Source organism: Panthera tigris, chromosome A2 (genome assembly GCF_018350195.1).
Source record: "Panthera tigris isolate Pti1 chromosome A2, P.tigris_Pti1_mat1.1, whole genome shotgun sequence".
Lineage (NCBI taxonomy): Eukaryota > Metazoa > Chordata > Mammalia > Carnivora > Felidae > Panthera > Panthera tigris.
The window spans coordinates 159,937,909-160,009,997 of record NC_056661.1 but is presented as its reverse complement, the minus strand read 5'-3'; the positions used below and the strand labels follow the sequence as shown (position 1 = coordinate 160,009,997).

The 72,089-nt window shown below is 45.7% G+C and overlaps 1 long non-coding RNA gene across 2 annotated transcripts; it reads left to right on the top strand.

Moving 5' to 3' along the window:
• Positions 1–17,548: 17,548 nt before the first annotated feature.
• On the top strand, positions 17,549–42,625 carry LOC122235383. Of its 2 annotated transcripts, none has more exons than XR_006213451.1 (4): positions 17,549–17,611; positions 17,910–18,381; positions 23,167–23,300; positions 42,509–42,625. It is a non-coding gene; the product is annotated as an uncharacterized LOC122235383 (long non-coding RNA). The 2 variants fall into 2 exon arrangements; XR_006213450.1 differs by having other exon boundaries at positions 17,910–18,395.
• The last annotated feature ends 29,464 nt before the right edge of the window (positions 42,626–72,089 follow it).

The window sequence follows — 72,089 nt, the reverse complement described above, 5'->3', positions numbered from 1 at the left end:
ACTCTGGTGGGGGATGTTGACGGTGGGGGGCTGTGTGCGTGGATGTTGACGGTGGGGGGCTGCGTGTATGGGAACTCTCTGTGCTTTCTGCTCTATTTTGCTGTGAACCCAAAACTGCTCTAAAAACAAAGTTTGTTCATGAAAAAGGTATTTTAAAAATCCACATTCCTGTGCAGAAGTTCATTCTTTTTTCAAACCCAAATGCCTCAACCACAGAATAGAGATTATAACTCTGGAATGTTTCATGTGAACACAAAATCTATTTGGGAAAAAAAATGTTAAGTTGCACACGTCCCATTGTAATTTTGTGATTGCTAATTCTTGCCAGTATTTTCACTAAATTGTGAAAAGGTAAATCTTGGATGGTCACGACCTGGTTAAGGCAGAGTCTCCTTTTGTAATACTGAATCTAAACAGCTTTAAGGCTAAAAGAAGGTAAAGAAGTCAAAAATACTGAAAAAAGTAGCAAGCAAGCAAGCAAACAAGCATCCAACCAAAAGTGACCTGATGAATGTTCAGAAAATAACCCCGGAAACCTGACTAGTGATTGTTATGTGGCCGGGACTTGCCCGGCCTCTCCTGTTGGAGCCCCTGATGAGTCGCAGGGCCAGGCAGTGTCTGGAGTGGGGAGTGACCTTTCTCCTCTCTGTTGTGGCACAGAGATGGGAGTGACATTTGCATAGATGTCATCCTGTCTCTCAAAAAATAAACGTTAAAAAAATAAGAAAAATAAGTTAATTAACATTTTATGCTTTTTTAATGTTTATTTTTTCAAAAAAATTTTTTAATGTTTATTTATTTTTGAGAGAGAGAGAGACAGAGCACAAATGGGGGAGGGGCAGAGAGAGAGAGGGAGATACAGAATCCGAACGAAGAAGACTCCAGCTCTGAGCTGTCAGCACAGAGCCCGACGCGGGGCTTGAACTCACGAACTCCAAGACCATGACCTGAGCCAAAGTCAGACGCTTAACCCACTGAGCCACCCAGGTGCCCCTAATTAACATTTTAAATAAAAGGTAATTTAAAAAATCTTATTATGCATGTAACACACACACACACACACACACACACACCTACATATACACAGCTGATGCTTGAACAACACGGGGGCTGAGGCATTGATGCCTTGTGCAGTCAAAAATCTGCATGCAACGTTTGACACTCTCAAAACTGTCAGCCAAAGCCTTACCCATAATATAAATAGTCGACTAACATATTATTTTGTGTATGTACTATATTCTTACAGTAAAATAAGCCAGAGAAAAGAAAATATTAAGAAAATGGTAAGGCAGAGAAAATACATTTACTGTACTGCAGTGTATTTACTGAAAAAAAACCTGCATCTGAGGGGACGTGCACCGTTCAAATCCGTGTTGCTCAAGGGTAGATTGTATTTATATTCTTTTACTTTAAAAATTCAGAATAAAAAGGGGTTCGGTTGGTTAAGTGTCCGACTTCGGCTCAGGTCACTAGCTCGTGGTTTCTGAGTTCAAGCCCCGCGTCAGGCTCTGTGCTGACAGCTCAGAGCCTGGAGCCTGCTTCGGATTCTGTGTCTCCCTCTCTCTCTGTCCTTTCCTCGCTCATGCTGTCTCTCTGTGCCTCTCAAAAAATGAACAAATGCTAAAAAAAAAAAAAAAAAAAAAAAACTTTAAAAATTGAGAATAATCTGAATTTTGGAAAAGTCTTAAAGAAGCCATAGTGGCATACAGAGACAACTACTGTTGAGGTTGTGATGTATATTCCAGTGATTTAATTAGATTTCAATCAGATCTACCCCATATATCCCACCCATCCACTTGTAGGCCTCTTTCAAAAGATGGGATTGGGCAGCGATCATCTTTTCTCATCTTTTTAACTTTTTAAAATTTATCTTATTTAGTTTTTAAAATATTTATTTAAGTAATGTCTATACCCAAAGTGGGGCTCAAACCCATGACCCTGAGATCAAGTCTCCTGCTCCTCTGACCTAGCCAGCCAGGCACCCCTTTCCTCATCTTTTTTTTTTTTTCTTAACACACATGTCATTTAATTATCATTCGTATTCATAGTTCGAAGACGAATTTCATTGGTTCACATCAAAACACCCCTGGCCTAGAAGGTGTTTTCTTCTTTTCTTTGCTCTTTTGATGGGCTTTCCTTGACACTGGGAGCAGACCAATTATGGCTGCCCTCAGCTGAGCCCTTATTGGTGGGCAGATCTCTCTCTCTCTTGCTGACCCTTTAGTTCATGCAGCTGTTTTCAAGGGAAGGTCTTAAGTTATTCTGCCCTCTAATGACTGGCCCAGAAGATACTCTGAGCCTGTGGCATGTGTCGGTTTGGGGCGATATGTCACAGAGTGTGGGTGACCAGAAAGGGCCAATATCTGGAAAAAGGCAGGAAGCTAGATGACAAAGCCTGTCCGTTGAACTGGACACGTGGGATCAAGACAGATCCAGAGAGGGCTCATACTGGCTCCAAAAATGCATGCTTGGCAGCAGGGAGAGGTGTGGGGAGTCAGGCATGGCAAAGCCTGAGAGATGAGGTGAGAGGGGTCAAAGGTAAGCACTGGGTCAGGGGCATCTGGGTGGCTCAGTCCATTAAGCATCCAGACTCTTGATTTCTACTCAGGTCATGATCTCACAGTTCAGGAGTTCGAGCCCCACGTTGGGCTCTGCGTGGATCGTGCAGAGCCTACTTGGGATTCTGTCTGTCTCTCTCTCTCTCTCTCTTCCTGCCTCTCTCTCTCTCTCTCAAAATAAATACAGAAACTTAAAAAAATAATAAAAAAAAATAAAGGTAAGCAATGGGTCCAAGTCTGGGTCTCTACAGAGAGGGACTAGGAAGGAAATCCAGAAGAGGCACAAGGCCTGTGTATGGAAGGCACTTGGCCCCGTGCCCAAGGGCGACCGAGACGGAGGCTTGCTACTGACTTCCGTCCCGGGCAGGATCTCGTCTGGGAGTCGAGCCCTGGTTCCTGGCCAGAGAAGGACACGGCACGGCACTACTCCTTCTACCTTAGTGGGTCCAAATACACAGTCTTTATGCTGGAAAATTTCAAGTCACCATGACTCAGGGGTTAAGCAAAAGACTACCGAGTGGGTGGCTTCGTGAGAACCATTTTCCCAGAGGAGATCCCCAGGCTCTTGAGGGCAAGCGAATGGATCGCTGTTGTCTTCAATGTCCCTCAGCCCGGTGCCCAGACACACGGCTGACAGCCACACACCGTCAGCCCGGTGAACAGACGAATGGAGTCACTGCACGATTCCGGCTACAACAGCAGTCGGTCCATCTTAGAATCATAAACTTACCTTACGTCTTCTGAGGCAGTGTGACAGCCACCTGGCTCACCACGGCCAGAGACCCAAACGGCAGCTGCCCTCGCCCCCCGGGCGGAGGTCCCTCCGGCGCCTGTCCCCGTCGGGCAAGAGCTCTGCCCATTCCCATTCAGGACCTGGAGATCCCCAGGGCCACTTTTCAAGGCTGAGGCTTGTGAGCTCCCACTAGCCTCTTGGGAAAGTAATGACCTTTCCCAGAGGCTGCCAAGGAGGGCAACAATCCCCCACCAATAATTGAAATCGAGTCACCCCTCGGCCCAGGGGCAGCTGGAAGATTCAGAAACAGGACGGCGCCCCCCTCCTGACCACCAGATTGGCATGCCTGCGAGTGAGGTCACGGCTAAGTACAAAATGCCTGCAGCGAACTGGAGGTGAAAGAGGGGCCGGTTGGGCGGGATAATGGGCAGGCTCGTGGCCCCTGTTACCCCCACCTGCTCCTGTCTTCTCAGATTAGAATCCTAATGCGAGTTTACAGAAAGTCAGCTGGGGCTCATCCTCCATGGAATTCGGATCACGTTGCCTGCAGCGCCTAGAAACTCAAATAAACAGAAGGACTAATATTACTACTGAAAATGTAATTAAGGGCATTCATTGCAAAGTAATAATGAATTACCTCACCCTCACCATATGGCCAGAACTGATTAACACCTAGAGGAAATGATCCCAAACTGCTAAAATCAGAACTAATGGCTCGGATCCTAATGAGAAACTTTTTTTTAAAGAAAAAGTGGTTGGGGGTTTGCTAAACCAAGAGGCAAAAGTAAAATGCTGGGACTTGCATCCTGAAAAGTCTCATTTAGATTAGGTAAGTTACGCTTTCCGTGTAGGATCGCGTCACAGATGCAAAGATACCGTAAGATGTACACATTGGAATTGTCACTTAATCGAATGGTTTTTCCCTCCATTGCTGCTCTTATAATTTGAGGAATTAATGGAAGAATCTCCACCCGGACTGACAGTTTCATAAATCACCAGGGATGGGCTCAGCCTATCGACTGAAGATCTGTTTTTCCTAAGTTACCGGTTGAAACGCTGTTTGTTTGGCAGGAAGATCATGCAGTGTGATTTAATCCCTTGGGATGAGTCAAAATGGTAGAAATGTTAGAATTTCCGGGAAGTGCCAAAAAGGTTAACATTATAAGAAAGGCAGACTCGTTACAAGGCAGTGTTGTTATGAAAGCGAGTTTGCAGACCCACCTTGGGGAATTATGGGATACCTAAGTCTGTTCCTGGAACCTGATTAGCGTCTGTGCCCTAGGGCCATCTGAAGAAACATAAAGAAGAGAATTTGGGGTGTTTTTTTCCCCTAGATTACTTTGTGTACTAACTGGGGAAAGTTTGACGGGCTCAACGTTGCCCTCAGGGAAAGCGAGGGGAGAATGTTTTTTTCTATAAATGCTTCCGTGGATGGCAGGGGTCATGATTGCCTGTAGCAGGTAGGGCTGGAGCGCCAAGAACTTTCTGTGGAAGCCTGAACCTGCAGCTAACAACACTGACTCCAGTTTTGCCTTTTGGCTACTTGGTCTTTGGCCACCAGAGCCATGGACAAACCTCGTAGTTGTATTTCCCAAGCTGTTTCTAAAAAGGTTAACACCTTAGGTTGCAAGCACCTAACAGTTGGTCAAGACCAGTGGGTCCCAGAGGAGAGTTAAGTCAGAGAATTCCCAGGGTGGAAGACGTTATTCCTAAATACTCCTGGATTTGAGACAACTGGTCACCTAGTGGTGCATCGAGCCAAGGTACAAGTCTAACTTGTTTTAATGACCCAAGTTGGATTCAGGGAGTATCTGGGCATTTCTGTGATGGGTACGTTGGCATTGAGATTTCCTCAGGTCATAACCAAGAGTGGGAACTGCCAAGACCTCTTAGGGAAAACTAAAAATCTCTGCTTCTAGAACGGAGATCTGGATTTCTCTTCCACTGCTGAATCTCTTTCCCCAGGGACACTGCCTCTCGCTCTTGAACCAGTTTTTACACTAGATGATCTTCTCATTGCTGTGGCATGGGGTCTCATTAGCCAGGGCCCTATCTGGGCATATTATGAGGAACACAAACCTGGTTGAGTCACGCGGCCCCTACTGGAAGACTTTATCCTGAAACCCACCAACAGAAAGATCCTGCAACCCTGTCACCTAAAATGCCCGAAAGTGTCAGTGTTGCGACAGATGGCCCAGCTCTCCGGGTAAGCCACAACGCCCTCACCAGGCCATTGATTCTGTCTGTGAAATTTAAATATCTGAACAATGACTGGTCTACTGGTGAGAAGTGTACCTTACGTCCCTTGAATTAATCAGATCTCGGTAGTCCTGGTAGAAACTGGGCAGTAAACCTCCTTGTTTACAGCATATGCGTGAGCTACCCATGCTGTCCAGTCGTGAACACACAGAGAACCGAAGCTGTGGGCAGGAGACAAGGTTGGAAGCAACTCTTCCAGCAGAAAACCAGACGCTCTGCTCGCACAGAGCACAGAAGGCCCCGAGGGAGCAGATCCCAAGACCGCTAATTGGAGGACTTGAGAAGGGCAACCAATGCTCTTTCTCTGTGAGAAAGTTTGGAAAGCTTTTGACTCTAAGAAAAGCGAAGACAGCCATTTAATTTTAAGGAACATGATCATTGGAACATTCTGGACTCCCAAATGACAAAGTTTTGTTGATGAAAGGGAGAGTTTGAGGTTTCCCTTTAAAGTAGAATGGGGAAGGGGCCCCTGGGTGAGTCAGTCGGTTAAGCCTCTGACTCCCGCTCCCGCTCTCTCTCTCAAAAGTAAATGAACACTAAAAAAAATTTTTTTTTATAAAAAAAAAAATAGACTGGGGAAAACCAGGGTTGTAGTAAGTGTTGTTACCAACAGTAGATGGCTCTGGGATGGTGTGTGCTTCACTGTTACTCGAAGAGAGGTGTTTCTTTGCCTAAATTAGCAACTAGTTAATATTTATGCTGTAATTGTTTACAAGTTTTTTAACATTTATTTTTGAGAGACTGAGGGAGACAGAGTGTGAGTGGGGGAGGGGCAGAGAGAGAGAGAGAAAGAGAGGGAGACACAGAATCCGAAGCAGGCTCCAGGCTCGGCGCTGTCCGCTCAGAGCCCTACACGGGGCTCGAACCTGAGAACCGTGAGATCATGACCTGAGCCGACGTCCGATGCTTAACTCACTGAGCCACCCAGGCGCCCCCATGCTGTCACTGTTTAGTAATACATTATTACAAGTTGATTTTTGCAGAAAGGCCCAATATGGTATTGCACGCTATAAAGAGAAATGCCGTGGTTGCCATTGGTGGCTATTTCGACTGAGCCCCATGAGCAGGTGCCAGAGTTCACCGGGTATCCAAAGTCCACAGATGAACTCAGCATATCGTGGCTGAGCTATTTAAAGTCAAACTGAAACACACTTAGGAGCAGCCCTCACTTTTTATCACCGGAAACACTTCCTCTTCTCATCGATGGGGTCGCGAGACCTTTGATCTTTGTCTTGCGAGAAATATGACAAAGGTTTACAGTCACTTGCTTCTCCTGATGAACTTAATGTACCAAGTCTAGGAATTGTTGCAGAAGCAAGGCGCAGCAGTCCCTAGGATCGTGACCCCTGGCTGGGAACCCTCCTCCAAACGGACGGACAAAGCTTCAAGAGCCACTTCGGGACCTTTCCTTATGGGATTGCTCGCTGTATTGGAGGGCAGTGGCCTTGCTGCCTCCTCCCCCTCTCCCTCCCATTCTCCCAGCTGGAGGCCTTTTCCACCCTCAGCATTGCCTCAACATGACCACAGCAGTAACCCCTGCCCAGAACATTGTCACTGTCCCTGAAAAAACCGATAGCTAATATTTCTTGAGCTCGTAAGTGGTAAGCGATTCGAGTGAATTATTCTCCCCCACCCCCAACAAACTATCCACAACTTCAGCTAGACCATTCCAGACGCATAACTTATAGCTTGTTCTTTGGGTAACATGGCTTCCTCGTGGAGCGGCTGATCCCATAGCTTTGGAGGAAAGGAAAGACATATAAGCCCAATCTTCATCGGGAGAAAAGGAACCAGGCTTGCCTTGGCTAAGCCCGATGTGGCCTGAAATGCTGTGCCCCATTCGTGGTGTTGGTTCAGGCTGAATAAGTCAGATGTTGGGAAATCTAAAGTTTGCAGATGAATGTCTTGGAATCCTATGGCCAGATCACACCGTCGGCAGGACTTGAATTTTCCCTGAAAGGAGTGGCTGTTCCCGCCACCAGTTCATCCTGGGAAGAGGTTAATCCTGGGACAGGGAATGGGTCGGCCCTACCCCGGAAGACGGCAGAAACTGCCTCTCCCTGGGCCTCACGGGGCTGAGTCCAATGCATGTGGACTGATCTGTGCCTCTAAGTTCTGAAAGCAGCCACTTGTAGAATGAAGTTTTAAAGGATTCCCCTACTGCAGCTCCCTTCTATTATCCCCAAGAGTGGTGGACATCTGTTGTTTTGCCTTCTCAATATTCATTTTACCCTTTTCCGGGGACAGCACCTTCTATTTTCTGTAGGCAGTTGGGTTCCCCGCATATTGCATGGGTCTCAGCCAGGGCTGCCCCCCATCATCCAGCTTCAGGGCTGTGCATGTGACACGGGTCTGGTCAGTGAGAGTGCTGTGCCTCCCTGGCCACAGTGATTGGCTCCTGGCTGAGCATATGACCCACGTTGGGGGCCAATCAGAGCCAGCCTTAGAATTTACCGTCTCAAGTGTGGAAAAGTCATCCTCTTAATACTGGGGTGAACAAGTCTGGAGCTGCTGGGGGCCTCCCATGGGAGATTAAAGTGTACAGGACAAAACAGTCTAGAAGGGAAGTTTGAATCCTGAGGACATTTTTGAGCCTCTGAATATAGCCACGCCCAAACTAAGAATATGCCTGCAGTGTTTCAGTTCTGTGAAGCAATAAATTCCTTTTTTGGATTCGGGTTTTTTTTTTTTCTTTTTCACTTTTTTCAAAAAATGTTTATTAATTTTTGAGAGAGATAAAGTGCGAGTAGAGGAGGGGCAGAGAGGGAGGGAGACACAGAATTTGAAGCAGGTTCCAGGCTCTGAGCTGTCAGCACAGAGCCTAGTCGCGGGGCTCGAACTCATGAACATATGAGATCATGGCCTGAGCCAAAGTCGGATGCTTAACTGACGCAGCCACTCAGCTGCCTCTGGATTGTCAGTTTTAATCGGAGCTTCTCTCCTTTGTTCCTGAAGATATCTTGTTAAATGTATAAGCCACGTCTCATCCATCACTGTGGGATGTTCAGGAAGGTCTGTGTCCACCCTGGGAGTAAAGTGCATAGTGGGAGAACAGCCACAGCTTAGGGAAACAGGTACAGACTCGACAGGAAGTAATCTGCAGGGAAGTAGGAGACAGTAATCCCAAGTCAGATTGCCAGTGAAGGAAGTAAGCTTCAAACTGGATAGATTGGTGGGGGCATGTTATTATTCTTTGCAGTTTTCAAAATACCTATAGAAGGAAACCTAGTAAAAGGCCTTAGGTATTATAATAATTTGGGCATTAGAAGCTAATGTTGGGGCGCCTAGGTGGCTCGTGGGTTAAGCGTCTGGCCCTTGATGTCGGCTCAGGTCACAAGCTCACATGTAGAGAGATCAAGCCCAGTGTCGGGCTCCATACTGACAGCGAGGAACCTGATTGGGATTCTCACTCTCCCTCTCTCCCTGCCCCTGCCCCCCCCCCGCCTTGATCACCCTCTCTCTAAATAAATAAATAAATAAATAAATATTTTTAAAATTTCTTAAAAAAAAAAAAGCTAATGTTATCTAATTGTCATTGTAGATATCCAAGCAGTGAGGCCAGGCGACATTTCGATTACACAGCAGTGTTTTACATTTTGCCAGGGAGGAACAAACTGGGGACAGGCAGGAAAATAAAAGTCCCAAGTTTCCTCAAGGAGTTTCAGATTGGCAACAAGTCCCAAGTCCATAAAATATACTGTTGGAATAATCCACAAATGCAAACTCCCTAGGAGGGATCATTCGAAATACTTAGGGGCAAGATCTGGCCATGTGAGGGTTTCAGCTCTCCGTTTTGATTTCTTACTCTTACCTTGTGAACCTGGACCACCTCAGAATGATCACAGCGGAGAGGCAGCAGGACCGTGAGCCTTGTCATCATGGTAGGTGTTTTGGGAGTGACGGGTTCCCGGCTGCAGCGAGAGATGTAGAGAGATGTAGCTAAAGACATGATGGCTTCTTGGTCTTTTCTTCCCGTTATCACTTCCTATCTTTTGTCTAGGCATCCTTTCTGCTTGCCATAAAAATGACAGTGAAAGAAATTTCAAAAACGCTTCCCTTTGAAGTATAGGAGATCAAAGGGAGTGAGCCTTGTTGGCCTTGGGCACAACATGCAACGGTCCCGCCCGGGGTGAAGAGGTGTTCTGCACACTGTGAGAGTGGTACTTACCAGCCCGGGGCCCCAGGGGCTTCTGCAAGATATACCTCTGTAGGGTTCTGTAGGGAGAAACCAAAGGATGGAGAAGGAAAGAGGAAAGGAGATAAGGAGGTGGGAACCTTCAGGTGCTTATCCAAGGGAGGCTGCCTTTTTACACATTCAAAGTATTCCCAACAAGAAGTGTTAGCATTGTATTGTGACTGGCTATATTCCAGGTATGATAGTCTTTGTGATACATAGACGCCTTCAGACAGTATGAGGCATAATAGCAGAATTACACTGATATGTTTTACTTCTTTGTATTAGCAAAGCCAAAGAATGGTGGCCAATGAAATGCATAAAACTAATAAGGGGGACAGAGGATAGAATAGGGACTAAGTTCAAGCCATATTAGCACACACCAGGCCTTAAATCAGGAGGTCACACGAAAAGGTTTTACTGGCAAGATGAAGTGAAACCTAAGGACTTTAGGAAGTCCCTATTATCTAAAAAAATATGGGTCATTTGGGGAAAGGAATTAAGTTTCAAGAAACTGAAACTTATGTGATTGCTTAAAACCCAGCTGAAGGACACGAGGGGAGGAAAGTCCGTTGACCTGGCAAATAAGTGATGGTTTCAGTGGGTTCCATGTGAAGAGTGCATTTTGTTAGGCTCTCCTCAGAGCTTTGCCCCTAATGGTCTGGAGTTCCTTTGGAAACAATTAACCATAGCCGCTCAAAAGTCACTGTTTGCTTAGGAAGGTATTTGGGGGGGGAGGAGAGATGATAAAGAAACGATTCACATTTTATTTATTTATTTTGAGAGAGAGAGAGAGAGAGAGCGCAGGAGAGGGGAGAGAGAAAATCCCAAGCAGGATCCGCATTGTTAGCGTGGAGCCCCACGCGGGGCTGGAACTCACAAACCATGAGATCACGACCTGAGCCGATATCAAGAGTCAGAGGCTTAACCGACTGAGCCACCCAGGTGCCCCTAAAGTTCACATTTTAAAGATAATGTTTACAAGGTGCAGTGAAAATCTTTGAATTTTTTGAGTATATTTTCTGATTTTGGCGCAATGGAAACATTGAAGACAATTTGATCTGCTAAATGTATAATTACGATTGATCAGAATTAACAAAAATGACTGATGAGCTCGGGGAGCATTTGCCTTCTCTGGGAGGCGCTGTCAGTGCTGCGCTCTGAGCCTCCCCTCTGAGCCCTTTACCATTTTCAGGCACACTGTGCCCGGTGATTTTCTCTCTGACCAGGAGAGGGGACCTGCCTACGGGACAGTGCCATCAAGCTATCAGTGTTGCATGGGTTCCAGAGCAAGAGAGGGAGCCATGCAGCAGTCCAGGCTGCAGAACATACAGCTAGAAGGTCCCATGACACCAGAGGGAACTTTGGTAGATAAAGACACAGCCCCTGACGAGCCCCGATCAGAGAGTCCTTGTGCAGACACCTTTGGGACGGAAGCCAGGCCATGCCACCAGTAGAAGAAAACCATCCACCATTGGAAGAAACCCCCCCTCTCCCGGTGCTGTTGGGCACTGAGCATTTGACAAAGAGATATCAACTGATACGTGGTCAGAGTTGCCTATGATGAATGGGGTGCCGGGGGCTGTCAGACTCACCAAGTCATAAACAGAGGTTCATGACCAAATGGAAGTGGTGCCCAGGGCTGAGCCTGAGCATGTCTAGGGGGCATGATAAGTTCCACAAAAAGTGGGTCCAGACCCCATCACTTACTGACCACTCTGGCATTCATTCTTCTCCCAAGCTTATACCTACGGCCTCATAGGGGCTCCCTAGGGCCAACTGATGAAGGACAAAAATCTGGGCCTGGTTCATGTGGAAGGTTGTCTTCAGATCTTGGGGCAAGTCCAAAATGGACTCTCGCTGCGATACGACATTGCTCAGAAATGGCCCTGGAATTTGGGGTGAGCGGAAATGCCTTCTGCACAGAGATTCCGCCTCATGGGGAGAGACAAGTAAGGACCCGCATGGACCCCTGAGCAGCAGCGGAGGGACATCTGGTGGGTCAGGGCCCTGGAAGAAGTTCTTTGCCCGGAGGTTCGGGGAAGAGGCGTGTGGGTGCGAGGGATCCAACGTGGGAGGGTCTGGGTGCCGTATGTTGGTCCTCACCAGAGAGCACCCACTACAGAGGAGGCACAAATGAGCAGGCAAATAACGCGCCTCAGGCTGCAGGTGGCAGCTGGCCCCAGTCCTTAGCCAACCCTGTGTTCAGGGCTGGCGAATGGAATAGCTTTGGTGGCAGAGGCTGAGGCTACGTATGGGCCCCACATGGAACCACATACCTCACCAAGGCTAATTTAGCTACTGAGCTGCCTGCTGGTGGCAGAGGCTAATCCCGGGCTCCGGGTCTGCTAAAATCCCTTGAAGAGACCAGTTAGCCACTTGGTGGCAAGTTGGTTATATTAGACACTCTCTACCCTGGAAGTAGGTGGCAGTGATTTGTTTGCGACCAGGACCGGCATATCCCCCGGGTATAATTTTCTGCCCTCAGTGTCTCAGTCACCACCACTAGCCAAGGACACACAGAAACGCCCAGAATACTGCTACGGGGTCTTGTGAAACATTGCCTCGCACCAAGAGCCCTCTTTACTGCTAAGGAGGTGCGACGGTGGTCCCCAGGACTCCACTTGGCAGGCTCTCCCGTGTCACAAGCTTCTTTCCCAACCTCTTTTCCCCAGTCATCCAGTCTTGGTCCTTCCAAGGTCCTGGCCACCCCACCAAGTCCATGTGTCGTCTCATCTTCCTCTCAGGGTACTTTCCTCTTCACACAGGATGGAAAGCTGCGTCTGCTGTGTGGATTTCTCCCCACCACCGATTTTCAGGGTCACGCCTCGGGTAGGTTGTAGAACAGTAGCGGTCTGTTTTCAGCTAACTGAGGCATGAATGAGGTCCAGCTCCCGACCCGAAAGAACATTAGAGCATCCTCTGAAAAACACAGCGAAGGCATCAGCTTGGAGATGAGCCCCTGTGTAGCTCGAGTGCCTCAGGGTGCAGTATAGACCTTGGGACCAACAGCCGTCATATGCGCACTGTCCCTGGGAACCCAAGGTACGAGTGGCCCCCCTCGTCATCACTCTTGGTGACGCACTTGGGGTCATTTGTGCTTCCTGCCCTTGCAACTTTGCGTCTGGTGGGATGGTGAGGGTTTGGAGAGAGGACGCTCTCTAGCAGGACGGAATAACATTTCCCCTCTACCTAAAGCTGTGAGTGCCGCCTGGTCGAGGTCCTTTTGGTCTCCTGACGGCGGACCGGCAGGCAAAGAGGGAGTTAATACAGTGACAGGCTATCATGAGGAGGTCCGCTTATTGCCACATAGTGGGGGCAGAGAGGAGTATGTCATGCTCTGGGACATCTCTTCGTGCTCTAGATTTTGAATTGCGAATAGGCAATTATAGCAACTATGGTGGGACAAGGGGCTCAGACTCCTCGGAGGTGATGGTCTGGGGCACCTCATCAGCCAATAATGGCCTAGAATGAGGGGAATCTCAAAGGGAGAGTAGACGAGGGAGATCAAAGTCTATTACAGCCTGAGGACCAACCAGCCGGAGGTCCCCCAACCGTTTTCTTGGAACTGTGACCCAAAGCTAAGGAGGTACGAGTGGAGTGACCTTGGGAGGGGCATGGATGGCTCTGAGTGGTGACCCACCCACGTGCCCTCAGATCCCTTTACCATTTTGGCGTGCTCTGGTTCCTGGCAGGCTTTCACTCTCAAGGGGTAGGACCCAATCTCTGCTGGAGAGCTGTCCTCAGGCCGCCAAATCGGGAAGCGTCTGAGAATTTCCATTTTGCTGGGTGCAGGCCTGGATACAGTATTCCGGCTTTTTGGCTGTGAATTAGGACAATTAAAAACTTTTAAGTATTTATATTTGAGAGAGAGAGAGAGAGAGAGAGAGAGACAGCATGAGCAAGCAGGGGCGGGGCAGGAAGAGAGGAAGCAGAACAAGAGGGAGGGGAAGGAAGAGAGGAAGACAGAATCCGAATCAGGCTCCAGGCTCTAAGCCGTCAGCGCGGAGCCTGATACGGGGCTCGAACTCACGAGCTGCGAGGTCATGACCTGAGCCGAGGTCGGATGCTTAACCCACTGAGCCGCCCAGGAACCCCTAATTAGGACAATTTAGGAGCGTGACCTGTGGCACTGCTGTGTGGGACTGAGTCAAAGTTGCCCTACCTGGCAGTTTGCAGGCCTGTTACATGGCCTCCTTTTTCTGCTCCCGATTCTCCAGTTCCCCCACCAATGTTTTCCCTAATAAATCACGTTCACATGAATTTTTGTCAAGGAATGTGCTATTGGTGAACCCAACCGAAGACATTTTCTTAGGTGCTGGAAGTATTTGAGAGAAGCATTTATTAGACTTTGAAATGTCTAAGGGAATTTAATTTTCTAAGTAATAAATGCATAAGGATGATTTGGTCAGTTGAGTTCACTGAAACACTAACAAAGGAACAAATCAAAGCGACTGCTGTTTTTTATATAAAATTTGTTAGATTTCCAAACGAAATAGCAAGATTTAGAAATTGAGCTTAAAGCTTTATTTTAATTTTTTTTTTTTTTTTTTTTTTTAGGGAGAGAGAGTCAGAATGCAAGTGGGGCAGGGGCACAGAGAAAGGGAGACACAGAGTCCGAAGCAGGCTCCAGGCTCTGAGCTGTCAGCACAGAGCCTGACACGGGGCTCGAACTCACGAACTGCAAGATCATGACCCAAGCCGAAGTCAGATGCTTAACCGACTGAGCCACCCAGGGGCCCTCAGTGAGCTTAAAGCTTTAAAAGACATTAGGTTTCCAATTTATAACTCTAATACATTTAACTTGAGAAAAAATATTGTTAGGAATTCCTTCCCAGGCTGGAGAGTCCTTTCTGGGCTGGAGAAGCTCATTACTTTCTTTCTTTCTTTCTTTCTTTCTTTCTTTCTTTCTTTCTTCTTCTTTCTTTTCTTTAATTTTAATTTTTCTTTTATATTTATTTATTTTTGAGAGAGAGCACGTGCTCGTGCACGCACAAGTGGGAGAGGGGCAGAGAGAGAATGAGACACAGAATTCGAAGCAGGCTCCAGGTTCTGCTTAAAGATTGAGCCACCCAGGCACCCCTGACTACACTTTAAAGAAAATAAGCACTGGATGGATAAACTCAAGGCTTACCTTTATGTTTATAAATATCCGTAGCTCTCTCCTTCATTGTAAATGTGAGTTATCAAATGTATCCAGCTAGGTATGTAAAAAAACTTAAGTCAATATCAAAATGTCAACTCCGAACTAAAAATTAGAAACACTCATAAATTATCTCAGCTACTCATTTACCCAGCTAGACAACTAATTACAATTATGCTCATCAATGCATATAAAATAAGTAGTTCCACATAAAAATGAATCTATAAAAAGATACATCAATAATCATAAATGCAGTCTATCATTACACCCCAGTTTGGTAATCTACAATTTTAAAATCTGAAATCTCACCTTGAAATTAAAAGGTGGGATCAATGCAGTCTAGTGTCTAGTTGCAGCATTTTTTTTTAATGTTTATTTACTTATTTTTGAGACACAGAGAACAAGCAGGGGAGAGGCAGAGAGAGAGGGAGACAGCAGACAGTCCCAAGCAAGTCTGTCCTGCCAGCGCAGAGCCCCCGACTGAGGGGCTTGAACCTGTAGAACAGCGAGCTCATGACCTGAGCCGAAATCTGGAGTCAGATGCTTAACCGGCTGAGCCACCCAGGAGCCCCAATGCCATCTAGCTAAATATATTCTTAGGTGTGTCTGTTTTTGTAAGCACAGCGTTCAGTCTTGCTGAAGAGAATGGGGACAGAATTCAGAAAACGAAGTGGGGCAATATTTATTTTATTATAATAGCAGGTAGTGGAAATTTTATCCGCATTTTCCTAACTGTAGGAAACAGAATAAAGCACTGCTTTAGGAGACGCAAGGATGTCGACAAGAATTTCGAGCTTCACTGCTTTTCGTTGGTAAATTTGTTTTGCCGTCTGATCGTGATGACAGCTTTCTCAGCGTAAAGCAGAACTACTCTTTATTTACTCGGGTGTTTGATTTTATAACAAAGTGGGGGCTGGATACGAATATTCTTACAGGCTCCGCTTCCTCCGGGGAGGCGAAGAAGGAATTACAGGCAGAAACACTGACAGGGAAAACACTGAAAATACAAATTTTATTTAAATTATTTGATAGTTATACTGGTCAAGATTTAAAGGGACCTTAAAAAAATCAAACGTTCAAATTTGTTCCTCAGTGCCTCAATTTTTAAACATTTTGCTAAAAAAAGTTTTTTAAGTTTATTTTTGAGAGAGACAGAGGATGAGCAGGGGAGGGGCAGAGAGAGAGGGGGACACAGAATCCGAAGCAGGCTCCAGGCTCTGAGCTGTCAGCACAGAGCCTGACGTGGGGCTCGAACTCACGAACTGTGAGATCATGACCTGAGCTGAAGTCGGAGGCTCAACAGACTGAGCCACCCAGGTGCCCCATCAGTGCCTCAATTTTTAGGCGAAGGGTGCCAACAGTTTTTTTCTACACCAAACCGTGCATGTTGTATGTGTTAACTTGTTTTTATATAGTCACTCAGAAATATTGTAAAAACAGACCAAGTAAGCACATGAATGGAACCATAATTATAATGTAATTACACATAGGAAGCCCTATTTGAAATATTTCGGAAACAAACGATCTCTTTCACATACAAAAAACTTTTTGATGAGACTTAAGCATGCTTTAAAACGCGAATAAACCTAAGTCCTACTTTAAGGACGTTTATTTTATGTACTTCCTATAGCAAGTAATAAAAAAGAAAATATCTGAGTGGTTTGAGAATGAAAAGAACGGGAAGGTAGGTGTGGAACAGTGATCTTCCGCCCAGAGAGGCGAAACCCAGAGTCTGCAGAAGACGAGTCCAAGGAAAGTTTCCAAATGTATTTAGCAGACCTTGCTAAAACGAAAAAGCAATGCTATGAATATACTACGAGTTCTTTTTCAGAAATGTTTTTATGCCCTTTTTGTAATGCCTGGATGCTAGTTAAGCTGGTTGCTGTTCCTCAAACAGTGACTTGTTTTCATGGTTCAGACACGGATGCACAAAGGTACGGAAAACCTCGCCCCAGTTGCTTTGGTTTTGTGCTGGTTTTTCTTTTAGCTTAACCTCACCTAGGGATCATGGCAACGTTCTTCTCCATTTTATTTTATTTTTTAAATGTTTATTTTTGAGAGAGAGATAGACAGAGCATGAACGGAGGAAGGCAGAGAGAGAGGGAGACACAGAATCCGAAGCAGGCTCCGGGCTCCGAGCTGTCAGCACAGAGCCCGACGTGGGACTTGAACTCACAAACCGTGAGATCATGACCTGAGCCCAACTCGGTCGCTCAACCGACTGAGCCACCCAGGTGCCCCACCGCTGGCTCTATTTCTTTGGCTTTATATTTAATACTGTTTTTCTAATGTATTGAGCATTAATGTAACGTATTAGTCTTCTTGACTTACATATTGTCATGTGCTTTAGTTCTTTTTTAAGTCTCACTAGACATTTTTTTTAAAGTTTATTTATTTATTTTGAGAGAGAGTGTGTGCACAAGTGGGGAAGGGACAGAGAGAGAGAAAGGGAGAGAGGGAATCCCAAGCAGGCTCTGCACCACCAGCACGGAGCCCGATGCAGGGATTGAACTCACAAACCGCGAGATCATGACCTGAGCCAAAGTCAGGCACTTAACAGACTGAGCCACCCAGGCGCCCCTGGACATTGCTGCTACTAATTTACAGAGAGTTAGGGAGTCCATATTCACGTTAGTCTGCAGATTTATCTCTTTCTTTGTTCTTCGCATCTTCTTATATTTCAGACAATCCCATCTTGAATCGCTTTACCTCTACCTGGCGTACATCCGTTAGTAATCTACTAGGTGAGTCTGGGGAGAGGTGAATCCTGATGGTTGAGCTAATTAGGACACGCCGCCAGATACAGAAACTGAATAAGGACCCTGAGTTCTAGATGACGCACTATTTCTAAAGTTTATTTGAGAGACAGAGAGACAGAGAGACAGAGGCAAGTGCCTGTGGGGGAGGGGCAGAGAGAGAGAATCCCAAGCAGGCTCTGCGCTAGCAGCCTGAGCCACCCAGGCACCCTGTAGACGATGTACTATTGATTTCTTACTCCACCCAAGGCTGGAGTAACCGTCTCTACGGTTTGCATTTTTCCAGAATCTCAGACGGCATGACCCTGGGATAGCTGGCGAATACGACAGCACCTCGGATTGGTTTCTTGATGTGTCTGTGGTCAGAGCAACACATGTATGCATTTCTGCTCCTCTGAGATGGATCCATCACTGACTATCGAGCTTGTTTTCTCATTGGCTCGACTCTAGAATGAGATAGGAGTGTACCAATGCCCTGGTCGTAATGATGTTAGTTTCTGGGCTATTCTTTTGTTTTGTGGAATGGTACACACATTCAATTTCAACTTCTGGCACAGAAAAAAAAAATGTTTACTGCAGTTTTTGTCACTCTTATCAAAGAGAGATGCGGTAAAATGCACCAGGTTCCCAGGTGAGCCTGAAAAAACAAAAATCGAAGAAAAATTCATTTCATCAAAAAGGCTCAGGGAAACTTCCCAGCACTGTGGAGACTCAGAAGAAGCAGCAAAAGCCAAATTAGAGCGGGGGACCAGTTGTCAGTAAGTACCATGAGGTAAGCTGCAGAGAACTTTGAATTAGGTCAGTGTAAACAAGGGGGGGTTATTCAAGTCCTTGGCGCGGGAAGGTCGGGAACAAAGTGAGTATTTGTGATCACGTTTGTCTCACCGAGAACCAAACCCCAGGTGTTGTAAGGCTACAAAAGCTGCCTCACTGTCTTCCTGTATCATCTAACCCTGGGATCCCCTGACATTTTAAGTTGCTCATTGTACAGCCAACCAAATGGAATGCAGTATTCAAACACACAGCGCATTTGTAGGACATGATTCGCTGAAAATCAGGACGGATGCAAAATGCACTGAGAAACCAGAAAGCATGCGTTATGCTCATGATTTGTTGTGCCGGGGATAGTTTCACAGGCTATTAGAACTGGTGGGGCCCAAAGAAGTAATAAAGCACAGCCATGCAATATTTGGGACCTACTTAAAAATTATTCGTTTATGTGTTTACTATACTTACATGATATTAAAAATGATCTGTTGCTTCTCTGTTTATCAGAAATTCACATGTAACAGAACGTAAATAACATTTTTTTAAAAAATTTTTAACATTTATTTATTTTTGAGAGACAGAGCAGGAGCAGGGGAGGGGCAGAGAGAGAGGGAGACACAGAAGCCGAAGCAGGCTCCAGGCTCCGTGCTGTCAGCACAGAGCCTGATGCGGGGCTCGAACTCACGAATCACGAGATCATGACCCAGGCCGAAGTTGGACGCTTAACCGACCGAGCCACCCAGGCGCCCCAGTAACATGTATTTTTATTTGCAGAACCCGCAACCCTACCGTAAAGGCTTTTTCAAGGCATCAGCACTATCTCCGTATGTAGAAAAACTCACCGTGTATGTTACTGTCAAAGAGTCTATTTGTCTGCTAGTTTAGAATATTTAAATATATTTAGAAAAGAGACTCCGAAAGATTTAAAGTGAATTTTATATTCAAAACTTGGAAATAAGGCAAAAAGAGGAGGGCTTCCTCTTTCAATGTCATCTTAAAGCATTATTTAACAAGTCTACCCGAGGATTATTTAAATATTTAGGGCAAGTACTTGTTTGTCTTGCTATCTATTAATGATTAAAGGGCCAGCGTCTATGAAGTTACATGTTATCTTGAGATAGTTGTCTGGAAAAGATGCAAATAATTTCTGAGCAGTAGAACAGGTAACCGAAAAGGTCACTGCTTTATTGCTTTGTGGGACATTAACCAGTGTTGCATAACCTAGAACTCTCACTGGAACATTCTTTTGTCAAATGCCCCAAAATACTCACTTCTGCCAATACGCCTTGAACCGACTTTGCCATCCTGCTGGTTCTTTCATTAAGAGGAGAATAAATCTTTGGCAAGCGTTCAGTCTCTATTTGTGCGTGAATCGTGGTTTTAACCTTCTGAAAATTAGCTTTGATACTTCTGTATAAGAGAGGGCCGTCACAAGGCCTAGGGCTGTGCATTGTGACTTTTCCTACAGAAATCAAGCTGCGTGGGGAAGACAGCCATCGCTGTGGAGCTGAAAGGGTTTCTCTCTCTTGCAGAAAAATGCAGCGGGCCAGGAAGTGGTCCAGAGCTCGGCACACATACTGAGTGGGCATGTCTGATTGTCAAAGTCAACAGCAAAGCAGGATTTAAATCTTCTATTTTCCCATCCTTTCCAGATTTATACAATGACTATCTCTTTATGATCAAAAATACTGAATTTCTAAAAATGTGGCATTGGGGAAATCCTTCTAGGAACTGTTTTCAAGGCTTCAGATTTTCAAGCCATGACGATTAATGCAGAGGTAGAGATAAAGGCGTATCTTTAAAATTGTTGGGGAAGCCAGAGTGATCATAATCTGTGATCCAGAATTCAAGCCCAGGCAGGTAATCAGGAAGTTCCCGGCCTCCTAAACGTAACTCAAATACCTCATCTTTAGTTAGAGCTCAGCCTATCCTAGTGATGGCGACTTGTTTTGCTATTGGTGATCATTTTGATCGCTTGGTTTAAGGTGGTTTCTACCAGGTTTCTCTACGCATCACTTCTTGGAATATCTTTTTTTTTAAATTTTTTTAGTGTTTTATTTTTATTTTTGAGAGAGACAGATCGTGAGCAGGGGAGGGGCGGAGAGAGAGAGGGAGACACAGAATCCCAAGCAGGCTCCAGGCTCTGAGCTGTCAGCACAGAGCCCGATGCGGGGCTCGAACCCATGAACCGTGACATCGTGACCTGAGCCGAAGTCGGACGCTTAACTGATGGAGCCACCCAGGCGCCCCTTGGAATATCTTCTTGGGTTTTATTTTATAGTTTTTTTCTCCTTCTGATCCTATTAGTAAATACAAATAGAATTACGGACTCGTGCAATAACATGCAAGGATCTCAAATGCATTTAGCTAAAGAAAAGAAGCCAAACCCAAAGGGCCACGTGATTCTATCTGTATGACATTCTGGAAAAGGCAAAGCTCTCAGGAAGGAAAACACATCAGCAACTTGACGAGGAGGCTAAAGAAGGGTACCTCTCGGGTCAACTCTAGGCCGCACTGTGCCATAAACTAGATGTGCCAGCAGCACCAAGGAGAAGAGACCGAAGGGGGGTGTGATTCCTGAAATCCGGTGGGTAGGACTGAAACTGTTGCATTATTTTATACCCAGTGCTGTGATATACCTCAGCATATACCTCAGGTATACCCCGAGCGTGCTGGTTGCAGGTGCAGAAAAATCATTTGCATTCGTTTCTGCAGGAGGAATTGATTTACCTTGGGCCATTCAGCAAGCACATTCTTCTAAAATTTTTTTTAATGTTTATTTTTGAGAGAGAGAGAGACAGAGAGAGAGAGCGAGCAGGGGAGGGGCAGAGAGAGAGGGTGGAGACCCGGAATCAGAAGCAGGCTCCGGGCTCTGAGCCGTCATCTCAGAGCCAGATGCGGGGCTCGAACTCACGAACCTCGAGATTGTGACCTGAGTCGAAGTGGGAGGCTTAACCGACTGAGCCACCCAGGTGCCCCAAGCACATTCCTCTTAAGGGGTCAAATAGCACTGTGTTGTGGCAAAGCCCAGTGCTGCTTGGTTTTGCTCTTTGTTCCTCTTCCCATGTGTCTTGTGTGGAGCGCCAAGGTCTGATGCTCTGACTTCGGGGGTATATCGTTGCCGTGTTGTCTAACACCCACTATACCACGTTGGACAAGCAAAGTGCAGAGAACAGAATGTTGCTTCAACTCTGAGAGTCCAGAGTCGCGGGAGTGTAATTTACTTGCCCTCCCCAAAGGAATGCCCTCCGAAAATTAGTTTTAAATATTCTTAGTTTACATAATCAGTAAAATGTCTCCTCCTCTGCTTCCCCCAACTCAACAGAGGTAATCTGACAAGTTTTTAAGTAAATCTTTTTTTTTTTTTTCCTCTCCAAAGATCTGGGACTTTAGTATAAGACCCATAATGGCCTAAAGGTATCAGCTACCCAGGAGCAACCTCGAGCCCCGAGAGAAAATTATGACTTTATGGCTTGTTTTGTGGCCAACACCATTCTTTCTAGTTTTGTCTGTGGCCTAAACCGTGAGAGAAAATAATTGGAAATGCTACAATGAAAATAATGGAGCGATTCCTCTTGTTGCTATGGTGACAAGAATAAATGGAATTCATGGCTCTGAAAAATTGCCCGAAAGTATACTTTAGCATTCCACAGTGGGTGTATTTGTTAAGAATTTTAATCTGTCAGCTTCCATCAAAATGGCACAGCACTGAGAGAAATATTTTACATCTGTACTTTTAGCTTGTTTTGATTATTTTAAAGGAAAGCAGTGGAGAATAAACAGTCATCATTATATTGGAAATTTAAGTAATTTTCTAAAAGTATCTTGATGGGTACGAACCTAAAAGCACATTAGTTTTGTTTCCACCATCATGGAACATGTTGTCGTCAGGACCAGCCGAGCTTTGGATGATTTTCGAGGTCGTCAATAATCATTGGTATGAAATAGGACTCACAGGCTGGTCTAGAAACCAGTATTCCAAGTTTCGTTCAGTATAAGACAGTCATATCGGTGTAAGAGAGTCGGTAAACCCCAGTGCTTCTGTTTCCCTATTAAATCTTTGGTTGTGGGGCTCCTGGTGGCTCAGTCGGTTAAGCGTCTGACTTCAGCTCAGGTCATGATCTCACAGCTTGTGGGTTCGAGCCCCGCACCGGGCTCTGTGCTGACAGCTCAGAGCCTGGAGCCCGCTTTGGTTTCTGTGTCTCATTCTCTCTCTGCCCCTCCCTCACTTGTGCTCTGTCTCTCTCTCTCAAAAATAAATAAAAATATAAAAAAAAAATTAAAAAAAATCTTTGGTTGTGAGCAAAGGTCATCGCCTCCTACTTATTTTACTACAAGTTACTATTCTCCATCATTGAAGTCATTTACGTCTGTTGCAACCAAATGATGGAAATGCTGTAGAATGGCGGGCTTGTACACATCTCTTTGCAACCTGCGTTCCGTGACCATCTTCTGGCAGCTTAAAATCAGCCATCGTGACCATGTGCACCACATAAGGACAAATGTTGTAATCAAGGCCCGATTCATTGTTTTGTTGACCGTCGGGCTTAAGACGGTGTTGGAAGAAACACAAATAATACGTATTAAACCTAAAAGCGTGTCAGGTCTACAGCTGTTACATTGAGAATAGCACGCAAGTTGAGGAACTCTTCTCCCAGTATTTGAAAACCCTTATTAGATTTAACAAAGAATTCACCGGTCCTTGACCAACAAGCCAAGTTCTAATACTCCTTTTTCTTGTGTCACCCTTGCCTTAATCGTTCACCGAAACAAAGCATCAACTGATACTCCCGTTGGAACTGTACTCCATCATCCCTTAGGACCATAGGTTGATCACTGGCAGGATTCAGCAACAATCATCGAGAGCCATCTGTGAGGATCAGTGTCCACGGGAGACCGACAACAAACGGTACTGCATATTTCGTTACCTGAAAACTGCGTGTTACATGTGCGGACTTGCGCAATTTACCATAAACTCACGTGGCTGGTGAACACTTATACCCAACATCACTGGTGCTGGGGAAGATGGGTGGAAGCATCTAGATTGCCCTCAGGAAGGTCTGTTGGCAAAGGAATTCTGCCTTTGTGCTCCTGACCCGCAGTGGCTGACTGGCAGGGGCCCACGGCAGGATGGCCGAGGTGCAAACATGGAAGAGATTTCAAAGCGTAGCGCCCGGGTCCTTGGCCAATCATGCTCTCAGGGGTTGGAGTTCTGAGAGGCACGTTCTCCTGGCTGCCATGCTGATCCCTAGTGTAGTTGGCACCTAGGCTTCATCCTACCTTACAGAGAGCCGTGGGGCTGGGCTGGCCTCTCACCATGGTTCCAATGAGGCAAGAGGGCCAGGCCTTGGTGTTCCCCCTCAGCCAATCACCGGCTGTGAGCAGCTCTTAGAGGAGGCATATATATCCTCGGAAAAGGTTGTTTTCCGAGGCTGAGGGTCATTCGGTGAGGAGAAGAGCTGGGAGTGTCAGCGGTGTGTGGTCAGTGGCCCAGGGTCCCAGAAGCTGGGGGATGGGTCATCATCCACCCTGAAGAGGGGTTTCGGCTGGAGCAGCACAGCATTCACTAGACCCTCTTGGAAATCCGGAATGTTTATTAGCATTTAAAAGGCTCTGAGAAATCCTGGTGCTAACTTGGTCTAATCCAGCATTTCCTCCCAGGTATGGAACCGAGAAACCATTATGTGGGGGTGTGCCCATTAATATCCTGATCTGGTCACCTGTAGAACACGCTCAGGACATGCTGGAGAGAGCAGGGCAGGGTCAGGTCAGAAGGGAACCTCGGGGGCCACGCTAAGCAATTCTGACTGTGTGCTGTAGGCACCGGAGAGCCGTTTTGGTTTGACCCGCGTTTTGGACAGGGGACTTATTTCAGAGGCTGCCATATTTTCCAAGAGAAAGAGGATGTGGGCTTGGATTTGGACGGGGGTGTCCGAGAGAAGCCGCGAGCAGAGGACGTTTAGGAGATTCAGACAAGAGGGTGCAGTGAGTGATACTTGGTTCTCACATTCCTCCTCCACTGAGCTCAGCATCGCACTGGCTCACTCTACTCCTTCCCATTTGCAAGCTGGGAACCCCCCTCCCGCCTCCCTCTCCCACCCTTTCCCTCCTCCCCTCCGACCCTCCACCTCTCTTCCTTTCTCTTCTCCCCGTTTCGAACCCCTGACATGGCATGTCTAACCTCACCTGCCAGAGAAGCATTTATACGCACGCCCTTTCAGGCTCCAGTTGGTTTGTAACCATTTCATTTTCTTGTGGTCTCCGATGAAAGACGGAAATTCATTGGGCGGCATCCTTTGACAGCCTCACACCTGTTGCTTTGGAACTTCGCTTTCCGATGGCTTTTCCAGGAAGTCGGCACCCCTGTCTGTCTACGGGCGCAGGGAAACAAGTGAGGGGCCAAACATATTCTCTGGCATTTAACTCAGGATTTATATGTTCCGATGCTCCGTAGTTGTTATTCATTAAAAAAAATTTTTTTTAATGTTTTTTCATTTTTGAGAGACAGAGAGGGACAGAGATGAATGGGGGTGGGGGGGTGGGGAGCAGAGAGAGAGGGAGGCACAGAATCTGAAGCGGGCTCTAGGCTCTGAGCTGTCAGCGCGGAGCCCGAAACGGGACTTGAACCCACGAACCGCGAGATCGTGACCCCAAGTCTACATCAAGAGTTGGATGCTTAACCCGCGTAGCCACCAGGTGCCCCGATATCAGGCATTTTTAAAAACAAAAGTCAAAACGAAAAAGCAAGACGCAGAAGAATGCATCCAGTATGATCTCATTTATATAAAGTTGAACACCAGGCCAACAGTCAATGAGAAATACAGTTTAGAGATTTGCATATGTGGGGTAGAACTGAAAGTAAGGTTAGAAACTAAGAAACATGAAAACTGGGAGAGTGGAGGTTGTGGGGTGTAGGGGTATGACAGGGACAGGCAGGCGGAGGGTGTCGAGGTCACTGATAGTGTTCCACTGTCCAAGCTGAGTGTTTGCTTTATTGAATGATATATTTTTTAAAGTATTTCTTTGCACACATGTGTAGGCGTATGTAATTGCTCTATGATGTTATTTCATCATTAAAAGAAGAAAGAGAAGAAGAAGAAGGGGGAGGAGGAGGAGAGACACCAAGTGGTATTTTGGGCCCCATACGAGTTGCAATCAGCACAGTGTGAGTGGATATCTTCAGGGAGTAACAAAGAAATGTCTGTACCGTTTCTATCAATGTCTGCTCTGGACTCCAGTTTATACCCCCAGGTCAGACTGGGACTCTGATGCTGGACTGAGACTACTCACCCTTCCCAATGGTGGGCTTCAGGGATGGCTTCCTGTAGAAGCTGGTGCTTGAGCTGGACCCTGAAGGCCAGAGGACAGCACGTCCAAGAGCACAGAAACCTGTTCTCTGAGGTGGTTGTCATTCATTCGGCAAAGATTTATTGAGGTCCTGTTGAAAAATTAAAGGAACAGGGACATATAAAGCTGTAGCTGAGAAATGTCGTAAGTCTGCATGAATGAAGTATTACAGCAATAGACGCACAGAAGATACTGCTTTCGATTGTAATAGAATCTTAACAGAGTCTTAGAACCGTAGTATTTCAGAGCCGGGAAGGGAGGGAAGAAACATTTCCTGAGCACTGCCTGAGTCAGGCACCGAGTTAGGGGTTTTACACCTCTAGGTGGGTGGAAAGGGCGTGCCAGGTAAAGGCAGCGTCTGAGCAAAGGCCAAAGGAGGAAATTACAGCGTTCATCCAAGGAACGGTGAGTGGTTACAGTGTGAGTGGAATAAAATAATAAGCCAGCATTTGCTTCAGAGGCTGGGAGGTTTTTTTGGTAAAGGGCCAGATCGTAATAAATATTTTAGGCTTTGTGGACAGCAGGGTCTCACCTTTGCTCTTGTGTGTGTAAGCAGTCACAGGCAGATGGGTGTGGTTGAGTTCCAACAACATTTACGAAAATAGGCAGTGGGCTGGATTTGGCCCACAGGCCAGTGGCCAGTGTTTGCCAGTCCTGATTTACCGAATAGTTACCGTGTCACAAACGAACTCTGTGCAAGGACTCGATATGCGTTTCCTCAATTTCTCAAATGATCATGGAGTAGGACGCCGCTGCTACCATTTTCTCTTATTTACAGACCTGGAAACCATGGAAAACCATGGAAACGGATGTGGGGTTTGAATCAGAGAGTCAGCCTCCAGTGTTCACTCTTAATCACTGTGCTGCCCAATAATTAGGGGGATAGTTGGGGGATGGGGTCCTCATGGAGGTCCTTGTTGCCGGGCTGAGTCATCTTGGTTAGCTAATAGGGAGCCATGGAAGGTTCGAAGTGGAGAATGATATAATCAGAGTTGTTGCATGCTCTATTCTCTCCAGCCTTGGTCTCCTCCACTGAGGCGTAAGCAGTCTCTCTCTCGGGCGTTCACAAGCAGGGCATCAAAGACAGATTTTAAGAACATTTGGAATCAGCCCTGCTGAGATGTCTGCACATCGGGGGGTGATCCGATGCGGTGGGGAGGGGGTGACTGTCAGTTCAGGAGGGGCCTCTTCCTTGATGGACCTGGAACGGATAGCCTCAAGTAAGAGCTGAAAGCGTTTCAGATAAAGGACACCGGCAGCAGGTTTTCTGGACTTGGTACGATAGAAAAACCCTCATTGGTTTCTGGTGGCTGGTTGGGGTCAGGGCACCCAGTGTCCACGTTGTCACCATGAACAAGCAGCCCTATGGCAGCCCTCTCACTTCAGAGAGCCATTTGGTCAGCTCAACCTTTCCATTTGCTAAGCCTTCCCAAACAGGTATCCCGTTGCTTCCTGGGAGAGGCTGACACCATTTTCATCTCACAGGAGGTAGTCACTTGATAATCATGCCTCCACCCAGAAGACAAGACCTTACGAGAAGGAGTCCCTCTGACCGTGCTTGAGAACGGGCTGGACCGAGAACAGGAACCAACCGCTAGTCATTTATATCCCAATCGATGTCATCATGGGCGGTGTGGGGCCACATCTTGAAGATGACGGTGTCTCACCGAGGAGTGAGGATTTCCCCTTAGGTCAGGGTCTCCTGAGGTGTGCCCCATAGAATCACACTCCTACAAGATATTCCTGAAAAAGAGTTCCAGGTCTGATGTGTTTATGAAGCCCCACAGCTATAGTCCAGCATCTCGAAGCTTCATGAGGCACGGCCGCACTTCAAAGGCTCCGGGAAGTTTTAGAGTAAAGAATAAAGAACACATCTTTTAATGTGGCATTCCCAAAGTTAGCTGGCCATCTAAAATCCTCCCTTGGGATAATACCTATTAAACAAAGTCTGATAGTGTTTGTGTTCCCCAGGCCTCACTGAGAGAAATATTGTTGCAGGTGATTAGGGTATTTTAGGAAAAGTAGGATCACCGGAGAGATGTTTTAGAAAAATAACTCAGGCAGCAGATTAAAAGTTGAGTTAAAGAATACGCAAAAAAATCTAACCAAAATCATGAAAATATTCTAATAGTCCAGGAAAGCTGGGGGCCCAAAGTTTTGAGAGTGATGGTGGGGATAAAGACAGATTTTGTCCAGACATTTTCCTGAGATGGGATTGAGAGCACATGTGATAGATTGAATATAGAAGGTGAAGGAGAGGGAGAGACAAAGGTTGACCAAAGGTATCTAGCTTGGTTGACCAGATGGATGGTTCTACTGTTAACCAAGATTGGAAATGCAGAAGGCGAATGTCCAACCCGGCTGCCTTTTAAAACAGTGTTAGTTCATCGCTTTCTGGATCCATACAGTTGATGTCACAGTAAGTACAGGCAAGGTCAACATGAAAGTCTCAGGACCTGGGATCTGGCAGAGATGCATAGATGAGATGTTCCAAAGATTTGTCTGCTTCTTTCATGCTTCTCTGTTCAGTTTCAGTCTTCAGGGTGTGAAACCTAGCAGGGCATGTTAGCTAGGAACATAAACACGTCTCTTTCCTGTCAAGATGCCTAATTACAGCAATACATTATGACACGATTAGCCAGCCTGGTCTGTCGGAAAGGCTCAGAAATAAGAATGATTGTTTCGAATGGGAGTTTCCAAGCTAATTTGTCAGAGAATTTGGGGAAGTGATGATAGGTAAAGTTTATCAGAGGCAGCAATTAAAAGCTGACTCTGGATGCATCTCAGATGGGAGAATATTTAAAATCAGCATAGATACTGGACTGTTATCCTTCCGTTTCTGGAAGCAATTATAACAAAAACCATCATAATACTGTCTTTATGTTCCCTATCGCAAAAAAGTGATAACTGAAAATTATGAAGAAAGGGACAGCATAACGTAAAGTAGCAAAATATAAAAACCCTGGGGCACCTGGGTGGCTCAGTGGGTTAAGTGTCTGACTTTGGCTCAGGGAGGGGCAGAGAGAGGGGGGACAGAGGATCCAAAGTGGGCTGTGCACTGACAGTGGTGAGTCTGATGCGGGGCTTGAACTCAGAACCGTGAGATCATGACCTGAGCTGAAGCCAGACACTCAACTGACTGAGCCGCCCAGGTGTCCCATGCTTTGTTTTTTCATAGAAGGATCACATAATCACTTCTTTTAAGTATTTTGCACAAGAAAAGAAAAATGTTTGCTTCCTTTTCTGAGCTATAACTGGTTATATTTTCTTGTTTCAGCTGTCAAGAAAAAAACGACAGTAGATTTAATAATCAGTCATAGTAGATATCCTATTCCCTATACCACCGTCGCCTTGAGCGGGCTCCATGAAAGTGAGCCCCACTCTGCGCTGACATACAATTGGGAATTCCTGGATACCACATTTCACCATACGTATTCATATACAAAAGGCTCAGAGAAGTCTGTAGAAAACAAGCCTATGTCACGTCAGTCCAACTTTCTCCCAGTTTATTTGAGGAGAAGACCCTTTTCCCCCCCTAGAACATCTATGAACTCTTCTTGGTATTGGTGGTCCATAAAGCGTGTATATTTTTTATTGTGATAAAACGTACACCTAACATAAAATTTACCATCTTAACAAGTGTCCCCTTTAGTGGCATTAAGTACCTTAGCGTTGTGCAACTACCTTCACCATTCATCTCCCGAACATTTTTCCATTTTCCCAAACTTTCTGTAACTAGTAACTACTGACGTCCCTTACCCCCAGCTACCGGCGGCCACCATTTCAGTTCCACAGAATGTACTTTGGGGACACACACATCCAAATGACTGATACATTTGTTGGCCTCTTTCAATGTGGTTTTGATTTAGAATTTTGACTTCAATCATCTTTGTATATTTTTCCTGTTTTGTTAGCTACCTCATACTCTGTAACTCCTCTTAAAGGCAAATAGCTTGTATGTGTTAAGCAAATATTTCATAATTAGAGATTTACCACGTAGGCTCGCATAGTAAGACTCTGAGAAAAGAAGCTTAGTAAGGAATTTGAAATACAACACCCCACGCGTTCGTGTAACAATGAATAATATATATATTAACATCAACAACATTTATATTAACAGTGGATAATATAATCTCAGGATTCCAAGGGAACTTCTGTGCTCCAGTGACACGGAAACATTGTAGTTAACCATGAACATGTTCTATTATGATCTTGACTTTGCACATGCTCTATCTTAGTCTTGGAATGCCACCTTCATTTTCTCATATGAGCGAGGTAACTATTCATTTCTCTTTTCATGTTTGTGAATAACTCTATTTAAACCACCCTTATCCCACAATTCCCATGACTACAATTATTTGTCCATACGACTGTGTCCCCGACTACATTCTGAAACCAAGAAGGGCAGAGAACGTTCTATTTATCTCTCTTATAGCTAGCAGATGACAGATGCTTAATAATTGCTTGTTAAATGAAACAGTCTCTCCCAACTGTCCGTCCAATGCTGGAATCGTTTCCAGGACATTCCTGCATAGAGGTGTCTTTTCTATGGGTGAACACTTCTACCTACCAGAAAGCCAAGGCCACATGAGACAATCCATGAATCTATGGAGAATTCAAAAATTCCATTCTATGGAATCTCCATTCAAAAATCTCCATTCTATGGATGTTCAAAAATTCTTTCTATAAAGAATGATCTATCTTAAAATAAGTACAAATACTATTAGAATTGCAAACATATGAAGGCTCAAGTTTTTATTCTCTTTGTCTGCTACTGTATTCCCAGTACCTAGAACAGTCCTTGACACACAACAGGCAGTCAATAAATATTTCATATTTTATATTAAAATCAGAAATGAGATAGCCCATTATAACTTTTATTTAACTCTTTAATAATGTTTTAGGGAAGCGGTGCCTGGGTGGTTCAGTCAGTTAAGTGTCTGACTTCGGCTCAGGTCATGATCTCACGGTTCATGGGTTCGAGCCCCGCATCGGGCTCTGTGCTGACAGCTTAGAGCCTGGAGCCTGCTTCGGATTCTGTGTCTCCTTCTCTCTCTGTCCCTCCCCCACTCACTCTCTCTCTCTCTCTCTCTCAAAAGTAAATAAACATTAAAAAAATAATGTTTCAGTGAATGCATAAAACAATAAAAGGGAACGTCAGAGTGATTAGACAAGAAGAAGCAAATTATCATTATTGTAATTGATATAATTTTATATCTAGAAAATCCAAGACAGATGACTGATATACCACTCAAAATTAGAAAGTTTAGTAAGCTTGCTTGTTACAAAATTAGTGTCTCAAAAAAAATAATAGCTTCTATTCTTTTAAAAAAAAAGCCAATTAGTAAATAGAAATTAAAAAAATAGAAATAAAAAATCTTCCTTGCACTAGCAGCAAAAATCTACACTATCTGGAAATAATCTTCTAAACATGAAGGACCTATATGAAGCAAATAACAAAGATAGTAGAATAATTAAATATTTGCAAATAAATTAAGTTGGCTCTCTAACTTACACCCTATACCCACACAAATTTCATTCTCATTAAAGAGGTAAATGTACGTGATGAAACCAGCGAAGGCCCAGAAGGAAATATGTATAAATATTTATCAGACGTTACCAGATCTTGATGAAAGGAAGACTTTTCTAAGCATGTAAGATTTTCCCCACAAGAAGAAAGACCAGTGGATTTGATTACATGAAAATGAAAAACTTTTATACACCAAAAAGCACCTTAAGCCAAATTAAAGGTAAATGAAGAACCAGGGAAAATGTTTCCAATGTAAGTGACACAGGAGTTAAGTCCTGATTACATAACACACTCATGCAAACTGGGAATAGGTAAATACTCCAGTAAGAGGACAATAAAAACTTGACTAAGTCACAAATGGTTACAAGACATAACAGTGGTCACAGTCTAATGAAAACCTCTCCAACCTCATTAGGAATCAAAAGATATGCACATTAAAACAATGAGATGCCCTTCCTTCCTAGAAAATTTATAAATTAAAAAAAGTAATGCCCAGGGCTGGTGACGATGACGATGGTGATGTTAATTTTTAATTAATTTAAAAAGAGTCGGTGTGAGAATATTAACATTTGAAAATCCTAGGTTAAGCAAAGATAAACGAATTTTGTTATTGATGCAGTTTTTCATACTGATGTGAATTTTAAAGTTTATTTATTTCAGGGGGAGGGGCAGAGAGAGAGAGAAGAGAGAGAATCCCAAGTGGGCTCCCCTCAGACAGCTCAGAGCCTGTTGAGGGACTCCATCTCACGAACTGTGAGATCATGACCTGCGCCGAAATCAAGAGTCGGGTGCTTCACCAACTGAGCCACGCAGGCATCCCTTAAATTTTCAGGGGGAAGTGAGAGTATGCAATGGTTCCCAAACTTATTTGGGCATCGAATACCACTTTTGCAGAACATCTCTGAAGATTTTTCTTTTTGGAGATTGGACGGAGGGAGGAAAGTACCAGAAAGCTGAATAATCTGTAAACACTTACATCAGTATGAGTTTTCTTTGGAGGAGTCTGCGCTCTGCAGAATCATCTGTCTTCACGCTTTCGCACGGTCATTAACGTGTTTTTGTTTTCCCCTTTGTCTTCCAGTTAATGTTCCTTTGGCAAAATTCGATTTCTCAATCAGCTAAGGGAAACGGGAATTTTTCGGTGCCCATGCTAAGAAAGCTAAAGGAACAGAAGGCTCTAGAATCAAAACTCGCAAATGCTAATGTGCGTATGAACTACCTGGGAGGAGGCTCACTCTCGCAGAGATTGTTGACCTAGAGGATCATGGGGGGAGGAAGAAACTGCATTTGTAAGAACAGATGAAGGAACCTTGGCCCTGTGAGCTGGGATTAAGCATGATGGTAACAGTCACTGTCTCGTGGAGAATTAGGAAGAGTGAGCCGGGCTGTGATGGAGTGGCCGAGAAAGCCAGCCAGGGCGGGAGAAAATGGCTTTTACGTAGAATCAGTGCCGGCTGAGGCATACTGGAGCTTGAGACAAGAGGAAAAATCAGTAATACTAGTCCTGGATGTATTCATGTGTTCATAAATTTTAGTCCCAGTGTAGTTAACATACAGTGTTAAATTAGTTTCCACTAATTCCACATACTACTCAGCGCTCATCAAAATAAGTGTCCTCTTATTCCCCATCACCTCTTTCGCCCATCTCCCCACCTACCTCCCCTCTGATAACACCCAGTTTGTTCTCTAGAGTTAAGAGTCTGTCTTTAGGTTCGTCTCTCCCTGTTCCCTGTATTTATTTGTTTTGTTTCTTAAGTTCCACCCATGAATGAAATCATATGGTATTTGTCTTTCTCTGATTGGCTTATTTTACTTAGCATTATACTCTCTAGATTCATCCATGTTGTTGCAAATGGCAAGATTTCATTCTTTTTTATGGCTGAATAATATTCCTGGGCGTGTATGTGTGTGTGTGTGTGTGTGTGTGTGTGTGTGTATATAGGTATATCGCATCTTTTTTTTTTTTAATTTTTTTTTAACATTTATTTATTTTTGAGACATAGAGAAACAGCATGAACAGGGGAGGGGCAGAGAGAGAGGGAGACACAGAATCTGAAACAGGCTCCAGGCTCTGAGCTGTCAGCACAGAGCCCGACGCGGGGCTCGAACCCACGGACCGTGAGATCATGACCTGAGCTGAAGTCGGACGCTCAACCGACCAAGCCACCCAGGCGCCCCCTTTTTTTTTTTTTTTAAGTAGTCTCCACACCCAGCATGGAGCCCAACCCATGGGCTCATTTACCAACTTGGAACTCGTGACCCCGAGATCAAGAGCTGAGCTGAGCTCAAGGGTCGGATGCGTAATTGACTGAGTCACCCACGTGTCCCCTTATACCACATCTAATCTTTACCCATTCATCTATGGATGGACACTTAGACTGCTTCCACAGTTTGGCTATTGTGATAATAGTGCAATAAACAGAGGGGTGCATAAATCCCTTTGACTTCGTGTTTTTGTATTTTGGGGGTATATATCCAGTGGTGCAATTACCGGATCATAGGGTAGTTCTAGTTTTAATTTTTTTGAGGAACCTCTATCCTGTTTGCCACAGTGGCTGCACCTGTTTGCCTTCCCACCAACAGTGCACAAGGGTGACTTTTGCTCCACATCCTTGCTAACGTTTGTTTCTTATGGTTTTGATTTTAGCTATTCAATATCTCATTGTGATTTTGCTTTGCATTTCCCTGACGATCAGTGATACTGAGCATCTTTTCATGTGTCTGTTGGCTTTGGATGTCTTCCTTGGAGAAATGTCTGTGTCTTCCCATTTTTTTTTTTTTTTACATTTATTTATTTCTGAGAGACAGAGAGAGATAGAGCACGAGCAGGGGAAGGGCAAAGAGAGAGACACACACAGAATCTGAAGCAGGCTCCAGGCTCCAAGCTGTCAGAACAGAGCCCGATGCAGGGCTCGAACACCCAAACCACAAGATCATGTCCTGAGCCGAAGTTGGACGCTTAACCGACTGAGCTACCCAGTCACAACTCACATGTAGGTTCTTAATCCACTTTGAGTTTTTTTGTGTGTATGGTGTAAGAAAGTTGTCTGGTTTCCTTCTTTTGCGTGTTGCTGTCCAGTTTTCTTAACACCATTGTTGAAGAGATTGTCTTTTTCCCATTGGATATTCTTGCGTCCTTTGTTGAAGACTAATTTGCCGTATAATTGTGGGTTTATTTCTGGGTTTTCTATTCTATTCCATTTGTGTTTATTCTATGTGTCTATTTTTATGCCAGTACTATCCTTTTAAAATTACTACCACTTTGTAATATAATGTGAATTCTGGAATTGTGATACTTCTCATTTTGTTTTTCTGTTTCAAGATTGCTTTGACTGTTTGGGGTCTTTCATGGTTCCATACAAATTTTAGGATTCTTTGTTCTAGTTCTGTGAAAAATGCTGTTGGTATTTTGATAAGGATTGCATTAAATCTGTAGATCGCCTTGGGTAGTATAGAAATTTTACCAATATTGGTTCTTCCAACCTGTGAGTATAGAATGTCTTTCATTTTTTGGTGACATCTTGAGTTTCTTTCATCAGTGTTTTCATCAGGGTTTACCTTTTTGGTTAAGTTTATTCCTAGGTGTCTTACTATTTGTGGTGCAGTTGTAAATGGAATTGTTTTCTTAATTTTTTAAAATGTTTATTTATTTTTGAGACCATGCGAGAGACAGAGTGCAAGCAGAGGAGGGGCAGACAGAGGGAGACACAGAATCCGAAGCAGGCTCCAGGCTCCGAGCTGTCAGCCCAGAGCCCAACGCGGGGCTCGAACTCATGAACTGTGAGATCATGACCTGAGCCAAAGTTGGACGTTTAACCAACTGAGCCACTCAGGTGCCCCTGGAATTGTTTTCTTAATTTCACTCTGTTGCTTCGATGTTACAGGATAGAAATGCACTGGATTTCTGTGCATTGATTTTGTATCCTGTGACTTCACTGAATTCATTTGTCAGTTCTAGGAGATTTTTGGTGGAGTCTTTCAGGTTTTCTATAGATAGTATTAAGTCATCTGCAAATAGTGAGAGTTTTACCTCTTCCTTACCAACGTGGATGCCTTTTATTTCTTTATGTTGTCTGATAGCTGTGGCTAGGACTTCCAGGACCATGTTGAATACAAGTGGCGAGAGTGGACATCCTTGTCTTGTTCCTGACCTTGGGGGAAAGGCTCTTAGTGTCTCCCCATTGAGTATGATGTTGGCTGTGGGTTTTTCATAGATGGCCTTTATTATGTTGAGGTCTGTTCCCTCTAGACCTACTTTGCAGAGGGTTTTTGTCACGAATGGATGTTATACTTTGTCAAATGCTTTTTCTGCATCTGTTGAAAATGATCACATGATTCTTATCCTTTTTCTTATTGATGTGGGTCCTGTGTTTAAAATTTCATTTTTCTCATTGTAGATTTTTTTGCACTAAAATATTATTTATTTCCATTATTGGGTCTTTTGCCTCCCCGCAGCCCTCTTCAAATTTGGGGTACAAGGGTGAGTGCCTAGTCCTGATGCGGGGATTTCTGATTCTTTCCTCCTTGGAAATTTTCTTCAATAGTTATTTGCTTGCGTCACATTGGTTTGCTTCACTGGAGGTGAATGCCCTTACATATCCTTTCTGTCTCTTTAAAATGAATGTGTGAGCATTTCTGGTTTTATCGTGGTTACTTGGAGAAAAGCACAAGAAGTTCTGCTCAGCAACCTCGGGGAACTCAGCCTGCGTCCATCAGGCTCCAAAGCACTTCTCTCCGCTTGATTGACTGCCTTCTCCCCGGAAGAGGCTGGGTCAGGCTCTTGACGTTCATGTCCATTTCTGCCACTCTCCCACCTCTCCTTGTAGGCGACATCTCAGCTTTTCAGCTTGTGAGTGCCACTTTCTCTATAATCACTACCACGTTGGTTGATAATTCACTAGGTGCCTGGCAGGCCTTTTCAGAGAGGTGTTTGCTGTACCCACCGTGACCTTGAGTATTGAGAGAGGGAGAAAGTGAATATATGGGTGGGGCATACAGTGGAAGGAATCTGTTGCTCAGCTCCTGCCAGCTAGCCTCACGTAACCATGGGCGATGTGCCTCCAGTATATTCCCACGTGATTTCTAATTGTTAAATTTGCATATTCGATTATGTCATCGTCTCCATGCACAACAATGGCTCGATGATTCAAAAGGGCTTCAAATGGAAATGCAAATATTAATAGCTGCGGATAACAACATAAACGTGAATAGTGAACGTGCAACCACGGAATGTGTATCTGCGTGAACTGGGAAAAAGGTGTCTGTGCGTGGGATGATTCTTGGAACCAAATAAGAAAGAAGTGCAGGTGGGAAATGCAACACGAGATATCAAAATGCGCGATTTTATCGGACCATTTGCCACCTTCTCCCTGTCAATGTTCTTCCATAACTTTTCCAGTAGTAACACAAAGTGGTTCATGTGTTCATGCCATTTTCTAACAAAGCATGGCGACCACCTAATCAACTAAGTTTTTATTTTCACTCCCCAAAGGACATAATTATGCCTTGCAGCACGAACTAAATGAATTTCATTACTAAAGGTGGAGAAGGGAACAAAACTAATTGACTTCGTTCGAAGTCACGCTCTTTTGTAGCTAGCGTATTATTTTTATTTTTTTTTTAATGTTTATTTCTGAGAGAGAGCAACAGAGCGTGAGCGGGGGAGGGGCAGAGAGAGAGGGAGACACAGAATCTGAAACAGGCTCCAGGTTCTGAGCTGTCAGCACAGAGCCTGACGCGGGGCTTGAACTCACAGACCGGGAGATCACGACCTGAGGAAGTGGGGCGCTCAACCGACTGAACCACCCAGGCGTGTTATTAATCAACACAGCCGTGTACGAGCTTGTTGAACCAGCTATTAAAATGAACGCCACCAAGGTCGGTGCTCAGGGAACAAGCATAACGAGCTATTGGCCGAAGTCCTGTTTCAGGTGAGTCTGCAGGACGTCACATAACTCATGTGGCATAAAATATGAAAGAGCACGTCAGCAGTTTTGCTTGGTGGTCGGACAAATTTGCTGTGTATAAAATATGAGTCAGGGCTGAATAAAAGGCGTAGGGCAGAAGCATTTGATGGTGCTTTATTCCGCCTATCATTGAAAACTCACAGCACAGGAAAAGAAGTTTTAAAAATTGCATTATTGGCTATTTTGTGAATGACATAGACCAGACCGTGTGACTGGGGCGGTGCTGATGGAAAGCATCTACACATGAGCCGAAAGAGACTGCGCCCAGGTGCCACCCACAGACATCAGCTGGACGTCAGTGATAAGCCTCTGGTCTTTGGTACTGAAGAAAGGAAATTTTATTTTATTTTATTTCAAAAAATTTTAATGCTACTTTGGAGAGACAGAGTGCGAGGCGGGAGGGGCAGAGAGAGGGAGACACAGAACCGTAGTGGGCTCTAAGCTGTCAGCACAGAGCCCGACATGGGGCTCGAACTCACAGGCTGCAAGGTCATGTCCTGAGCCGAGGTCGGCCGCTTAACTGAGCCACCCAGGCGCCCTGTATTTTATTTTATTTTTTAAATGTTTATTTATTTTTGAGAAGAGGGCAAGAGCAAGGGGGGGAGGGGCAGAGAGGGGCGGTGTGTGTGTGTGTGTGGGAACGTCCTTATGTAGGTTTTAAAATAAGGGCAAAGGCAAAAACTTACCTTCAAGCATGATACACTCATAACAGTACGTACTGTATCTCCTGGTTCAAGTTGTCAGCTCAAGTGGTGAATCTGGAAGACGTACTTGGCATGTTGCAAAGCCTGGATCCATCCCACTAGGACTGAAATGGTATTGTTTGTGGTGACTTTAGATGCTGTGGGGATATCTAAATTTGAGAATGGTTCTAACCGACCAGATGGGTGAGGTTGAGTCTTCCCGATCGCTTGTTTTCTTGGTCAGAAAAGGAAACCCAGGACGTATTATGAAGATATTTAAATAGTATGTGCAAATGCTGAATAAATAAAAGAAATGCGCTCCGGAGTGGATACAGTGAAAGGGCAGATTGAAACTTTATTCCTTGTTCCCTCCTAGCTTTTGAGGGTGAGATGCTCCTTAATTTCACATTAATGCAGCACAGAAAGTAGTCCTGAGTGAAAAAAAAATTCTGATTTCCGAGCCCCTTTTTAATCTGCATATCCCAAAGGACTTTAATCTGCATATCCCAAATGACTTTAATCTGCATATTCCAAACGACTTTGACTGTATCAGTGTCAACATCCTGGTTGTGATGTCGTATGAGGGTTTTGCAAGATGTTACTTTTGGGGGGAAACTGGGATACAGGGTTCATGGGATCTCTCCTTCTTTGCTACAAGGGTACTTGAATCTACAGTTCCTCCAAATTTTAAAAAGCTCAATTAAAAAATTAACAGGGGCGCCTGGGTGGTGCCGTCGGTCGAGCATCCGACTCGATCTCAGCTCAGGTCATGATGTCGCAGTTCATGGGTTTGGGCCCCACATCGGGTTCTGTGCTGATGGCGTGAAGCCTGCTTGGGATTCTGTCTCTCCTTCTCTCTGCCCCTCCCTGGCTTGTGCTCTCTCTCTCTCTCTCTCAAAATAAATAAAGAAACTTAAAAAAATTAACAAATAAGAAAACAAATAACAATGCTGTGATGGATAGCCTTGTATTTAAATCTTTATGCAGTTCTAAGAGGGCTTCCTTAGGATAAACTCCAGAAAGTATTATTGCTGGATCCAATGGGATCAGAATGTGGCACCTGTGTTCATGAGGTATATTGGCCGATAACTTTCTCTTTTTCATCATGATAAGCAAACTCTTGAATCCCCATCACCTATTACATCTACCCCCACCCCCCACCCTCTGGTTTGTTCTCTAGAAGCAAGGGTCTGTTTCTTGATTTGTATCTCTCCCTCTCTTTCCCCCTTTGCTTGTTTTTGTTGTTGTTGTCTGTTTTTGGTTTCTTAAATCCCATATATGAGTGAAATCATATGGTATTTTTCTTTCTCTGACTGATTTCACTTAGCATTATACTCTGAGGTCCATCCGTGTCGTTGCAAATGGCAAGATTTCATCCTTTTTTTATGGCTGAGTGATTTTTTTTTGTAATATACACCACATCTCTATCCATCTAGGGATGGACATTTGGGCTGCTTTCATAGTTTGGCTACTGTGAATAATTCTGTGATAAGCAGAGGGGGGCACATGTATCCCTTTGAATTAGTGTTTTTGTATTTTTGGGTAAATAGTGTGATTACTGGATCATAGTAGTTCTATTTTTTTTTTTTTTTAAGTAATCTCTCCACCCAACATGGGTCTCAGACTCATGACCTCGAGATCAAAAGCCCCATGCTCTACTGACTGAGCCAACCAAGTGCCCCAGGGTAGTTCTATATTTAATTTTTTGAGGACCCTCCAACTGAACCACGCAGGTGCTCCTGTCATTGTGGTTTTCATTTGTATTTCCCTGATGATGAGTGATGTTGAGCATCTTTTCATGTGTCTGCTGGCCATCTGTGTGTCTTTTTTGCAGAAGTGTCTGTTTGTGTCTTCAGTCCGTTTTAAAAATGGATTCTTTTTTTTAAGTTGATGAATTTGAGAGTGCACACGTGCATGCAAGGGGCAGAGAGAGAGGGAGAGAGAATCCCAAGAGGCTCTGCATTGCCAGTTCACAGCCCAATGCAGGGCGTGATCTCACGAACCACAAGACCCTGACCTGAGCTGAAATCAAGAGTCAGATGCTTAACTGACTGAGCCACCCAGGCGTCCCAGATTATTTGGTTTTTGTTGCTGTTGTTGTTTTTGTTTTTGTTTGTTTGTTTTGGTATTGAGTTGTATCAGTTCTTTATATATTTTGGATACTAACCCTTTATTGGATATATCATTTGCAAATATCTTCTCCCATTCAGTTGGTTGCCTTTTAGTTTTGTTGTTTCCCTTGCTGTGCAGAAGCTTTTTATTTTGATGTAGTCCCAATAGTTTACTTTTGCTTTTATTTCCCTTGCTGGAAAGGTGTTGTTATGGCTAATGTTAGAGAAATTATTGCCTGTGTTCTCTTCAAGGATTTTTATGGTTTCAGGCCTCACATTTAGGTTCTTAATCCATTTTGAGTTTCTTTTTGTGTGTGGTGAAAAAAAGTGGTCCAGTTTCCTTCTTTTGCATGTTGCTGTCCAGTTTTCCCAACACCGTTATTAAAGAGATTGCCTTTTTCCCATTGGATATTCTTGCGTTCTTTGTCGAAGATCAATTGACCATATAATTGGGTTTATTTCTGGGTTTTCTATTCTATTCCATTGATCTATGTGTCTATTTTTATGCCAGTACCATACTTTGAAAATTACTACCACTTTGTAAAATAACATAAACTCGAATTGTGATGCCTCCAGTTTTCTTTTTCTTTTTCTAAGATTGCTTTGGCTATTTGGGCTCCATACAAATTTTAGGATTCTTTGTTCTAGTTCTGTGAAAAATGCTGTTGGTATTTTGATAGGGACTGCGTTAAATCTGTAGATCGCTTTGGGTAGTAGACATTTTGATGGTATTGGTTCTTCCAACCTGTGAGTATGGAATGTCTTTCTATTCCTTTGTGTCATCTTGAGTTTCCTTCATCAGTGTTTTATAGTTTTCAGAGTATAGCTCTTTCACCTCTTTGGTTAAGTTTATTCCTAGGTGTCTTACTATTTGTGGTGCAGTCGTAAATGGAATTGTTTTCTTAATTTCACTTTCTGTTGCTTCGTTGTTAGCGTATAGAAATGCACTGGGTTTCTGTGCATTGATTTTGTATCCTGTGACTTCACTGAATTCATTTGTCAGTTCTGGCAGTTTTTCTGGTGGAGTCTTTCAGGTTTTCTATAGATAGTATTAAGTCATCTGCAAATAGTGAGAGTTTTACATCTTCCTTACCAACGTGGATGCCTTTTATTTCTTTATGTTGTCTGATAGCTGTGGCTAGGACTTCCAGGACCATGTTGAATACAAGTGGCCAGAGTGGACATCCTTGTCTTGTTCCTGACCTTGGGGGAAAGGCTCTTAGTGTCTCCCCATTGAGTATGATGTTGGCTGTGGGTTTTTCATAGATGGCCTTTATTATGTTGAGGTCTGTTCCCTCGAGACCTACTTTGCAGAGGGTTTTTATCACGAATGGATGATGTACTTTGTCAAATGCTTTTTCTGCATCTATTGAAATGATCGTATGGTTTTTATCCCTTCTCTCGTTCACGTGATATATCATATTGATTGTTTTGTGAATATCAAACCACCCTTGCAACCCAGGAATAAATCTCATTTGACGGTGAATGATTTTTTTTTAATGCGTTGTTGGATTCGGTTTGCTAATATTTTGTTGAGGCTTTTTGCGTCTTTATGCATGAGGGATATTGGCCTATATAGTTCTCTTTGGTCTATGATTTTCTTATAAGCTGTCAAGTTTTGGTATTAGAGTTGTGCTGACCTCATTTAAAAAAAGACAGGTGAGCTGCATAATGTAATTAGATTATAGGGGTGCCTTGTTAGCTAAGTCAGTGGGGCATCCGACTCTTGATTTCAGTTCAGGTCATGATCCCAGGCTCACAGGATTGCCTAGCATGTTGCCTACTTATAAGATTCCGTCTCTTTCTTTCCCTCTGCCCCTCCCCCACTCTGTCTGTCTCTCTAAAATTAAAAAAAAAAAAGATAATCAGATTGTATCAATGTCAGTTTCCTGGTTGTTATATTACATTGTGGTTATGCAAGAATATACCATTGAGAGAAACCCAGCGAGGGGTGCACAGAACTTCTATTGTATCTTACAACTACACATGAATTTATAACTGGCTCAAAAAGTTTAAAAAACTTTAAAAGTTAAAAAAAATTTCAGCATCTTTTGATTAAAAACCTAAACATAAGTAAAATTCAGCCTTCTTGGCCTTTAAGCAAACTGCTTTATTCTGATAAAGAGTATTGGCAGAAATCAAAAAGACCCCTGCAGCAAAACCAAATAGTTACAGGCATAATATTAAAAGTATCTCCTTGAAAATCACAATCAAGATAAGGATTTCACTGTCATCGTTTTGGTTCAACATTGTGCTAATGGGCCTACCAAGACCAGTAAAACAGGAAAAAGAAATAAAATCTTTAAGAATCATAGAGGAAGAACAAAGCTGTCATTGTGATCAAGTGATATTATTGTGTATGCATAAAATTTAAGAATATTTACAGAGAAATGTTTTGCATAAGGGAGTTAATGAGTTTTTTCAGGAAAATTTCTCCTTGCTTCTTCCTTCTGCCAACTTGATTCATAATTGGCTTGCAGGTGTAAGAGTGCCACTCATCATACAGCAACATGAGACGGAGGGAACTTATAAAGCGGGAAATTAAACTAGACAAGAATTGTGACCTCATCCTTCAAGTCCCTTAGGGTCTCCATCAAAAATCCAGCCATCGCCTTGTCCTCCTCTAAGTAAATATGGATTACTATTTAAGATTCAAAATTATTTTCTTTAATTTTTTTAATGTTTACTTATTTTTGAGAGAGAGAGAGAGAGAGAGAGAGAGAGAGTGGGGGAGGGGCAGAGAGAGAGGGAGGCACAGAATCCGAAGCAGGCTCCAAGCTCTGAGCTGTCAGCACAGAGCCTGACGTGGGGCTTGAACCCACAAACCATGAGATCATGACCTGAGCCGAAGTCAGATGCTTAACTGACTGAGCCACCCAGGCGCCCCTCAAAATTATTTCCTATTTAATTTTGTCACTTTCAATCTTTAATTGTTAGCGTTGTAACGATATTCAGTACGATCGTGAAGTTCACATGTATGCAGGTTCAAATGCATTACAAAGCGTCCATGCTTCTTGTAGATGGATGTGCCTCAGAACTTAGCCTCCATTTATGACATCGTTTCTCTGGGGAAACACATTGTGAATTTCAAACACTGCTTTGGAACGCAGCCCGTGGGTAGGCCAGAGACCTTGGTGGAGACGAGGTTCTGTGGCTTCCAGAAGTGACCACCATCTGAGACTCTGTCTCTTAGACCTCATGAATAGCAAATGCAGAGGGCTTAAGCTCTCCGGTGCTTTGTTGCTTTGTTTCTGAAATTTCTTCAAGTAATGGCTATCCAAGGATGCATGTGGCCGCTTTAAAATAGTAGCCCCCCGATTCCTGGCCTCCATACCTGTGAATGTGACCTTATTTGGAAATAGGGTCTTTGCAAATGTAATAAATTAAGGATCTCGAGAAGAGGTTATCCTGGATTATCGGAGTGGGCTTGAGACCCAACAAGAAGCATCATAAGAGACACAGAGAGGGGAGACACCCAGAGAGAAGAGGAGAAGGCCGTGTGGAATGAAGATAGAGCATGGAGAGAGGCACTCACAAGTCAGGAAAGGCCAGGAACCATCAGAAACTGGAAGTAGGCGAGGAGTCTCCCCCTAGATCTTTTAAAGGGAAGATGGCCTTGCTGACCTTGGATTTGGACTTCTGGTTTCCAGCCTGTGAGAGGAGTTTCTGTTGCTTTAAGTCATCATGTGTGTGGCCATTTGCTTTGGCCGACAGACCAGAAAGTGAATACAATGGACTTCGTCATCTTCTCATACAGTTGATCGCTTTATCCCTTTCATGCCCAGACCCAGGGCTGCCACTTGCCGTAGCCTTGACTCTGTTGACACAGCCCTGACGGAGGGTCACGTACCAGCCATTGAGTTATATGCGTCTTCTGATTTAATCCTTGTAGCAAACCTGGCATCTGGTTATTACGCCCGCTTAGAAATACGGTAACTAAGGTTCTGAGAGATGAAGTCGCGTGCCAAGGACACACAAGTAATAACACTAACTACCATTCGCTGAGCACCTACTGTGTGCCAGACATCGCACTAAGCTTTGCAAAGATAAACTCATTTAAGTCTCCAGCAGCTGTCTGAGGCAGGTGTCCTTTGTTCGTTCCCGCAACAAATTTTTATGGTGTGCCTACCGCCCGCCAGGCACCGTCCTGGATGCTGGGGCCACAGCTGAGAACCAGACAGTGACCCTCCCTCACTTCCACTAAGCTGAAACGGTGCACCAATAAGGGAATCAAATATTCTGCTTCACGGGGCTGAGAGCTACAGAGAAAAATGAAAGGAGAGAGGGAATACTGGGTTGGGGTGGGCAGTGCAGGGAGTTATAGTTTTTTTTTTTTAATGTTTATTTACTTGAGAGAGAGAGAGAGAGAGAGAGAACAAGCCGGGGAGGGACAGAGAGCCAGGGAGCCACAGAATGTGAAGCAGGCTCCAGGCTCCGAGCTGTCAGCACAGAGCCCGGTGCGGGGCTCGAACCCACGAACCGAGAGATCACGACCTGAGCCGAAGCTGGACGCTTAACCGACTGAGCCACCCAGACGCCCCAGGGAGTTAAAATTTTCAGGAGTCTGGTCAGGAAAGGCCTCATGGAAAAGGAGAGGCACAGCCTGAGCCGTGTTCTCTGGGGTGGCATCCAGGCTCAATTCTGTTTTGCATGAAAGGATTTTCAGGCTCTGGGAGGTGAAGAGACCTGCCCAGGACCACGCAGCTCTTCATAATAACGGGACAGCAGTACGGAAGTCATTATTTCTAGTCACTACGATAACTCTGCCAAACAAATATTATGTTTATATTATATGAATTTTATATTGTATTTATAGATATTATAAAATGGATTATTAGTATAGACGAAGACTTTGTGTCTTTGGCGAAAATGACTGCCACACTTCCTAGTGGTGCAGATCAATGCCTGCTGACTGCCACCTCCTGGCGAAGGTCTGACATGAGAGTGGACCCCTGAGTGCCAAAGGTACCCAGGCTGTCAACTTCGGAGAGAGAGGATATCATCTGGAGCTGCAGAAGCATCATAAAACTCCCTTTCTCCCATCCAAAGACATTGCTAGTTAAAGCCCAGCTGCGAGCAGATAAACAATCTATTTCCTTTTCTCTAAATCCTCTTGGGTCCCACTAATTTTATTGATCTTTCGGGGGTGGGGTAGGCGTGGGTTAAAATTTTCTCCTATCGTTTTACATAAAATTTTATCCTATCATCCTTCCCTAAGGAATCCTGTCACTTTCACAAACGCTGTCTCGATTCTGTGTGAAGTGAGTACTGAATTTTCAATACATTTTTAAAAAAATCTTGCAGCCAGGAATGTATTCGGCCAGTACGCGTGCCTCACGCTGTGGGAGTCTGCCATCTAGTGGCGCGATGACGCAACTACTTTTTCCTTGCAATTCAATGTTTGGTAGAGAATTGTGGGATGTTTCTCTGCGTTTTGAGACAGAGAACATGATCAGTCCGAACTATACAAATCATCACACCTTTCTTATTAAAAAAAAAAAATACAACTTCGGGCAGGCATCCCACATGCCCCGAAAACGAGGCTGTAGAAGAATTAACAACAGTTACAGGACAGGATTCCTGGTGTTAGGAAACCTCTGATGATTAGGTGGCCCACGCCTTTCAAGAAACACCTAAATGCACGACTGAGAGGGGCTGAGGGTCTGGTGGGTTTCGGCCACGGAAAGCACCGTAAATTCTTAGTTTCAAATTCCTTCTGGTTAAAGTACACACAGTGTTTCTCAGGTCGTACAGGTCCAGGGGGCAAAAATGGGGTCTCATTAGGAGTAAAAAAAAAAAAAAAAAGTGTCTGCTGGTCTCCCCGTCATTCTTGTGGGGTTCCCCGTTCTCGCTTCACCCCCTCCACACCCCAACTAGGACTGAGAGCTCTCAGGAGGTGGTCTTTCCCGTGCTTCTGCGCACGGGCCTCTCTGTGGTCCTGTGGGTTTCAGAGCCAGACGACCCGAGGTTGCCTCCGGGGAGGTAATCCATGCTCCGCGCCTCAGTTTCCTCGTTTGTCACTGAGTTGTGCAGATCACACGAGCGAAGTGTTTATTTAGCACAGTGCCTGCCACCCCCAAGCGCCGTACACGGGTTTGCTGTTGGGATTCGGCCCCTAGGTGGCACCTGCCATTTTCTTCCTCTCTGGCTCTGATGCCGCGTCCAGACCCTGCAGGGCTGTCGTTGGGCTCCGAGGCCTCCGCTGCCAGGAGGCTCGTTGGACGTGGACCGTTGCGTGACGCCATCTATCTGGAACACCAGACTGTGTCTTTGTTTGGAAAGTGAGGCTTCCAAGATGGAAGTCGTTAAGAATCTCAAAATGAAAGCCTCCTGGAGGTGGTGTGAACAAACTCCAGAAGCAGCCGGGACTCCTGAAGCCAGAAGAAGCAAGGAAGGAGCCTCCCCTTGTGCCTTTGGAGGGAGCGTGGCCCTGTTGATGCCTTGATTTCAGACTTCCAGCCTCCAGAAATGTGACAGAACCCCTTTTTGTTTTTCTTCAGCCACCAAGTTGGTGGTTAATTTGTTACGGCAGCCGCAAGAAACTCATACGAGAGCTTCCTGGGTTTAATAAGGCACCGTGACAAAGGTCCTTAAAACTGCTCTTTGCGTAGATTCGCAGCAGGTCAGTGTCAGCTGTCCGTCCTTCTTGGGGCCACTTAGCATGGCGGGGAACAGCTTGTCTGACGGACTAGGATGGCCACCCAGCTCTGACTCGCCAGCTGGGTTACTTTGGGGACGTCGGGCAACACTTGTAGGTCTTGGTTTCCTTACGACTAAAATAGGGTACTAAGAGTTACTATCCCCTGGGGCCATGGTAAGGTAGAGATGAGAGAGGTAGGCATTCCATACAGTACATGGCCTGACAGCCAGAGCTCCCAACATGGCCGATCAAATGTGGGAGCTGGCTCATTCCCAGAAGCCTCCTGGGTTCCATATGCAATAAAGTCATGGAGGTCTTGCCTTCCAGTCCTCCAGACTTGCCTAAAACCCAGAGGTGAGCACGGTTCAGACCCAAACCAGTATTTCCATGGTGTAAACAAAGTGCATTTGTGGTGACAAGTTATAGGTCATTCAGAAATCCAAGTTGTGTCCAGCAGATTGCTTCGTTGGGGTCGGGGACCCGAGTTGCAGCCCAGCTTCATGGCTAACTGCTTGCTTGGCTTTAGTCAATCAGGGCTTATGCACCTGCAAAATGATGTCATTGGACTTGAGCTCCAAGGCTTCCTTCCACTCTGAGACCCTCTTGCTCCAGGAGGAAGCCAAGGGTCCAGCCTAGCTGATGAACCACAAGGCCTTTCAAGCAAGGAACGTAAAGCTGATGCTGAAGGCAATCTTAGCTGCCCATGACACCCATTCTGAGTCCAAACTCCAGACGACAGCTGGCTACTAACTGGCTAATCATCTGCCTGCATATTTAACAGATGGCCAGTGAATTGCATCTTGAGATTGCTCCAAATGGCGGGCAGGTAAGTGCACAGAGGAGCGATTCTGCCGTGATTAGGAACGGAACATTCTTCTGTGCCTCCCACGATGCCGCCCCCGAACCTGGTGTCTCTTAGGCTTCAATAAATAAAATATGAGCACAATGCAAGGAGCAGGCACTGTTGGGGTGGTTTAGGCATCAGCCTTGGGGTGTAGTCGAATGAGCTGGAATACTTGTACAAGGCAGGGAGGTTAAATGCTGGCCCTGTTCCTGTGCTATTCTGGGAAGCAACGTAACATCTCTGAGCCTCAGCTCCTCATCTGTTCAATGGAACGCCAACGCCCATGTGTATTGGTTAGGATTATTTTCCTTACAAGAAACAGAAAACCTGACTCAAACTGGTGAACAAGGAAATGAGCATCTCCTGTAAGAGGGATTTCTCTCTTTTTTTAATGTTTATTTATTCATTTTGGGAGGGGGCAGGGGCAGAGAGAGAGAGAAAGAGAGAGAGAACGAGAATCCTAGTCCAGTTCCGTGCTGTCAGCACAGAGCCTAATGCGGGGCTTGATCCCATGAACTGTGGGATCCCATGACCCGAGCCAAAATCACGACTCGGATGCTCAACAGACTGAGCTGCCCAAGTGCCCCTGTAAGAGAGATTTCTTACAGGAGTCACCTCGCATGCCATCAGCAGACTTCCCTTGGTTCGGGAGAAGGGCTGGCCAACAGGATCTGCCTCCAGGGAATGGGGTCTGACCAGCTGTGTGGTCCATGGCCGAGTGGACAAAAATCAGGGTGAAGAGGAGAAAGACGAGCTGTGGGCTGCCTGGCAGTGTGGGGCTAAGAAGCAAATGACGTATTTATTCCTGAAAATTTTAAAGTGTAAGGTGTTCTTTTTTTTAAGTGATGGGAATTTGGATTAGCTAAACCTAATATTCCTTCCAACTCTGTGGTTTTATGATTTTTTTCAAGGATAGCCGTTTCCACCAGCCTGTTGAATGACAACGTGCCCCCCAGTCACGTGCTCAGGGCACCAATAATAGAAAGCAGCCAATCCCAACTACAATAAAAACTACCATCCCTACAAACAACCCACTAATAACCAAAATGAGAAAAATCTGGCGGAAAGCTCTTTTTAATTCCAGCATTCCCATATGCTTTATGGCATTTTGCAAAACAACGATTTTGGCGGCTTAGTATCATTTTTAGTTTGAATTCATGTGGGGGCATCATAATGTTATCATGCTCCGGGGTGTTGATCCATTAAGTTTCCCAAACTGGAAAATGTTATAGTTATTTATCAAGATTGAAAAAAAAAAAAAACTAACGAAATTAGATGCCCTTTTTTTGGTTAACTTTTTCTGTATGATCATCATGCATTTTCTTTTCTTTTTTTTTAATGTTTATTCATTTTTTTTTTAAAGACAGAGAGAGAGTGAGTGGGGGAGGGGCAGAGAGCCAGAAGGAGACACAGAATCCAAAGCGGGCTCCAGGCTCCGAGCAGTCAGCACAGAGCCCGACATGGGGCTTGAACCCATGAACCGTGAGATCATGACCTGAGTTGAAGTCGGCTGCTTAACCAACTGAGCCACCCAGGCGCCCCTCTTTTCATTTCTGAATCTGATGATACAAAGCAAATTTATAACTCGCTAAAGGGAAGGGTCTTCTACCAATAAGTGACATTGTTAGTGGGGAGGTAGAAAGTTTTGCCTTTGGTCGTCACATTCTCATTAATGATTTGGGTAAAGACATGGAAGAAACGGCTGCCAAACGTGGGCCCAAAGATGGGGCGAAAGAGCTAATATTATAGAGGATAGTCTTTAGAATCAAAAGGACTTCCATTCGCTAAAATGCTGAACTGAATCCAACAGAGTGAGATTCAACAGAGATAAATAGTTGAGCACTTAATTTAAAAAATTCTACTAAGTAAAGCAAAGAGGGAAAAGAGCTGGTATTTTAGCTTATCTCAAGTCTGCTGTGCGTAGCAGGTGAAGAAAACCACACAGTCATAGCATCAAGACTGTGGGGGCCCAGATTCCATGTTTGAAGCCTCTCAGGTTATACCTGCCTGGTGTATTTTAAGAAGGTCACTGACAAGCTGACGATGTTAGATAATAAAATAGTTATAATTTTCTCCACTGTGAGCAAACTATTCTATTAAACCCCTAACACATCTTATCTCTGATTTTCACAGAGCCCTGGAAAAGCAGATATAACTGTCCATATTTTACAGAAAGAGGAAATTAACCAGAGAGGTCACACACTGTTTTCCTCTCCTCCCGACCCCCTTGACCAAGTTAGGAAGTTAGATTTGCGGTTAGGTGTTATTTTCACCCGTCTGGGAATGTCCCTCCGAAGGACGTGAGGCCTCAAACAAATTCTGCACATGGTGCTGGAAGAGATCAGGATATGCCACCTCTGAACAGGCCATGTTGGCACCCATTCCTGAAACTCTAGAAGATTCTGTGGTGCAGCATGAATTATTTCTCTGAGCTTTCCCAGCCCCTAAAATGACCTCTATCCCAAGTCTCTCTCTCTCTCTCTCTTTTTTTAAGATTTCAGTTTTAAGTAATCTCTACACCCAACACGGGCCTCGAACTCACAACCCTGAGATCAAGAGTCACACACTCCACTGACTGAGCCAGCCAGGTGCCCTTCTATCCCAATTCCTTTTTTTTTTTTTTTTTTTTTAAGTTTTCTGTGTCTCTTTTAAAAGACCCATTCCATAGGGTTGTGGCAGGGAATAGAGGTAGATGCATGTGTCTGATTCTTCACATTTAACAGCAAATCTAAGCTCTTTCATGTATGAGCTCATGAAGCTTCGCAACTATATTGGGGCCTAAGTACCGTTACCCCAATCTTACAGATGAGGAAACTGAGGCAGAGAAATGTTAAGTGCCTTGCCCACACTCTCACACAGCCAGGAAGCGGCAGGCCCAGGAGGGAAACCCAGGCAGCTGGGTACCAGGAGCCAAGCTCTTCACCATGATCTATTTTGCCTATTTACAACTTAGCGAAAGACAGGAAAGGGCTAAGAACGGTAGAAACAGAAAACAGAGAGAACAGGAGGTGAAGCACCAGGACAGGAGGCTTTGGCAGTTGTCTTGGAAATGAAAAATGAATGGAGGGATACTGATTGGTGAGCAATACAGTATTACCGTAAAACAATAGACTGTAAACAATACAGGGTTAACTCTAGTCACTATGCTGTACATCAGGTCCTTGGAACTTATTCATCATACGGCTGAGAGTTTGTACCTTTTGACCAACATCTCCCATTCCCCCCACCCTTCAGCCCCTGGCAACCCAGGACAGTCCCCCTAACCAATTATTCAGCCCTCAACATCAGGAATGCAAAGGTGGGGAAATCCCGATCTATAGTGAACCCTACCAGTCAAGAGGTCCTATCGTCAACGTGGACCTCCCAGTTACCTTTTCTATTACTCTTTTTAAAACACAACCGGATAGCTGATGAGACTACAACATGGAAAAGAGACACCTATATTGGTTGATACAAAAATAGCCCTTGAAAAAACAGAGATAATACAAGGAACAAAGAGAATTAAAAGCACACACACATACCACCGTCAGCAGGAACTTCAGTTGTCTCTTCAGAGAGGTTTGAGGAGATGTTTTTCGGTGTGCAAGATGTCACAAAAAAAGGAACAATCAGAGAACGGAAGATCTCCTGAAAATGAAAATTGTAACTGTCAAATTTGGAATAGAAAGAGTGGACTGTTGTTTTCTGTTTCCCTCTCCAGATCCTCACTCTGTTCCTTCCTGCTCTGATGTATGCCTGGGAGACTGACCTCTACAGATTGCATCATCTGGGTTGTGTTGTATCTGACTTCTGGTTGGGTTTGGCCAATTAAAGGAGGAACGGAGGAAACCCATGGGTTGGATAAGTGTCATTCAGTTGTGAGTTACAGGGCCATTGGCCTTGAGTTCAATGTTACTGCATCAATGACATAATAAGATGCCTTTAAACAGAAACACATAAAGCAAGGTTACATAACAATCCATTGACAAAAATGTGACCCGAGGCTCACAGGAACCTACCTCTGTATTTCTCTTAGGAACGATGGTTCGCTATTCATTAATTCAGCATTTATGGTAATTTTATAGAACATATGTATTGTGAATGATGAGAATCAACTGTCTACATCCCACCTTATCCCAACCTCTGCTGAGGTTGTCACTGCTTTTTTCCCCTGTGGCCACAGCTCTTGTCAGATGGCCCTGCTTTACAGGCTATGGCTCGTCAGAGTCCAACAACCTCACTTCCTCTTCCCACCCTGTCAGGCTCAGGGACGACAGTGGCTTTGCACTGTTGCTGGTCCGTGGGGATGTCCCATCCTTTGCTGGTTCTTCCACACTGACCATACCTCTGCAGATACTTAGTTCCTTCATTAAATTGTCTTCAGTTACCCTTCTGAATGTGCCGTTTGTTTCCTGACAGGATCCTGGTGATTCAGTTGGGCAGTGAATATACTCAAGGGATTCTCTCATAATAGAACAAAAAAGAATGAGTATTTTTTTTTTTTATAATAAGAGAAAGACAAAAAGTGGTATAGAATGAGCTCTGACTGATAGGAGTTCCAGATAGAGAGGAGAGAGCAAACAGAGGACGAGAAAATATCATCGATTCAAGAGCTTTTCACAGAATTAAAGGAAAACATGTGTCTTCAAAGTGAAAGACTCAGCAAAGTAAATAGCTCATCTCACTGTTCAGGCTATTAAGTATAAAGATACCAAAGGTTTTCAGGGAAAAAAAATGAAAAGTTTATGTATAGATGAGAAGGAATCATATTGGCATTTGATACTTTGTCGATAGCCACAGATGCTACAGGACAAGAGAACAATGCTATCAAATTTCCGACGGGGAATAATTTCAGTCCTATACCAATCTAAACCATCAAAGGCAAGAGAAGAATAAAAAAATCTTTTCCCATAGCAGCGCCTGGGTGGCTCAGTCAGTTGGGCAGCCGGCTCTTGGTTTCGGCGCATGCCATGATCTCTCCGACTTACTTGTTATTACTTAACAATTATGAGCATCTTTCAAGACACAAACAAACCAATGACAAACCCCATGACTGCAACGTCTTTACCTTCTAGAACTCCCATCTACAGTGGAATTGCGGATGACTTAATCACATATATGTATTTATATTTGCTCTTGACCGTAGTGTAGCTGATCACTTGTACTCTGCAGAGGAAAAGACTGTGGTCCTGTGCCCAGGAGAAAATTGACCCTTGTTTTTCCTCTGAGGAAGGAAAAAAAGGGTTCAAATGGCCCTGAGATGGAGTGGGTACACTGATGCCTGCAGGCTTTCTGAAGCTCGGTGAGATTCCTAGGGAATGGAGCGGGGGGGGGGGGGGTGTGGGGAGGGGGGGTGTGGGGAGGGGGGTGGGAGGCAGTGTCTGGTCCATTTTCCCTTTCCATTGGAGCTACCTCAGGGGAGCTCTGTGGGTTCAGCTGCAGAAAGGGTTCATCCATTACTGGCTCTTCTCCAAAGCTCACACCCAAGCGCGGTAATGGATCAATAGGCCTGAAACGCTCAGATCTAGGGTAAAAGTGAGGGAGCCCAGAGATGCCTTAATGGAACCGGATGTGTTCAGAAGGAAGCAGGGGTCCAGAAGTAGAGGGATGATGGCCTCTCCCCGCCCTCTGTCCTCGTGGCCCATTGCCCCTGTCTTGCTTGGCCCACGAGAAATGCTTAAACCGGCAGGTGTTCATCCTGGTGGGGCCCCTACAGACACATCAGGCTGGGAAGGTGGTCTGACCTCTACATCAGTGTGGACTGGGTTTGGTGCTGTTGAAGGAATAACGTCAGCCCTCTGGAAACGAATCCAACCCTTTGGTGAGGTCCCCTGGAAAGGCTGAGCTTTCGCTGGGAATGCTGTGAGTCCAGCCATCGGCACTACTTATGGACAAGTGTCCCCGAAGCCTTCCGCACGCCTGCGTGGGGTGGCCAGTTTCTAGATAAATGGGACGTGCTACAAAGGCCTTTAGAACCCAAATGAAAGACAAGGGGGATCTGAAGAAAAATGCTTCCAGGAACAATAAGGACTTAGCCATCTAAAATAATGTCTTTTTTTCTTCGCAATGCATCTTGGTTCTTTAAGGAGCAGATGAAAAGAACAGATTTGTTGTCCTGCCAGTTGTTTTATATTGTTTCTTTTAGTCAGTCAGGTTGATCTACTTATTTCTAGCCTCTTATTTCATTTCAACTGAGGAAATAACTTCAGATGTTTTCATAAGGGAAACGTAATTCTTTTCGAAAGAAAGGGTTTTCATTCATCAGGATTGTTAAGGCTTACTAATTCAAGGATAAGGTTGAAGGGGGGAAGTCTATAAATAATATGCTTCAAATCTCGATTTAATGCTGCAGAAAAAATTATTAGTATTCTTTTTTCCCCAGGAAGAGTCCTCCAATTTCTCTCGATTCCTCTCTACTGCTGACACTGGAGATGAAGAAGAGGCCTTCCCTTGGTTGCTTTCAGACCTCCAGAACCAGGAAATGCGGAGGGAAACAGGGGCCTGTGTCTCCTTTACTCTCACTCACAACACTTTGACCACAGATTGTGTGAGGCTTTGCACGTCAAGCAATCTAATGCCACCTGCCTGGCGTTGAGGCGCACTCTGCAGGCTGAGAGCTCAGTCCCAAAGGCCTGCCCCCTACCTCAGATGCCAGCCGCCCTCTGAAGTCCCCAGATAATGCTGTTGGGAGCACTGGACACCCACGTGCAAAAGAAGGACACTGGACCACTTTCTCACACCAGACACAAAAACAAATTCAAAATGGACTAAAGACCTAAATGTAAGACCTGAACTCACAAAACCCCTAAAAGAACACAGGCATTAATCTCTCAGACATTGGCCTCGGCAACATTTTCCTAAATATACCTCCTCAGGGAAGGGAAACAAAAACCAAAATAGACTATCGGGATGACACCGGACGAAAAAGCTTTTTCGTAGCAAAAGAAATCATCAACAAAATGAAAAGGCAACCCACCGACAGGGGCCGAACATCTGCAGGTCAACACCAAAACCTCACGAAACCCAATTAAAAGTGGGTCGAGGGACCTGAAGAGACATTTTTTTCATAGAAGGCATCCAGATGGCCAACAGACCCATGAAAAGATGCTCAACATCACCCATCAGCAGGGAAATGCAAATCAAAACCACACTGAGACACCACCTCACACCCGTCAGAATGGCTGAAATGAAAAGACAAGAGACAAGTGCCGGGGAGGATGTGGAAAAAGGGGAACCCTCGTGCGCTGTTGGTGGAAATGTAAACTGATGCCACCACTGTGGAAATTGGCCTGGAGTTTCCTCAAAAAATTAAACACAGAAATACCCTACGATCCAATAATTCCGCTGCTGGGTATTTAGCCAAAGGAAACAAAAACACTCATTTGAAAAGATATGTGCACCCCTATGTTTATAGCAGCATGATTTACAGTAGCCGAGGTATGGAAGCAACCTGAGTGCCCACGGATAGATGAATGGATAAAGAAGATGTGGTGTCTGGGGCGCCTGGGTGACTCAGTCGGTGAAGCGTCCGACTTCGGCTCAGGTTGTGATCTCACAGTTTGTGAGTTCGAGCCCCGCATCGGGCTCTGTGCTGACAGCGCAGCGGATTCCGTGTCTCCTTCTATCTCTGCCCCTCCCCCACTCGCGCTCTGTCTCTGTCTCTCAAAAATAAATAAATGTAAAAAAAAATTTTTTTTAAAAGTTGTAGTCTCTCTATACAATGGAGTATTATTACTCAGCTATCAAACAGCACGAAATGTTGCCATTCGTCACAATGCGGATGGACTTAGAGGGTGTTTTACTAAGTGAAGTAAGAGAAAAAACCAAATATGATTTTACTTACATGAGGAATCTAAAAAACCAGACCAAAATCACCAAGAACAGAAACAAATACAGAGAAATACACACAAATACAGAGAATAAACTGGTGGCTGCCAGAGGGGAGGAGGGTGTGGGGACAGGTGACATAGGTGAAGGAGATTAAGAGGTACAAACTTCCGGTTAGAAAGTCAGTCCTAGAGATGAAAATCACCGCACAGGGACTATAGTTAATAACGTAAAAATATCGTATGGTGACAGGTGGTAACTATACTTACCGTGGTGAGCACTGAATAACGTACAGAATTGTTCACTATGTCACATGCCTGAAGCTAATATAATATTGTATGTCAACTATACTTTAATATGAGTCATAAGAAGTCCATGATAACTTAAAAAAAAAGACAAAAAAATAGGGTGAGGTTGGGAAAGGTCACAGTGGACTTGGGGTGCACCCTCCCATGCGTGTAGATGCGCTCACAAGCCATGAACCCCACACTTGGGCATTTTCATGAAGTCTTCCTGACATAAGTATGACCGGTCATTAACTCAGTGTCCAGCCCCTTTGCCCTCCCAGGGGTGGGAGGCGGGGCCGAAAGTTTCAAGCTTCAAATCACAGTTTGGTCTTTCTGGTGACCAGCCCCCAGCCTGAAGCTATCCGGGAGCCTGCCCAGAATCACCTCGTCGGAACAAAAGACACCCCTGTCACCCAGGAAATTCCAATTCCTGACCTCTGTGTCAGGAACTGGGGGCAGAGACCAGCATGCGTATTTTCTAATATCTCACAAGCCTCTGTGTGAAAGTCTGGAAAGAGCCCACACCATTTATACTTTGTCAGATCTCCAAATGTATGACCCTCTCAGGGCTTGGTACTAGACAAACCTACCTGCTGGAGTGACAGGTTCGAGTTTAGAACTTTCAGGTTCCTTAGAGCTCCGTGAAGGAATGTTCTCCCGTTGAGGTGGACAGAACCCCACGCGCCGGCCCATGGCCCGACTTCTGGCTTTTCCCATGCCCAGCTTTCTGTCCCGTTGTGAGCGGGCCTGTGTGCATGCATGTCGACCCCCCAGATGGTGCCATCCACACGCTCTGGCACCACCCACACTTTCCTTCCCAGCAAGTGCTCACACCCTGCCCGCCCTTGGGTGGCCTTCCTAGACCCCAAGAGCTGCCTCAGGGCTGTCGGGTAGGGAATTTCAGAGTCCCAGATACCTGGAGTCTGACGTAAAGGTGGGGGTGGGCCTTGGGCATGTTGTCTAAACTCCCTAGACTCCTGGCTTAGTGGGGGAGCCCAGCCAGCAGAGGGAGAGGAGAGGGTCCTCGCAGCACAGGCTCAGGGGGAAAGGTTCCCCTTCTCCAGCGCTAAGGTCAGTGTGAGAGCAAGTCCCGTCGCTAAAGCATATGGTCATTTGCCTGAGAGACTGGACCAATTTTCATGCCTCCTTGGTGAAGGACACTGGCGTTTTTCCACTGCTCTGGTGGCTGAGTGGCCGCGGGCAGGGTGAGTAACCTCTCCAGGCCTCAGTTTCCTCATCTATACACCAAACTCCTTTTAGCTCTAACCTCTGATGGCTCTCTGAAGTCAAGCTCTGTATTTTAACCATCTGGGGCCTAAATTTCTGCAACGGAGGGGCTCGTTCCCAGACATGCATGTATCTCCCTGGTGCGCATCAAAGCGTATCGGCATAAATTCCTGCCAGGCCAGGAGACGGCATCCTGAACTCTCTAGGTCTTTCGCTGGCTCTGTCAGTCCGTAAAAGGTTCAGGAAAACAGAGGCATCTCCCTTGTAATGCAGGCAACTTTGATTCCCCCTTTTAAGTTTTTCTTCTCCTCTAGCTATCTGTAATAAAACACACAGCTATAAAACAAGGAAGTCACACCCTCTCTGGCTCCAGGAACACTAAATCCTTAGGGACTCTGTGGTTATCTGGAAGATTTTTATTACATTTCGCCGCAAAAGGCTGCCCTGTGTTTATCCTTTGCCTCACCTACTCTTCTCAGAGCACGCAGGAGAGATTTATCTTCAAACCCGGGAACATCTTTAGGTCCCTTGGAACTACAAACGCAGTGCTTTGCAAAGAGAGACTTTTAGTTTCCTGAAGGTGGTGCTGTAATTATACTTCTGCTCACACAAACCCCTCCATCTCGCACAGAAATGTTCCCTCTGTTGAGGATGTGTGCCCACCGATTCATTTCAGTGACTGCGCAAACGGGAATGTAGATCGTGGACACGGAAAATTGGCAAAAGCACACATTTCTAAAGGAAACTGGAGATCAGTTAACGGTTTTGTTTTTAAGGATTTTAAAAGGGGTTTTAAAAAACCCTGTCCGGGGGCCCCCGGGATGGCCCAGTCGGTTGAGCATCCGACTCTCGACTTCAGCTCAGGTCATGATCCCAGGGTTGTGGGATTGAGCCCCATGTGGGGCTCCGTGCTGAGCAAGGAAACTGCTTGAGATTCTCTCTCTCCCTCTGCTCCTCCCCCATGTGTGCCTTGTCTCTCTGAAAAAACAAACAAACAAACAAAACAAAAAAATCCCTCCTAAGGACCTCGAGGTGCACTTTGTAGATAAACCAAAGCGCTCAGAAAAGAACTCAAACCCCCTTCGCTATGGTTTTAATCTTCTTGTCTACTGAGTTGATATCATTTAAGTAAAGTACAACTCAAATGGATGATTCGATCAGTGAGTATTATCGCATATGGATTACTTCAGACTGGCTGACTGACATCTCGATTCAGCCAGAGCGTCCTTATAAGCTTCGCCCAAGGCAAATGGGTGTCCCTTCCCCAAGGGATCACATCTGCCTGTCCAAAGACTCCGAAGGTCTAAACAGGAGTGAGGGAGCGGGTGTGGCCGGTTGTGCCTGCCTCAGACCCTAGCCGCCATCAGGCACTTTGACAAGCCTTACCTCCCTCAGCCTTCATTCCTAAACACGAACCCTGGGTGGGGGAGAGGAGCCCTCTGCTCACTTATTTTGGCATCCTCTAGCAGGTTAGAAAAATGCCTTCGACTAAGGACACATTTGAAAACGATTCTTGAATTGGGTTGAAGAAACTCTCATGTTGCCCTCTCCGAACAGGCACAACGTTGTCGTCCGATGGCTGATGAATGGCCTCTTGGATGGATGTACATCCAAGACACGTGCTTCATTTTCTCAGAACTCTGAAATCACATTATCAGAATGAATGGGAGGGACTGAAGGAAGGTGGGGCCGGGACTAGGGTGAGGTGAACAAGGCCCCCAGGGTACAAACCCCCGAGGTGGGCCTGGCCCTCAGGACTGCCCTGGGCTTGCCTCACCCTGGCCCCATCCCTGATTGCCCAGAGCGACACAGGTGGGGAAAACAACACAGAGCATGGCAAAGTCTCCCAAGTGTTGGTGCCCCTCCAATGGCTGAGAATCACTTCCACAGTCATCTACAAAGTGCTGCCTTTAACCTCTCCTGGCCTTGCGCTTCTGGGGGACGAGCAGGGCAGGTGCCCCCAAGGTGGGGATTTGTCTCAATTCTCCTTTGATCTATTCACTTTGAACTACCCTGTCAACAGAACCAAGAACTTTCCTAGAGGCTGTCCCCTGGGCAACTGCAAATGCTTCCAATATCTCTAAAGAACTATCTAGATTTGAAACCCTTAGAAGGTGACTGGACCCTTCAGGAAGGTGAGTCTCAAAAAGGATTCCAAAAGGAATATGTGTGTTGCAGGTTTTGGGAGTTGAGCAGCATTTTAGATAGTTGTTGAGATTCTACGACAGGCTCTGGGGATGGGTGGGGGAGGGCGGGGTGGTGAGGGGACAGAGAAGGATAAAGAAGGTACTCTCTGCTCTGCCTTTGAGGCATAGAATGAGAACTGACTGTCATATTTTAATAAAGATCTTTATTTATTTTTTCTCTAAATGTTATACCTTCTCAGCTTTGATCAACAGAGCCTCAAACCCCACTGGTACATTTCTATAGCATTTGTAACTACCATCGGACAAAGTGGATTCTGTGTACCCAGCGCTCTGGGGTCTCCCTAAGTCATGTTGAACAAGTTTAATGTAATTTCCCAAAGCAAATCTGAATCTCACGTCTGAATTATTGAACATCTTGCTGATTGAGCATTTTCGATAAGCCGCATTCCCCCCGAGTACCCGGGGGGACACGCAGCCAGCCGTCTGCCCACTGGTGCCTGCCATGTTAAGTGAGACAAACAGAGCAGTTATTCAAATAATATTAAATATTAACACTGACATTTTCTAGGGGCTGCATCTGTCATAGATCATGTGGGTCACATCTGTCATCTCGAATCCCTTCAGAGTGTGTGAGCTCCAGAAATGTTATCTGTTTGCAAAGCCATGTGCTACCAGAGGGCGGTTTTCCTTTGAAAGTGTCATAAAGCTGCCGCAGAGAGAAGGGAAGGTCCCTCTACTCTCCAGATGCCTCTGAGTTTGCCGAGGATTGGAGGAGGCCCCTGGGTGGGCGGGGCGGGGTGTGCCTGTGGGGGGAGGAGGGGACAAGGTTGAGTAATTACAGGTGTCTGGGACGTGTGAAAGCCCGTGGCTGGGACACACAGCTCTGTGTCTCTTGGGTGCCATGCTATAGGCCCCCCCCTCCCCCCCATCAGCCCTGGGAACCAAGTCTGCCAGACCAGTTTGGCTTTATACAGACAAAACCACAGGAAAATGGAATAGTTTTGCTTTGTAAGTAGAGCTGGGAATGGAGCCTTTTTGCATGAAGTTTTTCTCAACCTCTTGTGGCCAAACTGAATTTGATGTCCTATCTGGAAGGTCCAGATTTTATTTTATTAGTTTTTTAAAAAGCTTATTTATTTTTGAGAGAGTGAAAGAGAGAGAGGCAGAGAGAGAATCCCAAGCAGGCTCTGCACTGTCAGTGCAGAGCCTAATGGGGGGCTTAAACTCGTGAACCGGGAGATCATGACCTGAGCCGAAATCAAGAGTCGGGTGCTTAACTGACTGAGCCACCCAGGCGTCCCTGGAGAATCCAGATTTTCTTTTTTTAAAATTTTTATTATTCTTTAAAAAAATTTTTTTTTGAATTTATATCCAAATTAGTTAGCATACAGTGCAACAATGATTTCAGGAGTAGATTCCTTAATGCCGCTTATCCATTTAGCCCATCTCCCCTCCCACAACCCCTCCAGCAACCCTGTGCTTGTTCTCCATATTTAAGAGTGTCTTATGTTTTGTCCCCCTCCCTGTTTTTATCATTTTTGCTTCCCTTCCCATATGTTCTTGTTTTGTATCTTAAAGTCCTCATATGAGTGAAGTCATATGATATTTGTCTTTCTCTGACTAGTTTCATTTAACATAATACCCTCTAGTTCCAAATGGCAGTAATTGCCATTGTAATACTCCATTGTATATGTATATACCACATCTTCTTTATCCATTCACTGATCGATGGACATTTGGGCTCTTTCCATACTTTGGCTATTGTCGATAATGCTGCTATAAACCTGGGGGTGCATGTGTCCCTTCGAAACAGCACACCTGTATCCCGTGGATAAATACCTACTAGTGCAATTGCTGCATCGTAGGGTAGTTCTATTTTTAATTTTTTGAGGAACCTCCATACTGTTTTCCAGAGTGGCTGCACCAGCTCGCATTCTCACCAACAATGCAAAAGAGATCCTCTTTCTCCACATCCTCGCCAACATCTGTTGTTGCCTGAGTTGTTAATGCCAGTCATTCTGACAGGTGTGAGGTGGTATCTCATTGTGGTTTTGACTTGTATTTCCCTGATGATGAGTGATGTGGAGCATTTTTTCACGTGTCGATTGGCCATCTGGATGTCTTCTTTGGAGAAGTGTCTATTCATGTCTTCTGCCCATTTCTTCACTGGCTTATTTGTTTTTTGGGTGTGGAGTTTGATAAGTTCTTTATAGATTTTGGACACTAACCCTTTATCTGATATGTCGTTTGCAAATATCTTCTCCCATTCCGTCGGTTGCCTTTTAGTTTTGCTGATTGTTTTCTTCGCTGTGCAGAAGCTTTTTATTTTGATGAGGTCCCAATTGTTCATTTTTGCTTTTGTTTCCCTTGCCTCCGGAGACATGTTGAGTAAGAAGTTGCTGTGGCCAAGATCAAAGAGGTTTTTGCCTGCTTTCTCCTCGAGGATTTTGATGGCTTCCCGTCTTACATTGAGGTCTTTCATCCATTTTGAGTTTATTTTTGTGTAAGGTGTAAGAAAGTGGTCCGGGTTCATTCTTCTGCATGTCGCTGTCCAGTTTTCCCAGCACCACTTGCTGAAGAGATTGTCTTTATTCCATTGGATATTCTTTCCTGCTTTGTCAAAGATGAGTTGGCCGTATGATTGTGGGTCCATTTCTGGGTTTTCTATTCTGTTCCATTGATCTGGGTGTCTGGTTTTGTGCCACAGATTTTCACTACTCTGTTTAATTCAGCTTTCATGATTCAGTTGTCCTGGGGCTTCATGGGTGTTCCATTGACCCTGGGCAGGGGCTTCCCTCTTCTGGGGTGAGGTGACTCACCTGACTGTGAGGTGCCTGTGTCCTTGTTGTGTGTGTGTGTGTGCACATGTGCTCTGTGCTCTGTTTCCTTTTCTGTGTGCTCCATTGTCTTGTCTTCCAGAAACCTGGGGGGTGCAATCCTAGATTTTTGGTAAGTTGAAGTTCGTGTCTCCTCATTGAGGCAGTTCTCCACTGCCTGGGCACTGCTCTAATGACCAGATGACTGGAAGGACTCTGTAGATCAACAGTTTTTATTTGACCAATTCCTAATACAGTAATAACATTAGCAATAGCTCTCATTAATTCAGTACCTGCTGGAATCTGAATGCCCCAGATTCTTTTCACTTCCTGCTTCCTCCAACTCGTGTAATGGCCTCACACAGGCAAGTTTGATGATCACCATCTCCTGGGGCAGAAACTGAGACCTGAGAACCTTAAGTAACTGCTTGAAGACATACTATTCAGAAATGCCGAAGCTGGAGTTCAAAGTCAGCTCTAAGGTCTGTGTGGCCTTTCTGGCACATCGTGCTCCCTTCACTTAAAGATCAAACTTGGACTTTAGAAAGAATTTGCTTGAGAATAATGCACTCTATTAATAAAAATGTTGACTGAATTTGCAAACACAGTCAAATGCCTCCGCTGATTCCAAATATTCTATGTGATCTGGGGCTTTGTCCCTCAGTCCCTCCTCAATAGGGAGTTTGGTGGTGTCCCTGTGGTCTGGCTGGCTTGGGTCTCAGGCTTGCGGCCCCCAATTGTTGAACCCTTCTGTCTTCATAGTTGGCCAGAATTTCTCAACGCAGGTGGCATGGTTGACATTAGTCTGGATAAGTCTTAATTGTAGGACCGTCTTGTGCATTGTTGGAAGTTTAGCAGTAGCCCTGGGCTTTATCCACCAGATGTCAGTAGCACCCATTCCCTCAGTTATGACAAAACGTCTCCGGCCGTTGCCAAATAACCCTGGGAACAAATATGCCCCAGTTGGGAGCAAATGGATTAAAAATACTTTCTGTGGGTTTTGTTGGGGATCACATCCTTAACTGACTTACTCCCCATCCTGTCCTGCTCCCCCCCTCTTCTTTACGGGTCTCTCTTGGGAGCCTGTCCTCAATAAGCTATGTGCAGGCAAATCCCCCTCTCAAGTTCTGTTTCCAGGGACCAACCCAAGATGCATGTTTGGTGCAAAGAGAAAGAGAGCCCAGGAGAAAACGAGTGAACTCCAGGCAAGCTGGTAAACTTCTCTGGGTAGCAGTTTAATGATTTGTGAAGGAAAGATCCCTTCCAGTTCTAAAGCTCTGTATTCTACACAGATAATAGGATGTCACAAAATGGGGGTGGTCTTGGGGTCTCCAGAAGTTACTGCCAGAGAAGTAGAAGAGAGAAGTTCTGGACAGTAGGCATAAACAAATATGTGTTGGCTGAATCACCGAACTGGCAACTGGGGAGAACTGAACAGTGTAATTTATATGGAGCACGTCAAAGTGGCTCTAACATGAAAGTTGAATAACTATTTAAGGTGGAAGGATCACGTCACCCCTTTTACCCAAATAGGAGCAGGAACTCTAGGAACACACCTGGAGTTGAACAGGTCGGCTTATTATTTGTTGCAAAGAGGGAGAACACACACAATGGAGAGCTGTGTACTCTCTTAGTAGGAGGGTGCTGGAAAGGATTTATTATAGAATTTGGGCTTGTGTCGGCGCTCACAGAGCTGAGCCTGCTTGGGATTTTCTCCCTCTTCCTCTCTCTGTCTGCCCCTCTCCCGCTCGTGTGCACGTGCTGTCTTTCAAAATAAACTTAAAAAACACGCATTTTTGTTTATTGACCTGATTCCAGACGAGTATATTACATTTTGTGGATTGGTGTTAAACACAAAGAACAGAACGCTTTTCGCCTTAAATAGGTGGTTGCCGTGAGCCTATGGAAAGTCTCCAGAGTGATGTGCTTATTGTCCACCCAAGAAACACACACTCCAGAAAGAAAAAAATGGAAAGAAAATGAAAAATAGTTTCCCTTGGCTTTGTCTTCGTTGCTCTCTCGTGAAGGGATTAGCCCTGAACCCCTTTGTAATTTCCGACCGAGGGGACACTGAACAGACTTACTTCCTGCTGTCAGCGATGCCTTGGAGACGCGACCTGGGGCAGGAATGACAGCATCTCTGGTGGGCGTAGCACGAGCCGCTGTGTGGGACATGTCAGCAGTTCTGGGACACGGGCTCACTCAGAGGAACCCGGTGTGGTTTCTGACCTGAGGACGCACGACAGACTCTAAAGGTCAACCTTGCCCTACCTGGAAACTTGTAGAGAAAAGGTAAAGTGTTTGAGGGACAGGGCTTTACCTCAACATAACTTGCTCCCAGTGAAGTGGCCAAGGTTGTAGCTAATGAAAGGAACCCGAAGTATTAAAATTTTTTTTTTTTAACATTTATTTATTTTTGAGAGAGAGAGAGACAGAGTGCGAGCAGGGGAGGGGCGGACAGAGAAGGAGACACAGAACCCGAAGCGGGCTCCAGGCTCTGAGCTGTCAGCACAGAGCCCGACGCGGGGCTCGAACCCACAAACTGTGAGATCATGACCTGAGCCAAAGTCAGATGCTTAACCCACTGAGTCCCCCAGGTACCCCTAAAACCTGAAGTATTTAAACTTGGGGCTTCCTGCTCCCTGTTGTGAAGGATCAGGCTTTCACAGAGGTCACGTAGGTCTGAGGCTGAAAGAGTTACAGCAGTGGTTTTAGAATCATTGCAAACTACCCAACATGAGCCCAAGACCCTGAACGTGCGGCAAGGGGTCAGCTTGTCTCCCACGACACTCGTCACCGGTTTGCCCGACCTTGCTGGGCTCTGGGTCCTAGGCAGTCGTGTTGATGTGTACCTCGCCCCATTTTCATCTCTGCAGACGTGTGATTTATCCTGTGCCTGGTCTTTCTGGGAACCAGCCTTCTTGAGGATCCCATTTAAACACAGTCCCTGCAGTCAGAACAACGGGGTTTAAATTCTGATTCCACCACTTGCCAGAGGTGTGACCTTGGGATATTATGCGGCGTGGGAGTGGTGGGTACTTATGAACACGGGGGCCGTGAGGGGCAAGTGAGCAGGTGCATTAAAGGCCTTCACACGGCGCCTGAAACATTGTAAACACACGATGAAAGTCTGATGTTTTTCGTGTCACTTACAGAAGAACCAGTTTAGGAATTCAGAAACTCCACTCGGACGAGTCCCTCCTCTTGCCTCTCCGGATGTCACTGGTTTCCTGCCCACGTGCCATGACTCACGCAGGTCAGCCTGCCCGGAAGCCCTTCCCTCACACTTGTCTGGCTTAAATCCCACAGATCCTTCCAGGGTCTATTACAGAAATGCTTTTTCCATGAAACCTTTCCCGACAACTCCACCCAAAGAAAATATCCTTTTCTTTAAACTCCTGTACCTTTCTTATGGGACTCCAAAAGTTTATCCCAATAAAAATAACTTATATTTGTTGGCTCGTAATTTGGTGTTAGGCACTTTGAACATCGCTTTATGTGCATTGATGGCTTTCATTCTTTCTATTTGGGTAGGAAAACAGGCCCAAGAGACTGAGAAGTTATCTCGTGCTGCGTAGCCAGTTAAGGCTAGTCAGAACACGCGGTTCTTCGAAGGGCACCTGTGTGGCTCAGTCGGTTGGGCGTCCAACTCTTGATTTTAGCGCAGGTCATGATCCCAGGGTCATGAGATTGAGCCCCATGTTGGGCTTTGTGCTGACGGTGTGGAACCTGCTTGGGATTCTCTCTCTTCCTCTCTCTCTGCCCCTCCCCTACTTGCGTGCATGTTACCTCTCAAATATATATATATAAATATGTAATATATATAAATATATATATTTGAGAGATATATTCTTTTTAAAAAAAATTTCTTTTTAACGTTTATTTATTTTTGAGACAGGGAGAGACAGAGCATGAACAGGGGAGGGTCAGAGAGAGGGAGACACAGAATATGAAGCAAGCTCCAGGCTCTGAGCTGTCAGCACAGAGCCCGACGCGGGGCTAGAACTCACGGACCGCAAGATCATGACCTGAGCCGAAGTCGGCCGCCCAACCGACTGAGCCACCCAGGCGCCCCGAGAGATATATTCGTTTATATATATATATATATATATATATATATATATATATTTACATATATGTATATAAAAGAACACGTGGTTCCTTGAGAACATTCATTTCTGGTTCCTCTGCTCATTCCCCTAACCACAGGTGCTCAACGTTTGGCTGAATTGGCCGTGGCGCTACGACACAGCTCTGGGCTACGGTGCCCGCACCCTCTGCTTTCTCAGCGATGAATCCGTCTGATCACTCAGAACTGTGGCATTAAATTGGCCTGCCCTCCCTCTCCACAGGGGTCCTCTCTCATCCAGTTCCAACTGTGGGAAAGCAGGTTTGACAGCCATGGAAGGCAAGACGAGGGGAAGAAGCAGAGAAGACAGATTTCTATAGATCACAAAGCATCTTGGAAGTCCTGAACAGCGGGGGGGCCAGCATTCTGCAGGACCTTTCTTCGGGAAGCTCTTGGAATGGCTACTCTCTGCGTTAGTCTTTGAGAGCGACAGCTGCTTTGTGGCTGCGGTTTTCCAGGGAGCACCTGCCGGGACACTGGGGTGTTCTTTGTTTTGTCTCTTTTTCACCATTTCTTCAAAGTAGGCTTCCCACCCATCGTGGGGCTTGAACTCATGACCCTGAGGTCAAGAGTCACATGCTCTACCAACTGAGCCAGCCAGGGGCCCCCCAACACAGGGGGTTCTTTTTTTTTTTTTAACGGGAAATCACTTTTTTAATTTTTTATTTTTTTAGATCTTTATTTATTTTTGAGAGACAGACAAAGTATGAGCAGGGGAGGGACAGAGAGAGAGAGGGAGACACAGAATCTGAAGCAGGCTCCAGGCCCTGAGCTGTCAGCACAGAGCCTGACGCGGGGCTCGAACCCACGAACCGTGAGATCGTGACCTGAGCCGAAGTCGGACGCTTAACCGACTGAGTCACCCAGGCTCCCCAACACAAAGGGTTCTTGTTCACTTTGCTCCTCTGCAATGTGTTGCCCCCAAGGCTGACCTGCTCACTAAAAGCAGTTCTGAAGGCAACAGCCATTGGAAAGGAGGGAACTAACATTTAAACCATATACATTTTTAATAGGAATTTATAACTTTTGATGAATATTATCTCTAAGTTAGTCCCTCAACCTAGGACTAAAAATAAAATTATGCTGGCCCGTGTGCTCAGATGGCAGTAAATGGAAATATGTCTCCTGAAAGCATGATATAGACCAGCATGATGGTCAGGTTGAATAATCACGGTCATTGCAGGTCAAAAATCACAAAGAAGGATTTTTCTTTTCTTTTCTTTTTCTTTAAGTTTATTTATTTTGAGAGAGAGAGAGCGAGCGAGCCAGCATGAGCGGAGGGAGGACAGAGAGAGAGCATCCCAAGCAGACTCCACGCCATCAGCATGAAGCCTGATGCAGGGCTCGAACTCATGAGACCTTGAGATCATGACCTGAGCCAAAATCAAGAGTTGGAGGCTTAGCGGACTGAGCCACCCAGGGGGCCCAAAGGATTTTGTTTTTCTAACTCCCATCTTCTCTGCTTCTGCAGAGATACCCTGGCAGTCACTCCATATCGGGAAGTCTCTCCAAGCACTTGGAAAAGGCCATCACCCAGGAGAGCTCCCACCTTCCTGTGGCAGACGGGACGGAGTAAGAAGCAGCCCAGCAAACAGAAGCAGAAAGAGGCAGGTCTTAGGCAGAGGACAGACATGGTCTTCTGGAGTTTTCTTCAGTGAGAGTCAAGGAAATTCGCCGGTGAACGGGTTGGAAGGAAGATGGGGCATATTCTCTGGAGACGCTCAAGTTTTGTTTGCTAGCCTGGCACCTGGGTACCTCCTCCGGCAGGGCAGGCCGCGTGGTTGGAAACCTTGTGATATTTTGCAGTCAATATGTTGTCTTCTAGATGCCAATGACTTGTCCCAACGACCAGGACAAGTTTCCCAAGAAAGCCTGAAATCAGATTGCTTTCCCTCATTATTTTCCAATAAACACGCATAAACTTCTTCTGCTACAGGTGGGTCCCCCTTCTCACGGCATATGTGACTTGACACGCTGGGGGAAAATGCAAGTTTTCAGAAAGGAAGTCTCTGTTTTAATTGCACCAAGTGTTTAATGAGACCGTGCTGCCTCCAAATGTCGCACTCTGAATGGGGTGCTGAGGCTCTGTGCTTGGGGCCAGCCAGAGACGGGACCTGAGCTATGGGTGGCGAGGGGCCGGGGAGGCTGTCTGCCCCCAGGGACGGGATGAACTTGAGCCTGACCGAGTCTAGTTGTAATATCCAGGGGGTGGTTCAGCCTGGTGTTTGGAAGCACAATTGCCTCGGTCCTGGGGGTCCTGTTTATTTGGGGCAGGCCTCCAGCTAGCTGCTTGGGGGTGGGAAGGGGATGGGGCCCAGCTCCCTGCAGAGGAAGGTGCCCATTTGTAGGCAGGAAGCCACATCCCAGCTAGGCCTGCAGTAATGCAGAACGGCCTCAGGTGCAGAGATTAAGTGGGCTGGGCTGGGGGCGGGGTGGGTGGCCTGGCAACTTTCAGGTCCCCAGAGAGAAGAAAGTCTGGCCTTAGGCTCAGGGACCTCGGTAATCTGCACTGGCTTCCTCTTCTTTAACCCAGTATGTCTTGCAATCAACATCCCTTAACTTTTCTTTTGTAAGTTATTTTTCTAGGCTTTGTTAACGGGCATCCCAGGGGCCTCCCGGCTGCTTCCACTGAGATGGATGGTAAGCATCTCATGTTTAAGGAGGTCAGCACACGGGGGGGCGCCTGGCCGGCCCAGCCGGTTACGCGTCTGACTCTTGATGTCGGCTCAGGTTCTGATTTTGCAGATCGTGAGTTCGAGCCTGGTGTTGGGCTCTGCTCTGACAGTGCACAGAGCCTGCTGGGGATTCCCTCTCTTCCTCGCTTTACCCCTCCCCGGCTCTCCCTCTCTCTCTGAAAATAAATAAACATTAAAAAAAAAAAAAGAGGCCAACACACTGCTTGGTTGCCTTCCCTTCTTGCCTCAAGTGACCGCAACACATCTCCTGTCGGTGGCCCCACGCAGGGCGCCTGGTGAAAACACGCCCGCGTCGATGGCCAGTGCAGATTCATACCTGCTACATCCAGATGTTCCTGTCACCTGGCGTGACGGGAGGTGGCTGCTCCTGGCAGAACATCCAGAACAATTCTCTCCCTTACCTCCTGTCGCTCTGGTCCTCCCTCAGTCCCTCACACAGCACTTGGCCAAAGATTTTGTGACCATCTGTCTTCAGTTTTGGGTAAAGGCGGAGGGGTCGGGCCCCACTTTTTGCTGCCTCGGGAGAGCCCTCCAGGCTGACCTTTTTCTACTGCCCTTGTGGTGGGCACAAGTCCTTATAGATAAGGAAAATGAGACTCCTCCTTCACCAAGGTCCTTCCAAGCCCTGTCACAAACGTTCCAGGAAGAAACGTGACAGCGCCTTGTCCCTGCCTGCGGTGTGTGTAACTCCTCCCTGGGGTGGAGAAGGCCCATCACGCTCTGATCAGTAACTTCACTAAAAGTGCTAGTTGGGTTTTGGACTCCATTCCAATGTGTAGACGGGGTTCTCAGACGCCAGCCGGGCGCCCTACTGCTCCATTCTGACACTGGAGAGAACGTCGGACCCTACAGGTTAAGGTCTCAGTCCCCCAAGACTGTTCCCCAGCCCCCAACTTCAGAAGCCAGTGGAAAGCCCAGGTTGTTGGGCTGACCCACTGGCCACAGATCGAAGGTCCCAACTGCCCCCTCCTTGGGTTTGATTAATTTGCTAGAGTGGCTCACAGGACTCAGAAGCATTTTACTTACAAGACCACCGGTTGATTATAAAAGGATCGAACTCGGGAACAGCCAGATGGAAGAGATGCATGGACCAAGGGGTGGGGGAGAGAGCTCAGAACGTCCACATTCTATTTGCTCCCCAACCGCGTCCCCAACCGGGAAGTTCTCTGAACCCTGTCCTTCTGTGTGTGTGTGTGTGTGTGTGTGTGTGTGTGTGTGTGTGTGGACAGAGAGAGAAAGAGAAGCGGGGCTCGAACTCACCAACCACAAGACCGTGACCTGAGCCCAAGTCAGGTGCTTAACCGACCGAGCCACCCAGGTGCCCCTTTTGGGTTTTTAATGGAGGGTTCATTACATAATTACAATTGATTAAGTAATGTGATTGATTCAACTCCCCACCCCCCCTTCCCTCCCCAGAGGTCAGTAGATCGCAGGGTTGGTTGGTTCCCTGGCAACCAGCTCCACCCTTAGTTGTTTTCCAATGGTCCCCTCGTTAAGGTAAACTCTGGTGTTCTGAGTAACAAGGCACCCACTTCACCTTTGTGCCTGCGGGGAGATTTCTGGAAGGGGGACAGGAGACCAAGTACCAGAACAGAAGATATTCTGTTGCTTTTCTGCTCTGAGAATCTCCTGGCTCTTGGGAGCTGGGAGCCGGACACCTTTGATGACGACCAAGTATGTATTTCTTATAAATCACAGTGTCGCCATCACAATGTCGCAGGCGCTCTACCCACAAGGGGGCCAAGGTTTTGGTCCTTACCCTGCTAACTTGCCTGCTGGAGACTCGGGAGGAACCAGCTTTTCTGTTCCCAAGACATTTGTAGGTTGTGTGTGACTCACTTTTCCCACCCCCACCACCCGCAGTGAGGTATTTTACCTTCCCTTAAGGGGCCCTTCATCCCTGCCCCAGAAGGAAAGCGAGACTGAAGGTTCAAGTTCCTGCGCCCTATCCTGGGAGAGTTAGGTACAATTTCTAGTAGGTTTGAGACAATTTCTAGGCAGGGTTTGAGACAAACGTCACCATCGGAACTTGAGGAGAAGAGAATGAAATGGAACCAAGATCACACGCTGCGAATCTATCAAGAGAAAGTTCTGAAGTTGTCTCTACATATTTATTTTTGCAATAGCATTGTGATAAAAAGCTAAAGGTGGCAATTCAGGGTTATAATCGGATCTCAAACACCTGAGTTTTACAGCCGGGATCTGGAGGCTTTAAGAAGCCCAGTTCCTGGGCTGGGGTGCCTGGGTGGCTCAGTGGGTTAAGTGTCCCACTCTTGGTTTCGGCTCGGGTCAAGATCTCACAGTTTTGGGAGTCCGAGCCCTGAGTTGGGCTCTGAGCTGGCAACACGGACCCTGCTTGGGATCCGCTTGGGATCCTCTCTCTCTGCCCCTCTCCTACTCATGCTGCCTCTGTCTCAAATAAATAACTTAAAAAAAAAAAAAGCTCAGTCCTCACCATTACCAGGATAAAGCAACGTCGAGTGATGGACCCATAAGCCTGTATGCTGGTGCTCAGTCAGAAGATACGTAATCATTCTGTTTTTGTTTGGTACTAATTGCCCAGAATTTTACAGAGGGGGGCAGTGGGGTACCGGGGCCACATGAGGGGCTTCCGAGGGGACCTGACCCACCACCTGGGAGCTTCCTGACCCAGCAGAGGCCATCCCCGTAGCACCTGATTAATATCAACCAGATTTATAACCTCACCCTGAGAACGTCACACTTTTCCTGCACTTTTCAGAACGACGTGCCAAGTGCCTTTTATGGTACCCCGGGCTCTTTTAGCCTCACGGGAATAACAGAGGCGTAAAGGAAACAGTCTCACGAGCCATTCCTTTGAGGGGCTTTCTTCTTGGCCTGGCTCTTTTGCACTTGAGAAACGGAAGTCATCACAAACCAGGACCGGGGAGAGGTACTCACCTTTCAGATGGAAATGGGGCTCCAGGGTGTGCCAGGAGTCCCAAAAGACGTGATTGAAAGTGTTCTCTGTTCTTTCGGTCTCCCTGCAACCCAGAGGAGGCCGAGTTCCCCCACCTCCAGGCTCCTAGAAGCACAGCCTCCTGTGTTAATCCCTCTCAGGTTTTCAGAGCATTCCGGAAAGATCCGTGTGCCTGCCAAAGAACAGTATCACCTGTGAACCTCTCCTTGTGCGCTGGCAGCTGGGGCTCAGGCTGGTGGGTCGCATCTGAGTGGGACTCGGGTGGGAGGGGCAGGAGGCTGATCTAAGCTGCTCGAGGGGGTGACAGATGACTCTGGAACCAGAATCCCACAGCGCCTGTTTTGGGAACTGCGTTTGTGGACTGAAGAACTGTATCACCCCAAGTTATTAAGCAGTAGCTCCCATACCTGCCCTCCCCACCCAGCCCCTTGTAACCTCTATTCTGTTTGCTGTCTCTATGAATTTGCTTCTTCTAGATATTTCCAAATCATACGTTCATCCCTTTATGTCTGGCTTATTTCACTTGGTGTA